Genomic DNA, 72089 nt, shown 5'->3' with positions numbered 1-72089 from the left:
TTCATCATTTGGAAAACAAAAGTGTTCTGGACCAATGAAAAGTGTTATTTTCAAGTCACATGATCCAAGCTTTCATCATTTGGAAACCAAAACTGATCTGCACCAATGAAAAGTGTTATTTTCAGATCACATGACCCGATACGCTTACGCTACATGGCCCGGGGCGCGCCCCGGGGCACGTCGCGTAAGCGCGTCATGACGTTTTCGCGATCGGATGCGATCGCGTGATTCCGGGTGCGCTTACGCAGTGCGTCATATGACGCATCACACGACTACACGAAACGTCATGATGTTGTTTTCGTTCGTGGGAATAGCGCTCTCGGGACGCTCCCCGGTACGCGCCCCGGGGCGCGCCGTAACATTGCGCTTACCCGTGCGTTCACCGGTACGTGCCCCGGGAGTGCTCCGGGGCGCGTACCAGGACAAACAATAAAAAATATATATATATATTTACACTATTTAAAATTTGTTATAGAAATTATTACTTTCTTACCTATAGATATTTGCTATTAAAAAACCTATGAAATTCACTGAAAAAACCATAGGTTTTACACCAGTTATAGTTAGCTGGAAATTTTACTCGCATAAAACCATTGAAATTCCCACGTTATAGTTAGTTGGACTCACTATAACTTGCGCGTGCAATGCACTGCTGATGACGTCACATATTACATCACTCATGACATGGTCAGTGACATCACTCATGACATCACTCATGACACCATCCTTGTGACAGAGTGACAGACCTCCTTTCACTGTAATGTAACCCTTGAAACACATATTCAAAAATAGAAACTACAATTTAAAAAAAAATGGAGATACCCATACCAGTTACAACAACCAATTCAATAATTCCACCATCTATATATACATCCACTCATTCACCAACAGTTCTATATAGTCACTCCTACATATACTCACTAATCATATGTAGTGATACACCTATACATCCTGTTACACACTGACAGGCATCCAAAAGTTACTCACACACATACTCACACATGCAAATAAACTATTGAACATCCATTCATTTGCATATACAGCTATACACACACTACCACTTTACTTCTAAGGAACCTTACACATACTTACTCTCTTAAACAATCACTTATAGAAACACATACTAATTTAAACAGGAACTCTTAGAATCCCTCACTCTCACATATACTCACTTATATACATCAATATTCACATATACTAGATTAAAACATATGTAGTTACTGATAAAGACACTAGTGAGACAGTCATTCACTCACTAACACACACATATACACACTCATCCACCCATACAGTCCTGCACATATGCTGTCTTCAAAACACATACAAAGAGAGAGTCAGTCATTCATGCATCTATGTGCTAAGTAATACCCCCACCAAACCATACAAACACTCATACTAATACTAAGAAAAACATCTAATAACCCATATACATACACATGTAGCTACTCACCAACCCATGCAACCACTTATACACAAAGTGAAACAATAATACATATATTTAAAAATGTAAACATTACTCACTAATATTTATTTTTCAGAAAGACACACATTCACTGGATGGTGTCATGAGTGATGTCATGAGTGATGTCACTGACCATGTCATGAGTGATGTAATATGTGACGTCATCAGCAGTGCATTGCACGCGCAAGTTATAGTGAGTCCAACTAACTATAACGTGGGAATTTCAATGGTTTTATGCGAGTACAATTTCCAGCTAACTGTAACTGGTGTAAAACCTATGGTTTTTTCAGTGAATTTAATAGGTTTTTTAAATGCTAATTCCTAACTATACCTGGGGTGAAACCTATGGTTTTTTCAGTGAATATATAGATATATATATATATATATTCACTGAAAAAACCATAGGTTTCAGGGACGTTAAGGTTTGAAATTAGCATTTAAAAAAACCTTTGAAATTCACTGAAAAAAACATAGGTTTCAGGGACGTTCTAGTTAGAAATTAGCATTTAAAGAACCTTAGAAAATCACTGAAAAAACAACAGGTTTCAGGGATATTATAGTTACTTGGACATTTCACTCGTACAAAAACAGAGAAATTCGGGCGTTATAGTTAGTTGAGCAAACTATAACTCATGCCCCCGCAATGCACTGCTGATTACATCATATATGACATCATTTATGACGTGGTCAGTGACATCACTGAGGACATCTCAAATGACATCACTGATGACATCGTCCAGTGACTATTTGTTTCTGTAAAGTTTAAATAACTTTTTATATATATATAATTTTTTTTTTAAACAATGGAATATTCGATTCAAAAGGCACTCCAAATCAGGACTTTGTAAGGGCTTGACAGCTTCCCTTCACCTCAGATAAAGTTAGATTAAACCTTACGCGTTTTGGAGCATTCAATGGAAAATCTTAAAGAAATAAAAAGAGCACGTCAGCACGTGATTTTTTACGCCCTTCAAAAGGCATCAGGTGAATTCCATAAGGGCGGCATGCTGGGGTTTGTAGTTTACGATTGTTGCCTTAGTAGGCTTTGCTGTGCCCTTTTAACATTTTTATCAAAAGTTGATCCTACGCTTTCCATATATTCAATTTCTTGTTTATTTAGCCCTCCAGTGGGCCTCCAAGATGTGGATTCTTCTGCAAATATGCCGTCTTGATTTCCCACTGGGAGATTTTGCACAGTCCCATGTCTCCGTGGCTCCTCATACTTCAGTGGATGGTGCACTTTTCCGGCTTGGCCTGCCGTGATTCATTTTGAAAACAATGAACCTTGATTCAAAAGGCACTCCAAATCTGGACTTCGTAAAGTCTTGGCAGCTTCCCTTCACCTCGGATAAAATCAGATAAAACCTTACGCGTTTCAGAGCAATGTGCTCCTTGTTCACAGGCATTCAATGGAAAATCGCAAAGAAATAAAAAGAGCACATCAGCCAGAGCCAGCATGTGATTTATTATGCCCTTCAATAGGCATCAGGTGAATTCCACAAGTACGGCATGCTGGGGTTTGTAGTTTGCGATTGTTGCCTTAGTAGGCTTTGCTGTGCCCTTTTAACATTTTTATCAAAAGTTGATCTTGCGCTTTCCATGTATTTAATTTCTTTGTTTATTTAGCCCGCCAGTGGGCCTCCAAGCTGTGAGTTCTTCTGCAATTATGCTGTCTTGATAAATAAACAAAGAAGTGAGATAGTTGGATCCCAGGGACCCTCAGGATTCAAGGGGACGTTATCCCCCAACTAAAAACGCGCCACGGGGTGCGTTTGCACAGTGGTGAAGTGAGGGGGCTGGGACTGAGGTGACATGTGTGCAAACACACCGAGTGGTGCATTTTAAGTTGGGCAATTACTTCCTCTTCAATCCTGAGGGTCATTGGGGGCCGACTAGCCCTCCACTTACCTCCAGTAAGCGCCACTGAACTGCGTTGCAGAAAGGTGGCCCAGGTCAAGCCTCTATTAACACCACTCTGCAACGCAGCTCTGTGACGCTTACTGGAGGTACGTGGTGGGCTAATTGGCCCCAGTGACCATCAGGACTCAAGGGGTTTAATCCCCCAATTTACAACTTACCAGGGGGTGCGTTTGCGCAGTGGTGCAGGGAGGGGGTGTGCCCTGATGTTACAAGTGTGGAAGCGCACCCTGTGGCGTGTTTTAAGTTGGCGAATTAAGTCCCCTTGAATCCTAAGGGTCCCTGGGGGCCAACTAACCGACCAGGTATGCCCAGTAAGTGCCACAGAGTTGCATTGCAGAGAGATGTAAAATGGACATCCTCTCTGCAACGCAGCTCTGTGGTGCTTACTGGAGGCACATGGTGGGCTAGTTGGACCCAGGGACTCTCAGGATTCAAGGAGACTTAATCCCCCAACCTAAAACGTGACACAGGGCGTGTTTGCACACATGTCACCTCAGCCCCCCCTCCCTTCACCAGTGTGCAAACACGCCTGTGGCACATTTTAAGAGGTAGTTTTAATCCCCTGCCCTATTATGTACTAGGGGCTTACAGAGGAGGTCATGCTAATCACAGGGGTTACCCAATGCATAGTGTTCCCTAGTGTATGTAGGTGTTTTCAATGTTATTCTAAGTGTCTTTTAGCATACCACTGACTCTAGGTCATTTGAGATGTCATCAGGGATGTCATGAGTAATGTCACAGACCATGTCATGAGTGATGTAATATGTGACATCATCAGCAGTGCATTGTGGGCGCGCGAGTTATAGTTAGCTGAACTAACTATAACGGGGACATTTCTATGGTTTTGTATGAGTAAAATATCCAACTAACTATAACGCCCCTGAAACCTATGTTTTTTTCAGTGAATTTCGAAGGTTTTTTAAATGCTAATTTCTACCTATAATGTGCCTGAAACCTATGGTTTTTTCAGAGAATATAAATATATTCACACATATCAAAAATCCCAGAACATTTTAATATAATAAGTTAGATATTTCACAACCATTTTGCAGGACCATTTTCACCTTGAAACATATGTAAAAGTACTCCAAGAAAAAGCTGCAGTAAAGGGCTTTCCATCCAAGGAATTGAGGGCACCGTCCCAATATTTCATGGAAGTGTAGTGGAGCAATATCACCATAGTAAAAATATTATGTTTTTTGAATAAAATGTATTTATTTTTAATTGCTCGAAGGTGGCACCCTGGCGTTTTCAGATTATTTTCACGGAAAATAACAGAAGAGGATGAGTACTCTCAAAAATATGCAACTCTACACTAGGAACCATCCGTTGACAGTTAGTAAAATTACTAGTTCGGCATTTGACTTTCAAGACACAATTTAGAATTTCTTGTCAATCTGATCGAAGCCGCTAATGGCTGTACATGGCCAAACTGGGAATCACTGAGTGAAAAGCATGTAGATATATTTCTGAAAACATTCTGGGAATTATATAAAAACATTTCCGAATTCAGTGAGCAAACACAGATTTCTTGGGTCATCCCCCAATCCAAGGGCGAGGATTTATAATGGTGTGTAATATCACAATGCCTACTGACCATGCCTCGCAGTAAATCAGTTTTCATGTCATAGTCACAATGAGTCCCTAAATGTTTTTGTATGTGAGTTTGTTTACATAGTGCATGCTTACCAGTAAATTGACTTCAAGGCATGATCTAAATCGTGCTCTTAGATGATCCACAGCACAGATCTTTGACTTGCTCTACAATTTTCTTTTGATTTATTTATAGGATTTATATACCACTCGCTAGACCAGACGAGATCAGACCACTTGGCATATAATGCGAGAGCATTTGAATGAAAGACAATATGCTGACATAAGAATAGGGTGAGTTAATGGAGTACGTTTCATAGTAGACAGCTGAAACAATAAATCGATAATCAAGTCAAATTTGTTGTGAGCATTGACAACATAGCTCAATCTGAGTGTGTGCTAAAGTATATGTTGAGCAGTAGGTGTTTAAGGTGCTGTTTGAAGCAGTAGAATGAGGGGGTGCAGCTGAGTTCTCTAGGCAGAGTGTACCAGATCCTGGGTGCATTTCCAGAAAATGAGCGTGTCTGATTTAGACTTTTACTGTGTGAAGATAATTTGAATTACCAATCTACTGCATGAGTGAAGTATTTTTTTATGGGTCCATACAGGAATAGACAAGTTGTTTTGTGCATGTACATCATGCATATGTGCTGGCCTGAAGATGTGAATGCAGGTGTGTTTGTGTATGTGCATGCTATCTTTCCCAGCCCGCTCTATGTGCATTTTTAAACCTGGGTATAGAAAATTTTGGTTGACTGCCAGAGGTCACATCATGAGGACACAATACAACAAGCAAGGTTACTCTCTTGAGCCTCGGTTTTGTGTGGGTCACACCCTTCAGATATTGCTTGTTAATTGTGTCATCTTGGATAAGCTCAGATGAGTATTTCTTTCGCTTTGCCATGCTATTCGTTATTAGGTGCATCCAGCTGCCTAAGTGGCAAAGTATTTATGTATTGCAATGTAGGTATGCTGCTTTCAGGAACAGCATCAGCTAACAATCCAAAGAAATGGCCAACTATTGCCTTATCCAGTGCTTGAGGGTGGCAGCTGTAAGTCTCCACCCCGCACCGCGTTCTCTGGCTGCTGATAGGACAAGTGGTTCAAAGATTTAAGCGTTTTGCCTTATTGTTAAGAGGAGTAAAGAAGGCAGGATCCATTATCTATAACACAACCCTGCTTAAAAAAGTGGCTGCCTCATCTATCCACAGTGCCTGCTAGTAGAAAGGCATTGCGACAAATAATGTGATGAAAGGAATGCTTGAAACAAACTAAGCCACTGGTGATTGTTTTTCCAATAAGAATGGTTCAGTCAGTCCTACCAGTCCAGATCCCCACCAGACAGGAGCGCAAGCAACCTCATACCGGTTGTAACCTACCCAGGTCAGTGAAGTATAGCTCCTTAAGTCCTTTGGCACAATGAACACGGGACTTATGTCTGTGTGCCCTTCACACTTATGGCCTCAACTGCAATAAACAAAGTGATGGAAAGAAATGTTGAATTATTCTGAGCCAGTAGAGAAAACTTAGGGCCGCATTCCAGTCCATTGTTCTTCTCCAATGCACTTGAGACACAGACATGTTATAGGCAACCCTACCTTGGTCCTGCTAAAACAGGAACAGTTCAGCCCATGTGAAAATTGGGCCAGTTAAAGCACTTCTTCAATAGACCGCACACATATTTGACACAACAATAGCATTTCTTAGCAAGCCAGCTGAACTTTGTAGAAAGTATGGTTATACATACGAGCCTATGTTCCTTCCAATCAAACAGATAGTTTGATAAACAAGGATAAATCCTTATTGAGACATAATACAATAATCCAAATATGTTAGTGTCAAAAGAATGGTTGTTGTGTTCATTCACCGCTTAATTAATCCATTTCACTCTTGGTTTGGTTATGAATATTTATTAGAAAGAGGAGGGACAGCCGACACGTGTTTCGCTCTATATGGCAGATAGAGCCAGGGCTTTCTCAAGGCTAAGCAGGTTTGATAGTCTTGCGTTCAAATGACAGTGATATGTATTTCAATACATTGTAATACAAACATCCAGGGGCAGATTTATGTTAACTGGCGCATCCCCAGGGATGCGCCAGTTAACATGCGCCACAGTGCGCCACTGCTCCGCCACCCATGGTGCGCTGCATTTATGATGCGGCGCACCATGGTGCAAGGCAGTGAGGATGCGTGACGCATCTCTCGGCGTACGGGCGGCGCATTGCAGGAGTCATGTCGCAAGTGCGACATGACTCCTGCAATGCACAGGAGCCACCTATTCAATGCATTGTGCGTCACCCTTAAGCCTGCTTCAAGCAGGCGTAAGGAATTGACGTAGAAAGTGGCTGAGTGAAATCTCATAGATTTCACTCAGCCACTTTTAGGAGGCGTTCCTGCGCAGGAACGCCCCCCCCTGCGCAGGAACGCCTCCTTATGGCGCAGGGGTTTCCAACGTGACGCATCTCCTAGATGCATCACGTTGTAAATAGGGCGCATTGTTTGCGCCGCCGTTACGTCACATTACGTGACGCAATTGCGGCGCAAGGAGGCGCGAGGGCATCATAAATCTGCCCCCCAATTTTTTCGACAGAATCGCAAGTAGTCCACCTGGAAAGGGGTCCCGCGGTATCGGGACTTATGTCTGTGTGCCCTTCACACTTAGGGCCTCAAATGCAATAAACAAAGTGATGGAAGGAGATTTTTAATAATTCTGAGCCAGTAGAGATTACTTAGGGCCGCATTCCAGTCCATTGTTGTTCTACGATGCACTTGAGACACAGAAAAATCAAAGGCAAACCGGTCTTGGTCCTGCTAACACAGGAACAGTTCAGCCCAAGTGAAAATTGGGCCAGTTCAAGCACTTCTTCAATGGACCGCACTACATATTTGACACAACAATAGCATTTCTTAGCAGGCCTGCTGTACTTTGTAGAAAGTACTGCAGACATAATTTGTGCATGAGTGAGTGGGTTAATGCAGGAGTCAGTTAAAGGATGAATCAGTGAGTACGCAGCAGCAGTGGGAGGGTGAAGCAGCCTGCTGCCCCAGTGGGATCGTGCCCACCCCTGCATTCACTCATCATCTTATCCATTAATCTATCCATGAGCTCTCATTCATTACTCATTCATCCACCCATGCACACACTTGACCATTCAGCCTTGATTGCTCGCCCATTCAAAAACCCATCCTTGCATTCATTCGCCCAGTCACTCTCCCTTTCATTCATCCATGTACTTATTTATTGATGCATTTTCGAATTTTCCCACACACCAATACAAACAACCTTACATGAAAAATTGCCTTGCAGCTGATAAACGCTTTTGTTCGAATAGCTAGACCTACTGAGTTTGCCAATGCCTTCTTTTATAATACCCAGTGGCATCTGCTACCCTTCCCATTGTTATATATATTTCTAAACTAATAATTTAATTGCTGTACATTGAACTACTGCAGCACACTGGTGATTCTAGATTGCTTTAGATTCCTTATTCGGAGCTTAGCTTTGATCTACAATGTGTAAATCCATTTTGATGAACGCGTATAGACGTTTAATTACATGTCAGATAGATAAAATGAAAAGTTAATTTCTAAATATAAAACTCGTTTGCAACATTGATCCGTGCTGTGTGTAAAGTCTACGGGCTGCAGAGAGACGATGCTTTGTTAAAAATCCTATGTCCTAATCAATGGTCGTTTTTGGCATTAAATCCTATGCGAGCTGTGGGCAGCTGGAGCTATGTGAGAATCTTCTTTTGTCAGAGATGAATCAATCATCTCGAAGGATGTCAGCATCTGCCCAAACCATTCTATATTAGAATAAATGGCAGATGGTACTGTTATTATATTTAATCAGTTCCACCAAATGCAGTTTCATCTCTTTTAAAACTCAACCATCTGCAGTGTGTAGGTGGAGCGATCTAGCAAAATGCCCACTATATAACTAACCTTTGCTTCCTATATTAAAGGTGTCACATTTTTCATTATTTCTTTCGCTGAAAAAAAAATGATGTATTTACAACTGGAACAGAGGGTCCTTTGTAGGTAAGGCACGGATCAGGTGCGCTGATGTTTCAGCCATATCAATGGAGTAGAGAATACAGTGCCCATTGCAGAATTGCAGAAGGCAAGATATTAGACTAGATTCTAAACATTCTGAAAAGTAAACGTATAATATGTCAGGAGTGTGCCCGGTTGTCTTTTGATTGAGTGGGCAATTCAGTGAGTTGGAGAGCCTGAGGCTGATTTTCTGTAGAAAAAAGGAAACAGTCAAAAAAATTCTTGACCCAAAAAAACACGCGCCTAAACAGGAACAGGGGAGCTATATAAGTTCACAAGAGGAAACCGGACCCTGTGCAAGGTGCAGGGCCGGCTTTGTGCATAATGCAGCACACATGGAAAAAGGGAAGTGACAAGGAAAAATAACAATATTTCTCCTTGTTACGCTTCTGTCAGTAGTAGCACCATTTAGGCACGAACCATGTTTACAAGACTTTGTAAATCTGGTTTTGCATTAAAGTACATGGGTGGGTGCTCCACCGATGTAACGCCTACCTGACGCAGAGTAGCCCAAGGCAGTGCTATACACTGTGGGGCATATTATCAAGGAACGGCATTAAAATTATTGCCGCTTAAGCAGCAGGAAACTGCCGCTAAAGCGGCGATAATGGGCTTGATAATATGCCCTTGAGAATTCCAATGGAAGCCCATGTTCTGGTGTTAACATGGGGTTCTATTGGAATTCTCTACGGCATATTATCAAGCCCATTATCACTGTTTATGCGGCAGTTTCCTGCCGCTAAAGCGGCAATCATTTTAACGCCGTTCCATGATAATATGCCCCTGTGTTCTGTTAATTTGCATTTACTAAAGTACGCAAAGGCATGCAAAAGGGAGTTGTGTTGCTTTGTAAATGCCAAAAATTATTTTCCATCTCGGCTGTACCACAAAAGAGACACAAAATGATAGTAAATCTGGGCCTGGATGTGTGTTATTTAGCTCATTTGATAAATACCACACCCGTTAAATAGTACATGCAGAAAATATCAGAGAAGTGCTTATTTTTAGACATTGCAAGTTCCTAGAGTGATGAAATTATTCCCCGGAGAGCAGAAGCAACCAGAGCAACACACAAAATGATTTTAGAACACCCAATGTACTTCTCCCTGTGTGGGAGTGTGCAGCATTTATTTTTGTATGGACAAAGCACATTGAAACAAGACAAACAGAATCCTCTGCTGGCCATGTGTGGAAGAACGCCGTTAACATCTAATGTGCCATCCCATGCTGAGGATGCCCCCAAAAGCAAACAGAATCATGCCTTTTGAAGGAGAAAAAGGGCAAAATCAAGACTGAATCAACATCAACATTAAAGACAGGTTCCAGACCCATAAGTTCTAGGTTGTTATAGAGTCAGATTCTGATGATTCTTTTATGCAGCATGAAAGTGTAAAGGGGAGAAAAGTCATTAGGAAAACATTCAATTAGCCAATAATTCCTTCAGATACATAATAACCCACAGACAACTACTTAAGCTTAGTTAATTTATTACAAAGCCAAAAATAACTGAACATTGAGACACCGCAACACAAGTGAATAAAAATACAGAGGGATCAACATAAAGCCAAATCTGTACATCCAGTTAGGATGGTGCAGCATAAGAAGCACGATTAATTAAAAAAGCAGAATACAGAAAACCAGGAAGCATCAGTCCAAATGATTGTTTTTCTGCTAGTTATATTCATTTTCTCAATCGATTCTCCAAGCTACTTGTCAAAGACCTCATACACACCACGTATTCATGTTAATGCATATAAAAATGCCAACACTTCACATTAATACAAGTGATTACATGCACCACAAAATGTTCCAAAATCCCTGCAGAGTAGACCAATCTAAACATATGTTTTAGCTAGTCTTCTCTGTCTGAATTCCTCCAGTCGCTTCAAATTCTCACAATGAATGTCCAACAGTCTTTCCACCCTTCTCTCTTGTTACCTGAAGGAGTTCTCCACTTGCCTCGCCTTTTGCAATTTGCATGCCCTTATCACCCCTAACAAAATGGTAACACAGACCACAACAATTATAATCGGCTTAAGATATATCCAAAGATTCCACTTCTTAGGTTTGCTAACCATTTCCTTTTCCAACCTTATCCCAAACTCCTTCAGCTGCCAAATCCTGTGTCTCATAATGTGCCTCAGTGATGTTATTAACATATCCCTTCAGATCTTTACTTCTATCAGGGATATAAGTACAGCACTGTTAGACCTTTATCATTTGACAGACTCCGCCTTCCTTTGCCAGAAACACATCTAAAGCAAGCTGGTTCTGCATCATCATTGCTCTTATCGAAACTATTTCCCCATCAATGAGTAGCAAAGACTGAGCTGTATTGACAGAAAACATCCACAATGGTAGACAGCTTTCTAATCTTGATGTCATTCAATACCACTCTTAGGCTAGGTATCCGAGGTCCAAATATATCTCCACAATTACTCCAGCACTTAGTCCATGTTTCTCCCTGCTGTGCGACTTTTCTTCCAAATCATCCAGATCCTCCATGTGATATATCCTTGGAAACATAACTGCCACATAACAAGTGACATACAATTTGCTCAGTAACAGAACATATGCATTCTTTCTGCACACAAAATACACTCCTGGTGTTATTCAAACTGTCTCTTGCATAAATGTTTTCCATGGACCAGTCACAAGAAAGATATGGTCACACACACTCTACCCCACAAATACAGTATCATAACAGCTCTTGACTTGCCGTATGCAAAGCTGTGCTCATTGTTCCCAATCTAGAACTATGGGACCAGAACTTCCCTTAGCCTTGCGAGCTAACCCCTCCTTAGTTCACTCAGAATTCATATCCTGTTGTCAGACTTAACAGCTAACCTCCTACATCTATCTTCTACATGATCTATATCGTTTAATATGCAAATTGGGTCATGTCTATGTGTGTAGGCAGTGTCTAAGGTTACTGTGGGTGCAAAATAAGTCTCCATTCTCTCTATTTGCGTGTAATAAGCATATTTGGTTGAATATATACCTTTACAATGCATGCCATTACTATTACTATGTGGTCGTAACAACGACCGCATTGTTAGAACGCATACCATTACATTGCAAATCGTTACTACGACTTGCTGTAGGGGGCGTGCAGGTCTTAGGAATAGTATTATTTACTATTCATACTCCAGTTTGTACAACAGCAGGGAAGGTGTTGGATTCTATATCCAACACCAGTGGGCCCCCTACAGCAAGTCGTAGTAATGACCTGCGATGTAATGGTATGTGTAGTAACAACGCAGTCGTTGTAACGACCACATTGTAATGGTACTGTGTTGTGGAGACAGCGTTGTTTCCCATTTATTCATATGTTTGTAGACTGGTATCTCTGAGAGTACTACATCATAATTTAAGAAATATTACTCGTAATAGCCTTTCCCATAAAACATAGTAGGGAGTGAACTACAAGTAATACCATAGGCCAAGGGTAAGTGGTGAGATTGGATTGCCTCTTCAACCAAAGCAGGCAATTGCATGCACACATAACAATCTCTCTCCTCCATAGTATCAACACACTTATACAACAAATTAGCATAAGCATTCAGCTTGTAATCACCATTTGACAAATCAACTTCAATAAAGCAACTAGTTTGTCAAATTAAGCCTTTTTCAGATCCAAATGTACCCTCTTTGGAGGCTGCAGTGGTATATGTGGATGCCCCACGTACCCCCACTCCATTCTCCTCACCCTTGTGTGTGCTTAAGTGGGCTCGATAATGACTACAGATATTGCTATGATTACTCCTACAATGAGTGGACCTAGAATACATTTGTGCCTACAATTCGAATTTCCAGACTCCATTTTCAAAATAGCTCGAATTACAGCTTGTGAGAAGATCACCAGACACGGTCTCTTTTCTTGGCCTCTTATTCATAAGTAAGAAAGTCTCTTGAGCAACCTTCTTTTGAAACCTTGGAAACTATTTTTACAGTCTCTTGTACAATCTTTACACAGCTAGGAAGACATCCCTACCACTCCTTCTTCTTCTAGATGAAAGCCCCTATTTTTATTCTACTTTCACTCGTGCCTAAGGTATCTTCTCTCAAGCAACTTATTTACAGTTCAAAGTTCAATTTACATTCCTTATGCGATCAGAGCCAATCTCCTCAATGATTTGTCGTAATAGTTCAGTTCTAAATGCTGCACTCTCTTGAGGAGACTTTGGTGCTCTGAAGCATGGGAATTCAATGTCTTCCTATATCAGGGTCTGTAAACCACTCAACCTTGGTGGGGAAGGTACAGTCAATGACAGAAGTGCAATAGCTTCGATTCCAGGAACTCTCAGCAAGGTCTCGACAATCAGTATCGAAATCTTGGACCGCTCCCCCCTGCATTTGTAACCAGATAAGTCCACTCATGAGATGAATATCTGCGGCACTACACTCAAGCTCACCTTATGTGTTTTGTTCTGACTCACTCAGATCAGATTCCGAAGATTCCCCTATTGCTGCAAGCTTTCTTTCAGAGGCAAGTCTCAGGTTTCTCCTCCTCTGTCTCACAGACCACGTTTCATTTGCAGCATTCTTCTTCCTCGATTGCACACAACTAACTGTCACACCAGTTTCTTTTGCTGAGTCAGACTCTATACCACTTGCAGGTTTGCCATCTCCCTCAGAGTCTATACCAGGGTCTTGTGTAGCTTGATCCTCCTCAAATCAACCTGGTGTGCTTCCAGCCTCTTCAGGTACCTCTACAGCTTAGCTTGCCCCCTCCGGTGACCCCTCAGTCACAGCTTGAAAGACTTCTGGGAGAGGAGATATTTTGTAAGAGAGACCTGTGACTCATCGGGTATGGGAGTCATGAACCCGGTTTGGTACTCTGCCACACTTCACAGCAGTGTTTGTCGCCAATACCACTTGGTATGGTCCACACCACCAAGAGTCAAGACAGTTTTTCTTCACATGGTTTTTTGTTATGAAAGAGTATGCCTCTATCCGATTCCAATGTACTGGAAATCTAACTCTAGGAATGAGTTCCATGAGCAACAACTTATCTACTGTGAGACTATCACACCTTTGAGTTGGGTATGCTTCCACCCATTGAGAAAAGATGAACACAACAACCAGGATGTGTCTAAATCCATTACAGATAGGCATCTCAATAAAATCTATTTGGATCTGATTAAAGGGACCCCCGATCTGGCAATGTAACTCAAGTCAACAATAGTCTTATTTCCAGCGTTCATAAAACACATGCATGAATAGCACAGAAATGTGCAACTTCATCTGTGCACCTATTCCCCATAGTAACAAAGTCATATTCCCTTCAAAAAGCCTCACACTTAACAACAGCCACCTCTCTTGGCAGTTGCAAAGCTTTCAACAGTTGTCTCACAAATTCCCCATTCTTGATTGGGGATCCTGTTGATGTTAGAAACCCTCTCTGTGACCATGGACCACACCGAAACCGTATTGGCTATCAGTATAGATTGTGATATGGGTATGCTCAGATACAAGACATGCACAGTTCAGGGCAATGATGTTGGCACCTTGTGCAGAGTGTATTCTGTGAGCAAGCATCTTCCACCACTCCCGAAATGGTAAAGACAGCAAACGCAGCTCTCAGATTATCTGGATTGTCTCTTAGGCATGAACCATTAACAAAAAGAACTTTATCGGGATCAAACAATGTCTCATTGACAATGTCAAGTTTTGGTTTAGTGCAAAGGTCAGTGACATCTCAACAGACATGGACTTCACTATCTTCCCTCTTAGTACTTCAAACAGGTAACTTAGAAGCAGGATTTAACACAGAACAATGCTTCAGGGTAACATTCTCATCAGCGAATAACACCTACTCATTTCTTTTCAACCTGTTACTTGTCAAGTGCTGTGTTTTGGTTCTTGCCAGCAGGAGTTCTATTGAATGTGATACATATGCCGTAAGAGGATGGCCCATCAAAATGCTTTCACATCGTTCAATACTGACACCTGTAGCAGCAACGGATTTGAGACATCCGAGCAACGTTGAAGCTACAGGACCTAATGTAGCTGAGAAACAGGCTACTGGCCTATGGGCATCTCCATGTGTCTGGGTTAGTAAAGATATGGCACAAACCTCTCGCTTGTGGCAGAACAATGATAACACTGTGCTGTAATCAGGCATTCCTAACGCTGGAGTGTGACACAGGCACTCTCCCAACTCCAGGAAATCAAGCAAACGGTTGTTATCCTAAGGTACCAGATCACACACATCCTTGTGGGCAGTGGCGGCTCCTCGAGGGATTGCTGTGGGGTGGGGTGGGAGAGGTGTAGGGTGCGGAGTTGAGTAAATTAATAAATCAATCAAACAAATTACATTGCGTGTGCTGCAACGCCAAATCGGCGTTGCAGTGCGCAATGTAATTCATTTTATTTATTTATTTACTTACTCAACTCCGTTCGACTGTATGCTGGAGTTTACTACCCCCACCCTGCCCCTCCCATGCCCCGCTCCACCGCCCCCACCACTCCCTCAAGGAGCTCCCACTGCTTGTGGGGCAGCATCTGCAAAGGCTTCACCATTAAGAAGAAAATAGGAATCTACCGTCAGCAGTAGCCAACTATTCCCAAGAACATTCAGACCTCTTTCTGTGGATTTGGAAGATTCATTTTCTTGATCGCCTCGACTCTCTCTGGTGACACTTTTCTTTTGTCTTTTTCAATTCAATGACCCAATTCTGCAATTTATTCAGACAGTACTGAAGCTTACTTGGAGACATCTTATGTCCATTGTCACCTAGATGATTCAGTAAGGCGATGGCATCCTCCCTGCAAGCCTCCTGCATCTCAGACGCAATGATGAGGTCATTGATGTACTGGACTAGCACTGACTTCCAGGGCAGAATCCAGCTCTCTGGGTTCTTTTTCAAGACCTGATTGAATATGGATGGTCTTTCAGTATACCTTTGAGGTATATGACACCACGTTAAGACATGATACTCTACACGGAATGCAAATAAAAAGTGGGCTTCCTCATGCAATAGGATGGAGAAAAATGCATGAGAGAGGTCAATCACTGTGAAACACTCAGCTTCACAAGGAATCTGAAATAGGATTACATATGGATTCAGTACCACTGGACACTATGGATTAATTATGTTATTGACCTTACTCAGGTCCTGGACAATGCAATATTTCCCACTCAGCTTCTGTAATCCCATGATAGGAGAATAGCTCGGTCAAGACTGATTTGCATATAGCTGTGTCAGAACTGGGGTGGCAAAGTGAGCTATAGAACAATGATGGATTCAACCCAGATCTGTGACGGGGTGAGTGTCTGAAAGGTTTCAGCGCTCCATCCATCATCTCCTTGTGTTTGCTTTGTTTGCCCTAAATTGGCAGGGTATGCCCAGACTTGGGTCCCTTGCTCACTTTGCCACTGGATTCAAGCTAGCCTGGCTGATGAGGGCTGTTAGCCCGAAACCTGTCCAGGATGCTTGTTTCCAGTCCAGGGAAGACATGGCTTGGCAGTTCGGGCTGGACTGTTCGCATGAGGCACAGGGTCAAGACTGATTTTTATATAGCTGTGTCTGAACTGGGGTGGCGAAATGAGCCACATAATGATGATAAATTCAACCCAGATCTGTGACTGGGAGTGAGTGTCTGAAAGGTTTCAGTGCTCCGTCCATCATCTCCTTGTGTTTGATTTGTTCGCCCTAAGTTGGCAGGGTATACTCAGAAGTGGGTCTCTTGCTCACTTTGCCACTGGATTCAAGGTAGCCTGCCTGATGAGGGCTGTTAGCCCGAAACCGGTCCCGGGATGCTTGTTTCCAGTCCAGGGAAGACATGACTTGGCTGTTCGGGCTGAACTGTTCCCATGAGCCATGGGGTCAAGAATGATTTGCATATAGCTGTGTCTGAACTGGGATGGCAAAGTGAGCTAAAGAACGATGATGGATTCAATCCAGATCTGTGACTGGGGGTGAGTGTCTGAAAAGTTTCAGTACTCCATCCATCATCTCCTTGTGTTTGCTTTGTTCACCTTAAGTTGGCAAGGTATGCCCATACATGGGTCCCTTGCTCACTTTGCCACTGGATTCAAGCTAGCCTGGCTGATGAGGGCTGTTAGCCCAAAAGCGGTCTCAGGATGCGTGTTTCCGGTCCAGGGAAGACATGGCTTGGCAGTTTGTGCTGGACTGTTCCCATGAGGCACAGGGTCAAGACTGATTTGCATGTAGCTGTGTCTGAACTGGGGTAGCGAAGTGAGCTAAGGAACGATGATGGATTCAACCCAGATGTGTGACTGGGGGTGAGTGTCTGAAAAGTTTCAGCTCGCTGTCCATCATCTCCTTGTATTTGAATAGCACAAACTCCCCATGATTTCCTTTAGGATGCCCTGAGCAGTCATGGATTCAATTACAGGTGTAATCCCTGCCACTGTCTGGGGTCAGGTTGTACTGAGACATACTTTGGAACTCTGCATTTGGCTTGACCTGTACGCAGACTGGCTTAACTCCTTGAATCAGCCCAATTTCCTCCCCAAAGAAGTCCCATATCACTGGAGAGACAGTGGCTCAAAAATTCAGTAACATGTCTTCCACTGGCAGTACATGGAACAAGGTAACGAAAAAGTTCAGATTTGCTAGTTTACAGGCAACATCCTCATCGTTAGTCTCCAATTCAATTCTCCTTGGTATGCATTAGATGGTACAATTCAATTTGCACAGCAGATCATGCATTAGCAAACAGACTGGACTCGAATCACACACCACAAACTGATGGTGATCATGAAAAGCTCTGATTTTCACTGGCACCTCTTCTGTCAAAGGGTTTCTCATTATTTTGCGTGATACTCCTACAATTTGGACCGACTTTCCTGAGAGGGGCTGGTTTGGGCCTATTGCACAATTCACAGTGGAATGGGTAGCACCAATATTAATCAAGAATGTATTGGGGGACCATCCGCATCGGCTCCTACGTATAGTTCAATTTGGTCTACCTCTAAGACTGCTCCAATAGTAAATTATTCCTCCCCCTGAGGCACCTTCATAAGGACTGTTCCAGATCAAACCCATCCAGCACTTTCATGAAGGGAATCTGGTGATAAGTTTGGTTGCCTGTGAGATACTCAAGGACTGAGGCACTTGCACTAGCTGGCTCTGAGTCCCTCGTACATTCAGTGATCTCAGCCTAGTTACTGTTGGTAACTGTTTTACTCCATCTGCCACCCGCACAAGTTCTCCTTCCTGCACTTGATTTGCCAGATTGAGGTGGCACTCGCAATTCCAGTGCCTAAAATGTTTGACACAAATGACAGGCTGTTTTTTTTCTTCAGGGTTGCAACATCTATTCCTGTCTTAGGATCTATGGGGATACATTTTCCTCTTCCCTGTCCCGTCAACCCTATGACTGATGTTACTTGAACATCTCCTGGTACATTCCCTTAGCTGCAAACTACAGTTCCCATCATTGCCTGCACCTTTTCTCCCTTTTGGGCATTTCCCATTCGGACCAGCATTAGTTTCTCCTTTCTCCTTCTATGCTTAGCTTCCACCTCATCACTGCAGTACCTAGCATAGCATAGATTTCCGTCTGCAGATTTGTTTTGTCAAAAGATTAGATGCTGTTCAATCATGAGGCTGATCTCCAGCCTTAATCTAGTCACAAATTTGGATACAAATTGTCCCTTGTCCTTAGAGTCAATGTGTCTAACCCACTGTACTACTTAAAGGCTTGCAACAGCCTCTCATAGTATGCATGTACTGTCTCTTTAGGTTCCCGGGTTGTTTGATATATTTTGACCCAATCGATGTCCTGTGGGGCTATTTTGGACTGCTACCTTGTGATCACCTGATCATACTTCTTCATGCCGAAAGGTGACAGACCATGAGTCACTGGCTTCCTCTCTGTCTCAGCAGCGGGCCAATTGAATAGCTATCTTACATAGATCACTAGGAACCACAATTTCGAACAAGGTATTCAAGGCAGTACACAACACCTTTGAGATTTTAGCAATGCAATCAACTTGCTTATACCACTCCGCAGGTTTCATCCTCAATCAGGGGAAATCATTTGTGAATGTAGCAAGGTCGCCCCTACTCCAGGAAACATGTGCATACCCTCCGCTATGCACTTCCTGTAGCAGATATGCCTCTACTCCCTGCGTTGCCAGACCTCAAGGTGGTATCTCTCCTGTAGCCTTTCTTACGCTGTTGTTCTTCAACCATCTCTCCTACCACTTATCCAGCATACTCCCAGCCCTTATTCCTATTACCAACTCTCTGATGTGTTTCTTCAACCCAGTCTCTTTTTCTCTAGCTCCTTGTAACTGTAAGTGAGCCTATCATTTCCTTGTACTGTTTTTGTACAAGACAAGTCTACTCCATACCTCAGAGCCAACTCGGACAGCTTCTCAAGTGCCTGTCTTACCTTTGGGTGACATCCATCACCACAAACAACAGGTCATCTGGCCCATAGGTCTCTATTCTCTCTAAAGGTAGATTTCCACTTATAATTTTGTCTACTTCAGCCTTTAAACGCACCACATTCACCAACTTCACCTTCATTGCAGCCTTGATGATACGCTGATGCGACATACTACTCAGTCTGTCCTTACTTTTATTATCATGGTCTTTCAACCGGGACTTCAACTCTGCTGCATCTAGGACATGTTGGTGGTTTTGAGAGGCTCTCTGATTTGTGCTCACTTCTAAAGTCACACCACTTAGTCATCTCACAGGAGTCCCACACATTCGTAGGTCTGAACTATGGCTTACCATAGTTAAAGACTATGTAGTATTGGAGCCAATACATACTCCTAAAAGGTCAACGGTAGCCGATTAAGGAGAACTAGAATCAAAAGGCACTAACAAAGGACAATTCCCATTCGTGCTCCCTGTTCTTCCCAATCTAGTTCCTTCAACGTTTATGAGTTGTCTCTACCTACGGGTTCCCACTAAACTCGGGTTGTCAACAGGAACAACAGGACCAATGGTACCCAGTACAGTAAGAGGTTCTGGCAACCGTGAAGTGGCATTAACTCCATTCTATTCCATACCTCCCATAGCGGACACTCCCGTCCACTCTAATCCAGTTGATATCCTTCTCAAAATTCCTGAATCAGGACCCACCTAAGCTACTACACTCCCCACCTCTCGCCCTTCTACTCCCGATTGTGGATTGTAAGGTGGAGAAAGCTCGGCAAACAACCCACCCACCAAGCTGTCTTCATTGTCACTACTGTTACTTCCATTTGGCCTTTTACTCCTATTTGGTGACTCCCCATCTCCTACCAGTACTGGGTATAACCACTATCCCTCAATGGTATGCACTCTCCATCTCTTAAGTTGTGCATCCCACTGTGCATCCTGTTATCCCCTTAAAGGTTTCCTCATTCTCTCTTGATATTTCTCCCTCTGCTTAGCATGAGCTGCACGCATCCATGCATCTAAGGCTTCACACTGTGTTGGTCTAGGCAAAGGCCACAGCACAAGCATTGCTCCTCTAAGTTGATTCAATACATCCAACTGAAATGAACCAAAGAATAGAATTAACAATTCACCCTCCTTTTCTCAGTGATCTTATGGCAATGTTGGTGCCAAATTATAGTGTAAAGTCCAACGTTTGTTGCCATATTGTGTGCTGGAGTAAACTCGGGTGGTGCCTCTTCGCCCACTCGAGCAACAAGCCCTTCGTCACCTCTGAAAAGGTCCCACAACACCCTAATGCACCAGATGATTCCAAAATTCAAATACTTAATTAAATTGATTACGATGGACAAATCTTCCTCACACAAATCTTCCCAGTGACTACCAACCACTCTCACTCCTCGCAGCAGCTCACCCTGCTTCACAATTTCTCTGTACACATTCACTCACACAGTCATCTTAAATACGTGATTGTCTGCCTTCTGAAAGGATCGATAGAATTCATCCACTCAAGAACATTCGCACACAGTGACCCTCGACCATCTTAGATCACCCAAATCAGTATAGTTAACCCCTGTACACAAGGTCCACTAGACAATTCCTCTAAGTCCCAGTCACACAAAGTTCCCTGTCCTCGGTGGAACTGCTGATGACGTCTCATGACAATACCTCAATTCTCCGGTCAGACAATCACAATCTCAGTGTCTTCTACACCTTTTAATATATCCCCGGAATCTTGGGTCACTTCAGGACCTGCAACTCAAATGTCAATCTTTGGGCCACGTCCTGCCCGAAACCACATTCACTTGACTCTCATTTTCAACTCTGCAAGGCATAACACAATCAAATCATTCCGGCAGTCCGACACACTACATATATCCTATTAACACTCACTCCTCGTTCTGCCACTGATCTTGCCGCACCATCAAACTCTGTTGGTCTTCGCCAGATTCTGTAACCTTTATTCTCGATCACTGTGCTCTAGTTCGGGGTTCTAAGTTACACTTATTCTAGACTACTTTCAGATGCTCCCCTTACTTCATGTGGGAACCATTCTCTGTTACCAACTAAAAGGGCCAGGCCCATACATTTTAGGGTGTACTAGAGTCACACTCTGATGGTTCTTTCTCGCAGCATGAAAGTGTAAAGGGGAGAAAAGTCATTAGAAAAGCAATCAATTAGCCAATAATTTGTTCATATACATAATAACATACAGACAACAACTTAAGATTAGTTAATTTATTACAAAGCCAAAAATAACAGGGCATAAAGGCACCTCAACACAATGTAAAGAAATACAGACGGATGAGCATAAAGCCAAATCTATGCATTAAGTTTAGACAGTGCAGTATAATCAACACAATTAACAGTGGTATTACCTTTGACACTCAATCGAAAGCTGTAGCAGGGATCTGTTTCGGGCTCAGCTAGGTTTAAAACCTCTCCAGGGTTATTTCCCTCCTAAAGTGCGTCAAACCATTGTCCAGGTGACGATTTTATCTAGACTGGACTATGGTAATTCTCTCTATCTTGGTGCTAATGAGTCCAGTATTAGGCGCCTGCAGAGAATTCAGAACGCAACAGCACGCATTCTTGTGGCACTCCCGAAACTCTGCTCTGTATCTCATGTTCTACCTAAATTACATTGGCTGCCAGTCGAAAAAAGAATCCAGTTTAAAACACTCTGTGTGTCTCACAGGATTCTAACTCAACAAGCACCTTTGGGGCTGGCTAATTTGCTAGCTTTCTATGCGCCGGGGCACACTTTAAGGTCTGCCGACCAAGCCCTGGTCTGTATTCATCGAGTCTCAAGAGCTAGAGCCGGAGGTCGCTCTTTTCGTAGTCTTGCGGCAAAACTATGGAATTCGCTCCCAGTCTCTATCAGAGGGATCTAGAATCATTTCGCATTTCGTAAAGCCATAAAGACCTGGCTCTTCCCAGAAAAACTTCTTCCCTCCACGCTGACTCTCAATGTCCTTGGTGGTGCTGGGACGCCCCGTCCCTGGGCAGCCATGCGCATTACAAATCCGACTATAAATAAATACATAAATTCAAGAAGTAGAATACAGAAAATCAGGAAACATGAGTCTAAATTTCCCTACATCGGGGGTTGTTAGGTGAACAGCATTAAATCTATCCCTGATCTAACACTAAGGTGACATCCATAAATAAGCATTTACAGGAGTGTTAGACCTGGCATCATTGGCATGAGTCTCTCCTCCATTTTTTTCTGTTTGCCTCCTCTGTTTACGATGTTTTTGCTGGTAAATGCTTTGGGCACTGTGCCACTGCTGATCAGTGCCACAGTGCAAGTGCTCCCTATGTGAAATTGCTGTATTGATTGAATTCCATGTTTGGCTTATTTGGTTTACTGTCAGTCCCTAGTAGAGTGCACCAGGAGTGCCAGGGCGTGTAAATACAAATGCTGCTAGTGGGCCTGCAGCACGTGTTGTGCCACCCACAAGAGCGGCCTAGTAAAAGTATGTCTGAAGGTCTACCATTGCTAGACCACGTGCAGTCTGGTACTGTCACGCAGACTGCGCAAGTACACCTACTTGCCAGTCCCTAAACCTTCCCTTAACTTCATGTTAGTCACCCCTATGGTAGGCCCACGGGCAGGGTGCATTGTAAGCATAAGGTAGGACAAGCCTGACAAGGTTGGCATGTCCTAATAGTGAATTACAGCCATATTCGTTTTTCACTAGTGTAAGGTAACCTGCTCTCCATCAGTTAGAATGGGCTGCCAGGATTATTAAGGCTATAATCCTAGCGGGCTCGGGGAGCATGGTGCAATGTCGAGTTTGGTATCCCTAAACTCAGGGTTTAATAACGCATCCGTTTGTGTGGATGGTTTTTGGACTCTGTGTTTGAAAATAGCACTTTTAGAAAGTAGCTATTTTCTTGTCTAACTGTCTACCGGTCTCTGCTGGTTCTGGTGTGCGTGTGACAGGAGCTGGGTGGCTCCAGAGGTCTGAATGAGTCAGTGTGGGGTGAGTGGGACATTTGCATTGAGAGTAGGGGAAGAGTAGCTCCTGATAGCCTGCCCTGCCTGATACAATGCTGGCTCCGCCCCCCTGCCGGGCGGCTGATGACTCTATGCCTGCCTGGGACTTTCCTGGCCCACCTCCTGCCGGGCAACTGATGGCCCTGCCCCTGCCAGTGACAATGCTGGCTCCGCTCCTGCTGGGCGGCTGAAGACTCTGCCCTGCACAGTGAATAGGCCAGGTGCTTCGGCCTGGCAACACCCACAACAAACCCAAGATGGGGGGAATTCCCCTGCATGGACAAAGGGATCAAAGCCAAAACGGGGTATAAGAGAAGGACCCCTGAACCAAGAATTTAGATCACTTCTGACAAGGAAACCTGAACCAAGGACAAGAAGCCTGCTGATCTAAGGACTGCCTACCCCTTCTGCCAGAGTGCTGTTTGTTGGGGGAATCCTGCATTGCTTCTTTATTTTTGCCAAGGAACCAGGAGAGAGGAACTGTGTGTGTACTCTCAATCTTTGCTAAGAAAATCTCCAAGGGCTGGAAGAGTGCCAGTCTCCTGTTGAAGTCACAGGGCTAAAGGACTTCATCTGCTTAAAGTGCTGTTTGCTGGAACTTGTGACTCCAGCACCTCTGAAAGAATCCAGCAATCTCGCCGCCGACGGACGCCGTCGAATCCAGCGCGACATCGTGAGTAACGGCTCCAGTGTCCTGCTTCCTCGACGCCGGACGCCGGGCCCGATCGACGCCAGCAACAACGCCAGTGAGTAGTGAGTTCGGCTCCAGCTCCAAGTGACCTCGTGTCGGCACCGCTGCTGATCGCATCGACTTCGAGCCCTCTCGACGCCGTGAGCGCTGCTCACTCTTGCAACATCGACGATGCCGTATCCTGCTTCATCTCGTGAGCGCTGCTCCTGCCTGACTTCGGTTGACGCCACTGCAGATCGCCCCGACTCCGAGGCCCGATCGACGCCGAAGACGCGACGCCGGACATCTCGACACCGCTGATCATCGAGTGCTTCACTTTTCCAAGGTACTGTGTTGTTGGGGTCTGTGCGACTCCGGGCTCGACGTAGCGCTCCTCGCGGTCGACGCCGAACCTTTGGATTAACTTTGCCTCGACGTCGTGTGACTCCCGTGTGGGTTACATTGTTGCCAAGAACTGTGTCTTAAAGAAGAAGAGTTGCTTTTGATACTAAAGACTTTGTGCTAAGAAGAAACCATACTTGAACTATGATTTTTCCTTCCAAGAGTATTTATTAAGATTGTGGTATATTTTTGTCGTTTGGTCTTGTGCTAAGCCTTATATAAAAATCCTTATTTTTATAATACTACTGTGTCGTGTCCATTTGTAGTGTATTCACTTTATTACTGTATGTGGTCATAAATGCTTAACGCACTGCCTCTGAGATAAGCCTGTCTGCTTTGCCAAGCTACCAAGGGGGTGAGCAGGGGTTATCTAAGTGTGTGATCCCCTTGCCCTGACTAGAAAAGGTGTGTCCCTATTTGTCAGAAGTGTATACCTCTGCCAACTAGAGACAGCCGCTTCTAACATTGGTGGGTCAGCGGTGAGGATTTGAACTTTGCATTTATGACCCATGTGCAGTGATTAGTGTGCGCTACATAGTGAAAGCAGACCATAGCGCAGCCACAATCTGTTTTGGTTGGATATCCTATTTTTGTTCTCCGCTTTCCTGGAGCTTGATTTTTGAAACTGCCAGTTTTGACCATGAGTAATGCTGGAGGCACTACACCTGTTGTTGAGGAGGAATTTGATAGGAGTAAGATGAACGACTATCCGTTAAAGGATCTGAAATCCTTTTGCAAGCAATTTAAAGTTCCTACCACAGGCTGCAAAAACAAACCAGAATTTCTCAAAGCATTGCAGGCCTGGTTAGAGGCCAGAGATTCCTCTGATCCGGTGGTGGTACCGACAGGGGAAGGGGAGGAGGAGGTGCCAGTGAATGGGCCCACATCCCCTCCTGGCAGCAGTGTTTCCTCCAAAGGTCTTTCTCCTGAAGAAAGAGAAGAAAGGGCGAAGGAGCGAGCATACAACATGGAGATGGCAAAACTTAAGATAAATGCGCAGTTGGAAATAGAGAATGCAAGAGGCAGGAGAGAAGCTGATCTGGAGATCAAAAGGTTGGAGTTTGAAAGGGAAAAGTTAGCTTTGGAGCATGATACCAAGTTGAGGGAGTTGGAGCTCAAAGCTAAAGAGTTAGAATTGAATCCCTCTGGTGGCAGCATCCCATCTGTGCCTGCGGAAAGTAGGTTTTATTTTCCTAAAGATGTGATCAAAGATTTTCAGAAGAATGAAGATATTGGTCAATGGTTTAAAGCATATGAGTTAGCATTGTTGGCCCACCGGGTCCCTGAGAAGGATTGGGGAGCGGGGTTATGGGGTCGCTTTGTGAATGAGGGAAGAGATACCCTGTTAGACATGCCTGTTGAGGATAGGATGTCTTATGCTCATATGAAAGATGCTTTAATGTTAAGGTATGGCCTAACCCCAGAAAAGTACAGACAGGCCTTTAGAGAATGTAAGAAGTTGCCTGGTACTACGTGGGTGTAATATGTATCATATTTTTGCAGAGCCATGGATGGTTGGGTAAAGGGCAGCAAAGTGGAAAGTTATGATGCTCTTTATGATTTGTTTGCTTGGGAGCACTTGTCTAATAACTGTTTTCCAGAGCTGCGCCAGCACCTTATTGATAGCAAGATATCTAACCCTAGAAAACTTGCTGAGGAGGCGGATCGCTGGGTCAGTACCAGGGTCCACAAGGGTCCAGTGGGAGACTCAGCCAAAGGTGGGCAGGGTCCCAAGCAGAAGAGTGGGGGGGACAAGGGTAAACAGAAGGAGTTCCAGAAAGGGCCCCAAAGTAATCCCCAAGGGAACCAAGGGAAGGGTTCCCAGCCTCCCCCAGATAAGAAATCAGAGGCCCCGACAGGTAAACCTGTTCGTAGGGGCCCAATGACCTGCTTCGCTTGTAAGCAGGTGGGACACCGGTTTTATGATCCCCAGTGTCCCTTAAAGAACTCTAGTGCACCACCACGTGCCGCCCCCCATCAGTTGGCGAGTGTAGCCCTGGGAGGGGAGGAGATGGTTGCCCATGGTGGGGAGGGTCCCGCAGAGATGTCCCTGGTCTCTCTAGGAGTCATGGAATTGGTCCCTCCACCCCCGCTGCCTAGTAACACTAAGAAATATAGGCAGTGGGTGACCATTAATGGCCATAGAGTGGAAGCTCTCAGAGACACCGGAGCGAGTGTGACAGCTGTCAAGTGTCACTTGGTGTCCAGAGAGCAGGTTGTTCCCCACGCATTCTACCCTGTGATAGCTGCTGACAACTCCCAGAGAGAGTGTGAGGTAGCTCAAGTTTCCTTTGAATGGGGGGGAGTTTCAGGTACTCTTCAAGTTGCTGTAAGGCCCGCCATGCCTGTTGATTGTCTCCTGGGCAATGATTTGGAAGACTCCCCTTGGGCTAAGGTGGAGAGGGAGACACATTTGAAAATGTTGGGTGTGCCAGAGTGGGTGTGTGCAACCACTCGATCCATGACAGCAAGTAAGGGTGTTGATGGGGTTCTGGAGCCTGAAAGTATGGCCCAGGACCCAGCTGTGAAAAGAAGAGGCAGGGGGCGCGGGAAACCGTCCCCCGTAGTTCCCGTGGTCCAGGAGGAGGCAGGCCTTGAGGGGCATGCCCTGGAACCCACAGGTGAACAAGTTGCTGAACTGGGAGACCTGCCCGAGCTGACCCATTGGCAGCAGGATGGTGGTCCCTCCAGGGAGGAATTCTGTGCAGAACAGAAAGTGTGCCCTTCTCTTGTGGGTATGAGGCAGCAGGCCTCAGCCCAAACCTCAGGTGATCAGTCAGGGTCACATTTTGTTTACTGGGAGAACGACCTCCTGTATAGCAAGCCTAAGGCTGCTGAGCCTGGGTCAGCCCGTGTGCTGGTGGTACCCCAGCGCTTCAGAGCCTTCCTACTGGGTTTGGCTCATGACGTTCCTTTAGCTGGACATCTGGGGCAGGACAAGACCTATGACAGGCTTGTCACCCATTTTTATTGGCCTCACATGAGAAGGGATACAGATATCCATTGCAAGACCTGTCAAACTTGCCAGGCAAGTGGGAAAAGCGGGCGGAAGCAGAAGGCTCCCCTCCAACCTTTTCCCGTGGTCAGTACCCCCTTTGACCGGGTGGGGATTGACATTGTTGGGCCCCTGGACCCCAAGACAGCCCTGGGCAACAGGTTCATCCTGGTCTTGGTGGACCATGCCACATGGTACCCGGAAGCCATCCCTCTCAGAACAGTGACGGCCCCCGTGGTGGGACGGGCACTGATGGGTGTTTTTTCCCGAATGGGGTTCCCCAGAGAGGTGGTGTCAGACCGGGGCACCAACTTCATTTCCAACTATATGAAGTCTTTGTGGAAGGAGTGTGGGGTAACTTACAAGTTCACCACTCCTTACCACCCTCAAGGTAATGGGTTGGTTGAAAGATTCAACCGTACCCTTAAAGGCATGATTATGGGTCTTGAAGAACCAATGAGGCGTAAATGGGACGTCCTCTTGCCATGCCTGTTGTTTGCTTACCGTGAGGTGCCACAAAAGTCTCTAGGGTTCAGCCCCTTTGAGCTCTTGTATGGTCACCCGGTAAGAGGACCTTTGAGTCTGGTCAAAGAAGGCTGGGAGCAATCTCCCAGGAAACCTGCCCAGGATGTATACAGTTACATGCTGGCCTTTAGGAACCAGACTAGGCGCTTCAGAGATCTTGCTCAGGCAAATCTGGAGGCCAGCCAGGAAGAGATAAAGCGGTGGTACGACCAGAAGGCCAATCTGGTAGAGCTTCAGCCTGGACAGAAAGTTTGGGTTATGTCCCCTGTGGAACCTTGTGCGCTCAAGGACAGGTGGACTGGACCATTTAAGGTTGTGGAGAAAAAGAGTGATGTCACCTACATGGTGGACTTGGAGTCTCCCAGGAACCCCTTGCGGGTCCTGCATGTCAACCGTTTAAAGCCCCACTTAGAAAGGTCCGAAGTGGGCATGCTCCTAGCTACAGATGCTGGAATGGAGGAGGAGAGTGAGCCTCTTCCTGACCTCCTGTCTGCAAAAGAGCAAGATGGGTCAGTGGATGGTGTTGTCCTCTCTGACACACTGACCCCTGAGCAGCAGCAGGATTGTCGCCAACTGTTGGGACAATTCCCTGATCTGTTCTCCTTGATTCCTGGTGTCACTCAGTGGTGTGTCCATGATGTGGACACCGGGGACAGCACTCCTGTGAAGCACAAGGCTTACGGAGTGACTGACAAGGTCAGGGCATACATCAAGGAGGAGGTCTCCAAAATGTTTGCCTTAGGGGTGGTTGAGTCCTCTAGCAGTCCTTGGGCCAGCCCAGTGGTCTTGGTCCCAAAGGCTGCAGCACCTGGTGCTTCACCGGAACTTCGGTTCTGTGTGGATTACCGAGGACTCAATTCAGTCACCAAGACTGACGCGCACCCCATCCCCAGAACTGATGAGCTCATAGATCGGTTAGGGGCTGCCCGGTACCTTAGTACGTTTGATCTAACGTCTGGGTACTGGCAGATCGCCTTGACTGATGGGGCAAAAGAGAGGTCAGCATTCTCCACACCAGATGGGCACTACCAATTCCGGGTTATGCCCTTTGGGATGAAGAATGCCCCTGCCACCTTCCAGAGGTTGGTCAACCAGGTCTTGGCTGGACTGGAGGATTTCAGTGCCGCCTACCTGGACGACATCGCAGTGTTCAGCGCCAGCTGGGAGGAACACTTGCACCACCTCCAGGAAGTGTTGTTGGCCCTGCGCAGAGCAGGCCTCACAATCAAAGCCAGTAAGTGCCAGATTGGGCAGGGTTCAGTGGTGTACTTGGGGCACCAAGTAGGGAGCGGCAAGGTGGCCCCCCTGCAACCCAAGATTGATACCATCCTGGCATGGGCACCGCCCAAAACCCAGACTCAGGTGAGAGCCTTCTTGGGTCTCACGGGTTATTACAGGAGGTTCGTCAAGGATTATGGTAACATTGTGCACCCCTTGACTTCGCTGACTTCCAGGAAGCAGCCACGACTTGTGATCTGGACTGACGCCTGTCAGGCGGCCTTTGACACCCTGAAAACTGCAATGTGCACAGCACCCATACTCCAGGCCCCCGACTTTTCTAAAGAATTTGTTGTCCAGACGGACGCTTCAGAGCATGGCGTGGGGGCTGTTCTAGCTCAGGTGAATGAAGAGGGCCGAGACTTACCTGTAGCCTTCATAAGTAGGAGGTTACTTCCCAGGGAACAGAGGTGGAGTGCGATAGAGAGAGAAGCATTTGCTGTGGTCTGGGCGCTGAAGAAGCTAAGACCCTACCTGTTTGGGACTCACTTCCGGGTTCAGACAGACCACAGGCCCCTCAGATGGTTGATGCAGATGAGGGGTGAGAATCCAAAGCTGTTGAGGTGGTCCATTTCCCTACAGGGGATGGACTTCACGGTGGAACACCGCCCTGACACAGATCACGCCAATGCTGATGGTCTGTCCAGATTTTTCCGCCTTAGTGATGAGGACTCCCTAGGGTAAGGGTAGTTCTCCCCACATTTCAGCTGGAGGGGTAACGTGTTAGACCTGGCATCATTGGCATGAGTCTCTCCTCCATTTTTTTCTGTTTGCCTCCTCTGTTTACGATGTTTTTGCTGGTAAATGCTTTGGGCACTGTGCCACTGCTGATCAGTGCCACAGTGCAAGTGCTCCCTATGTGAAATTGCTGTATTGATTGAATTCCATGTTTGGCTTATTTGGTTTACTGTCAGTCCCTAGTAGAGTGCACCAGGAGTGCCAGGGCGTGTAAATACAAATGCTGCTAGTGGGCCTGCAGCACGTGTTGTGCCACCCACAAGAGCGGCCTAGTAAAAGTATGTCTGAAGGTCTACCATTGCTAGACCACGTGCAGTCTGGTACTGTCACGCAGACTGCGCAAGTACACCTACTTGCCAGTCCCTAAACCTTCCCTTAACTTCATGTTAGTCACCCCTATGGTAGGCCCACGGGCAGGGTGCATTGTAAGCATAAGGTAGGACAAGCCTGACAAGGTTGGCATGTCCTAATAGTGAATTACAGCCATATTCGTTTTTCACTAGTGTAAGGTAACCTGCTCTCCATCAGTTAGAATGGGCTGCCAGGATTATTAAGGCTATAATCCTAGCGGGCTCGGGGAGCATGGTGCAATGTCGAGTTTGGTATCCCTGAACTCAGGGTTTAATAACGCATCCGTTTGTGTGGATGGTTTTTGGACTCTGTGTTTGAAAATAGCACTTTTAGAAAGTAGCTATTTTCTTGTCTAACTGTCTACCGGTCTCTGCTGGTTCTGGTGTGCGTGTGACAGGAGCTGGGTGGCTCCAGAGGTCTGAATGAGTCAGTGTGGGGTGAGTGGGACATTTGCATTGAGAGTAGGGGAAGAGTAGCTCCTGATAGCCTGCCCTGCCTGATACAATGCTGGCTCCTCCCCCCTGCCGGGCGGCTGATGACTCTGTGCCTGCCTGGGACTTTCCTGGCCCACCTCCTGCCGGGCAACTGATGGCCCTGCCCCTGCCAGTGACAATGCTGGCTCCGCTCCTGCTGGGCGGCTGAAGACTCTGCCCTGCACAGTGAATAGGCCAGGTGCTTCGGCCTGGCAACACCCACAACAAACCCAAGATGGGGGGAATTCCCCTGCATGGACAAAGGGATCAAAGCCAAAACGGGGTATAAGAGAAGGACCCCTGAACCAAGAATTTAGATCACTTCTGACAAGGAAACCTGAACCAAGGACAAGAAGCCTGCTGATCTAAGGACTGCCTACCCCTTCTGCCAGAGTGCTGTTTGTTGGGGGAATCCTGCATTGCTTCTTTATTTTTGCCAAGGAACCAGGAGAGAGGAACTGTGTGTGTACTCTCAATCTTTGCTAAGAAAATCTCCAAGGGCTGGAAGAGTGCCAGTCTCCTGTTGAAGTCACAGGGCTAAAGGACTTCATCTGCTTAAAGTGCTGTTTGCTGGAACTTGTGACTCCAGCACCTCTGAAAGAATCCAGCAATCTCGCCGCCGACGGACGCCGTCGAATCCAGCGCGACATCGTGAGTAACGGCTCCAGTGTCCTGCTTCCTCGACGCCGGACGCCGGGCCCGATCGACGCCAGCAACAACGCCAGTGAGTAATGAGTTCGGCTCCAGCTCCAAGTGACCTCGTGTCGGCACCGCTGCTGATCGCATCGACTTCGAGCCCTCTCGACGCCGTGAGCGCTGCTCACTCTTGCAACATCGACATCGACGATGCCGTATCCTGCTTCATCTCGTGAGCGCTGCTCCTGCCTGACTTCGGTTGACGCCACTGCAGATCGCCCCGACTCCGAGGCCCGATCGACGCCGAAGACGCGACGCCGGACATCTCGACACCGCTGATCATCGAGTGCTTCACTTTTCCAAGGTACTGTGTTGTTGGGGTCTGTGCGACTCCGGGCTCGACGTAGCGCTCCTCGCGGTCGACGCCGAACCTTTGGATTAACTTTGCCTCGACGTCGTGTGACTCCCGTGTGGGTTACATTGTTGCCAAGAACTGTGTCTTAAAGAAGAAGAGTTGCTTTTGATACTAAAGACTTTGTGCTAAGAAGAAACCATACTTGAACTATGATTTTTCCTTCCAAGAGTATTTATTAAGATTGTGGTATATTTTTGTCGTTTGGTCTTGTGCTAAGCCTTATATAAAAATCCTTATTTTTATAATACTACTGTGTCGTGTCCATTTGTAGTGTATTCACTTTATTACTGTATGTGGTCATAAATGCTTAACGCACTGCCTCTGAGATAAGCCTGTCTGCTTTGCCAAGCTACCAAGGGGGTGAGCAGGGGTTATCTAAGTGTGTGATCCCCTTGCCCTGACTAGAAAAGGTGTGTCCCTATTTGTCAGAAGTGTATACCTCTGCCAACTAGAGACAGCCGCTTCTAACAAGGAGGAAGGAAGAAAGGTGTCAGCACGTGGAGACTTCCTAAGAAGTTTCACCTCGATCAATAGATCAAGTAGCTTAAAGCTACGAAAGACAGAGCTTGTTCTAAGATGCTTTCTCTGTGGAGGCAAGAAAGAAGTTGCGTACTAACTCTACTTCCAACTTCCTATGGTGCACCTCGGATCACGCCATCCACCCTGGGTACAGTCCTGAAGGATATTTGCCAAGAGGTCGGCGGTGTACCTTCCTCGATACAGTTTGTCCTTGGTTGCCAGGCCTTTTCCTGTGAATGGCACAATGACCTTCCTTTATCGACTAAAGCCACACAATTGTAACTTCTTCTCTGCTTGCTTGACTGGTAAAACAAAGACATTATTCTACCTAAGTGAGTGATTCTTCACCTGCAACACAAAATTTGAGAAAGAACAAATTCCAAGCACACATGAAGTTCAAACTGTTAACTCTAAAGTCAGAGTTTTCAGGGACTTGCATTTCAGTCCAACAATTGTCAACGAACATAAGAGAAATAACATATAAGCTTTATGAATTCACATAGCACTAATGCAATTTCAACTAATGCATTTAGCTATGTGTGGAATAAGGTAATTAGTGAACACATCTAAAACGTGAATAAGTGTCAGTTGTACAACACAAGTTCTTCATGTTAATGTTTTCATGCTAGTTACATTCATTTTCTACATCGATTCTCCATGCTACTTGTCAATGTCCTAATATACACCACATATTCATACTGATGCATTTCAAAATGTGAATACTTCACATTAATACAAGTGATTATATACAGGTGCGCTCTAGATGTGATTATGATGCACTCCTACAATTGAAATAGAATTTCTGCTTCATCAAGAATAATTTGGGAGAAAAAATCCTACCTCATGAGCACATTTAGTGAGTGCAAGTTGTCGGCCACGCTGCTCTTTATCTGCTGTTGCATCTAGTACTCTTTTCTTAGCACAAAAATGCATCCTTACGCCTATTTTAGATGCATGAGTGCATATGCGCTGTAAAACTAGCGCTAAATGCTGAGAGTAAGTTGAGGGATATCCCACCCAAAGTGCACATTTTGTGAGTGCACATGGCTGCTCTCTGTTCATGTTCTCTTGCATTTAGAAGTTTTTCTTAGAGCAAGGGCATCGTAGTGTCCATTTTGGACACAAGGGGACATTTTTACACTAAGAAAACAGTGCTAAATACAGAATTATTTTTCTTACGTAATTATACGTAATATCTCTCAGAATTTTTAGATAATTCTGGAAGACATTAAACAAGTTACTCCAACTAAGTAGCGGCCCATGGAGTGAGTGCCATGGGGCGGTGGAGCAGGGCGGAGGCAGGCCAGAGTGTTGGGTAGTAAACTTTGGCTCACGGCCGACCAGAGTAATGTTAATAAATAAATAAATAAAATAAATTTAATTGCACGTGCTGAAACGCCGAATACGTGATCCGGAGTTTACTATCCCCACCCTGCCGCTCCCCCGCCCCGCCACCCGCAGCATTCCCTCCACGGGCCGCTACTGCTCCCACTCCTAGTAGTTTGTTACACATATTCACATTGATCGGCATATGTGAAGTCATAGGGGCTAATAACTCTTTAATGTACTGCTGACATGTATTAAGATTGTACTACAAACCAATTATAATACATTCTACTCGTGATGATGAAGGATAGGTTTGTCTTCCCGGTCCCTGATGTGTTTCTACAGTATGGGCAATGTTACTCCTCTTCAGGGTCATGGCATTGTTTTGTTCTGAGAATATGACACTGCAGTTCAGCATACACAAATCCACATCTCACGGAATTTGGACATACATAGTGTGCAGCTTCTTGCCTACATGAGACCACCAGGTTTATGTGAGTGCAGTCAATTAGCCCTAGAATGTCAGGAAATCCTGTCGTACCACTGATGTTCGATTTATTGGCATTAGCTAAGTGGGTGTCCCAGGGTCAACTATTTATGCTGCTTACACATTCTCTGCAAAGCATCCATCACTTACTAGAGTATTTTTTCTAATAGTTGAATGAGAAAGGCCAAGCACCAATCCTACTGTCTGCTGTACGTTACCTGTTGCAAAGAATTCTAGTGCTGCTAGAATGCATTTCCTGGAAAGGGAGATGGTGGTGGATCCCTATGTTGAGCATCAGGGTATCCGTAATGATGACATTTTGCTTTGTATGGTGCCCATATCGAGGCTCCATTTCATTTGGATCTCTAATAGACTCATGTTTATGGGTTCCTGTCGTACTTTATCAATCCTGGCTATGATCCTGTATTGCTACTCCCTTTCAAGTCATTGTTTCTATGCTTACACTGCATACTTTGCTGAAGCAGAACGTCGATTTGGCATAGCATGATATAGGGGCCTGGCAGTTCTGCATCCATGGTGGTGAACTGCAGAATGGAAGAGTGAGCTGCTGCAATCACCCTGTGAGGGCTTCACCTGTCATGACTGTTTACATAAGTCTTGCCCTTTATGCAGGCATGTGTGAGATTGTTTTCAGCTCAAACAGTGCATGTACCTTGTTCTTTTGCATTATTGTGTTGGTCTTGGCTTTTTTCTCTTTTGCAGCTTTTCTATCATTCTTTACACTTTCAGGAATTTTAAAGCATGCTTTTGAGTGGCCCTTTTTTAAGTTGGTATTTCCCACTGTTTTTTAATAACCCCTCATACTTGTGATTGAGTGATCTTTACAACATGTGTTATTTTTAGTATGTGCTAAATATCACATGGAGTAAAAGTACATGCATTAAATAGCGCATGTGGACCACAGATATGAGGTATTTAGCACATGTGCTAAATATCACGTGTTTTTGACTCATGATCAGATGATTCATTAAAGTTATGAGCTATTTACCCTGGCCTGCGGTAAATACCACTATGCCTTACTCACAATCGGGGCCCCACTGTCTGGGGGGAGGAAGGAATGCCTCTTCATCCCTCTAGATTAGACTGTGAGAAGTGGGGCACCATAGGGAAAATAGAGGTTGAGGGTCATTGGAGACTGGACAATGGTGCCTTCTAGGATAGCATCTCTGCAGTTATTTTAACTCCTGGTATGTATGGTCATTCTTTGGTGACTTAGTGATAATTTTGTCCAGCTGTCATAGGTCATGGTTAACTCATTCCCAAGAAGTGATCTTGTTGTAGAACTTCAAGGACCCAGGTCTTCTGCAGACATTTCTTCCAGTTAGGTGCCTTCTCCTGCCATTACTGGACAGCTTACCTTCTATCCTTGTCACATCACAAGAAAATAGATTTATCAAGAGTGCAGGGCATGCACCCTGCCTTTAAAGAGGACTGACACCCACAAAAGTCTATCCTAGCAAATACTTTGCAGACGCTTTTAAAAGTGCAGGTAAAGTATAAAATAGTTCAACAAAGAAGGTACAAAGTTAAACATCTTTAAGAGAATGGTAGGAAGCCAAAGGCAAATAAAATTGTCATTCAGATTTGGAACCAGTCAAGGTGACACACAACTTAATTCTGCTCCTTTCCAGACTTTATGAGGCAAGCAGATGTATGTCTTGCCGGTCGGAAGTGACCATGGTCGTTTTTAGAGACATGCCAAACTGTGGGATTCATTGTAATAGCCTGCACAACACAGGGTAGGGGTACGATGAGCTTCAGTGGAGCAAAGGGACTCGTGTTGTACAGGAAGGCCCTGTGATTGTTAGGAAAACTTTACAGAAATGTTCATTTTAAGGGAGGAGGGCCTAAGAAAAACGAAGGGCTGAATGCCACATCTGCCATTGGCAATTCGAAACTGATCACAAACACGTGAAGCACACACCTGCACACACTACATACCAAAGGATAGGCAAGAGCCACAGCAATGGAAGACTAAATAGATCTTACAGAGAAAAGATCACTAGGCGGCGTTCCCACTAGGGGTGCAAGCAAAAAGGCATGTCCCTTTGTGAACTATAATCTGTTGCCAATCCTCACATTCACTTCATAGACTAGAATATTGGCACATTAGCCTTTCTCAACCACTGTAAGAGATACCTTTAGGTTCTCCTTCTTTCTTTATAGCTGTACTTTACTGTCAAATCTTTTTTATTAAAGAATTCCAAATGCTCTCGTAAATTGTCAGTTCCAATTAAATCAGTCCACAACATGCACGTGATATGTGTCACAACACAACGCCCAATATATCATTTTAACTAAAACATATCTAAGCTAATTGCTCCGTGGTCCATCACAGTGTAGCACAGACTCAGTGCTCCATTGAATTACAACCGGCAAAGCAAAAGTACATGTGGACCACAGCACCTGCGCAGCATAACCACGAGCACCACCACCAAACTACAACGCACTAAACTAAGATGGAAAGGGGAATTTTAGAGAGAGCTACAATTGCATCAATTATCTCGGAAAATGAATTGATATAACTCACATTTCACGAATTGGTTTCTGGTGTTCCAGATTATTTTTCTGATGTTTTTATACAAATTTTGATTGAATGCATACAACTACAAAGAGAAACCAAAGGAGATGATGGACGGAGCGTTGACAATACAAACACTCACCCCCAGTCAACTGATCTGGGTTTAATCCATCACCGTTCTTTAGCTCACTCCGCCACCCCAGTTCAGACATGGCCATATGCAAATCAGTCTGACCCTGTGCCTCATGGAAACAGTCCAGCCCGAACTGCCAAGCCATGTCTTCCCTGGACCGGAATCAAGCTTCCCAGGACCGGTTTCTGGCATTACAGCCGTCTTCAGCCGGGCTTGCTTGAATCCAGTGGCAAAGTGAGCAAGGGACTCACGTCTGAGCATACCCTGCCAACTTAGGGCAAACAAAGAAAAACCAAAGGGGATGATGGACGGAGCGTTGACAATACAAACACTCACCCCCAGTCAACTGATCTGGGTTTAATCCATCACAGTTCTTTAGCTCACTCCGCCACCCCAGTTCAGACATGGCCATATGCAAATCAGTCTGACCCTGTGCCTCATGGAAACAGTCCAGCCCGAACTGCCAAGCCACGTCTTCCCTGGAAAAATGTTAATACACAAAGTAAGTTGCACATTTTCGTTCCATGTCCAGTCGCACACCAATATTCATGAATATTCAATCGTGTTTGATAATCCATTTTAATCACTTTTGATCATCCATATTAATCACTCTTAATCCTTTGGTTGTCAAAATATTATTTTCTTTATTTTCCAAATCGAAGCATTATGTATTTCCAATGCTTAAACAATGCTATAGATATGCCTATCCAGGCCTTATTCTATAGCCCGCAGAAATGCATCATTTCTCCTTGGTAGCGAGATCCACATAACCCAAGGCATTTCGGACTTGTCTGTCCTTCATCAAAAAACACGCCATTTGTTGTTTGCTTTAGTTGTCCATGTCAAACATATTATACTTCTCACATTTTTATATTACAAAAGTTCAGCTCCATGCATTTTAAGAAATAACCCATCCTTTACCAGCGCTTATCACCCTTGCCCCGATACCAATTAATGTCACCCTCTGTTTGTAACAAATGTGTCCACCTCGTGGGCCCTCAAATCTAAATTTATCAGAAGGAACATCTGCTTCATCCAAGTCCAAACCCTGAATGGTGGCAGTGACATGTTTGCAATAACCTATGCACCTCTGTGAAATTCATACCAATGAACAGCGATAGCTCTGCTAAAATAAATAATAGTCAAATTTAGAATCTTGAGAGTTCATGGAAAAGGGCAAAATGAAGCATAAATTAAACCAAAACCTTTGATAATAGGCAAACATCCACATTGAAGAAAGTTGTACAGACCTGGCACCCAACTACCAATTCATTCGGTATTCTCGCAACAAAGCAGGAAGATAGGAAAACTTACTTTGGATGGCATAAGTGAACTAATAACAGCTCAAAATGAGCTGTGGTAAGAACCTTACACCTATGCATCCACTGCTCTGCTATGATCCTGATACAAGCTGTCCTATAGAATTATAATACACAAACCTCCCGCAAGAAGTACCTTTTGATTATTAGAAAACATAAAAATGACTAACTAGGGATAATTTAACTCAAATTGTTCTTAGATTATTTATGTGAGGTACTAGTGAAACACAGAATTACTGTATGGCACTGCACAAACACAAGTCCAATACTCACCACTCAGCACCAGTGTAAGAAATTGAGTTACTGGTTGAGGGGGGTGAAACCCTTTTCAAGCAGCAACCACAATTCTTCTCAAGGTAAAGTCACAAGCAAACCCCAATCAACCTGTGTACAACCATTAGGTTGCTTAGCTAAGAGCAGTCAGGCTAAACTCTGAGGCAATATGAATTTGTAAAGTATTTGGACAACATTTCAAACAGTAACACAGTGAACACACCACAAAGAGATTCTGTTCTCCAAATGTTTGCCTTCCTCCTCCTCTCCTCTGACCTTGTTTTTGTTGGCTTTAGGACTCTTAGCACTTTATCAATTCCAACCAGTGCTAAAGTGCATGTGCACTCTCCTTTAAACATGTTGCACATGCCAACATTGGTGTATATACAATAGGCATATTCAATTTCCTTGTAAGTCCTTGTAAAGTGGTATACCCCATATCCAGAGCCTCTAAATTAAATGTTACTATTGGGTCTGTAGCACTGATTTTGCCAACCGGTCAAGTAGCCCTTTAAACATGTCTCAAGCCTTCCACTGCAGAGCATGTGTGTGAAGTTTCACTGGCACTTCAACTTGGCATTTAAAACCCTTTGACAAGCCTTAAACTCCCCTTTTATCACACATAAGTAACTCCTAAGGCAGGCCCTAGGTAGCCCATATGGAAGGGTGCTGTACAGGTAAAATGTAGGGCATGTACTTTTAGGTTTTGCATGTCCTGGTAGTGAAAAACACCCACATTTATGTTTTACTAGTGTGAGGCATACTCCTCTTGTAGGTTAAGATTGGGAATTATTTCATACACCTTTCAGCAGTAATTCCCGATTAGAAAGGAGTAACTGTATCACATTTTATATCTTTGGAATGGTAATAATAAATCCTCTTTATTGGTAAAGTTGGATATACCATTACTATTTAGAAATGCCACTTTTAGAAAGAGATAAAAGGAATTTGCTCCCACTGCTATCAATCTTTGTTCTTTGAACTTACCCAAAACAGCACATTAATCCTCTGTGCAAATCTGAATTAATAGATACTTTATACCTTTCAATATAAAAATTAATATTACAGAAAATATCTCATGGTACATACATTGTTTCCAAATGAAGAGTAAGCAAAAAAAATGTATGAATTACTTTGACAGACATCCACCCAGAATCACAAAATCACATTAAGACAGAAATTACGGGAAAACAGAGATGATCAACTTTCATCCAGAGCCAACAGATAGGGAATTTCTCCGAAGCGTGATATAGGGGTCAGCTTCTGTAATAGTTCATGAATATCTGCAATGAGAAGTCGAGGTTATTAATTAAGATCTAACTTCCCTTATTCCGATGTCCAGTGCTTTCCAAAACGCTTTTGTTGAGTGTCTAATTGTTCAAATGAGAAAAAGGCCTTGACAACTTTCTTACGTCCACAATCACCAAAGGGTATCAACATCAACATGCAGGATGAAATTTAAAGGAGGTCATCATCAGGGCAATATTTATTGTTATCATCTGACATTCTAGGGGAAATATGTAGTGAAACTACATATGTATATAGACAACAATGTATTGCTTTAGTAAACAAAATGAAAGCATACTTATGAACACAGCATTCTACTTAAAATCTTAAACTGAACTCATTACAATGCAATTAGAACCTGCACCATTAGTAAAATGGAGGGCATGAAAAACGTTAACAACATCTGCTAATGAAACGATAGACTAGGGCAGATCTACATTGTTGTAATCCTCCTTGCCAAAAGGTGTGAGGCCACATGTGTCATGCAAGGTATTGCATCAGTTGCAATGGTGCAGAGAACTTGTGACTCTGACATGAATCTTAAAAGGGGTGTGTCCTATTAACTTGTTAATGCATAATGTTTTGTTCTACTACTCTGGTAACCGGACCTTAGCAACTGCTAGCTCTGTCACTAGATTCTGGATTGGGGAATCTCGAGGTGAGTGGCTTTGCTGGCGGAGGAACGGCTGCTGGGGGTTACTGCTCTGATACTAATAAAGCCCTTTCCTTCATGAAGATAACCGCGTTCGCCTCTTCTTAAAAGGGTGTGTACTTGTTCCTGGTATTGTGCAGTGCTGTTCCCAGTGGCCACCTTAATCGTGTTACTAAAGATGGCAGTAACAAAGGGCTTAATGAGGAGGCTCGATATTGATTGGAAGAATGGTGTGCCTTAAAGGAAAAAGAAACCACATTACTAACTAAGCTGACCAACTGTGGTCGAACAAACTTGGGGAGGTTGGCCTACAGTGCAAAGAGATTTCCCAGTACCTGTACACAGCATTAGTCGTAATCCATATCAGGTTTGCCTGGCTCTTCCATCAATGTGGTATTGACTAGGGTATACACCCGTTACAACGGATCTTTTACTCCGCACTACCATTACAACGCGACTTTTACTCCGCATACCATTACAACGCATTGCGCTGGGGGGCGCTCTAGGATAGGGAATAAGTATAATTTACTATCCAACACCTTCCCTAGGGTCCACGGGGACTGGAGTTAGAATAGTAAATTATACTTACCACTATCCAGCGCCCCAAGGCGCTATGCGTTGTAACGGTATGCGGAGTAAAAGTCGCGTTGTAATGGTCTGCGGAGTAATAGTATGCGTTATAACGTCATACATCCATTGACTAGATCACAGGGGATGCAATGTGCTGCTCTTGTGTCTGGATCAGCACTGTGTGTGAGCTGCCATTCATTGTTAAGTAGAGGCACTGTGGTTGACATATAGTGGATTACGTAAAGTGATGTAAAAATGGCATGATGGGGAATGTAGTCAACTTTTTATATCAGGGTCCCAGTTCTCTATAGCTAGGTTCAAGAGATCTTTGGCTGAGGCAAGACCAGTTGACCACGGGTTACCCGGATTTAGAAATATTTTTTCTTTATAACAAACTTCATTGACTTCACTGGGGCCACAGTGGTTAAATAAAAGTATTTTGCCAGACCAGACTTGCCCGTTCTTCCAAAGATTGGCTATTAAGGTTAAATTCAAGGCGAATTAGAGTGTTCCTTGTGCATGATGGAAGACAAAATATCTTTTAGTAGGATGCACAGCGGATCTTTTCAAGGTCTTGCACACATTTGCCTGGGAATGCCTGTATCGCATAGTTGAGGGAAGGTAGTAATTTTGCCCTCCGAACTCGTTGGATGGCCGTAGTTGTTGGACTTTCCAAAGTGGCATTAAGTTTACAGATGGCGTAGGTAACCATTTTGCCTTTCTGCTGGAGCTTGTGGCGATGGGCCAGTGGACAGCAAGTTTCACTGAACCAGACTCCGAGGTAGTTGTACGATTGTGTACTGGTCAATGTTAATGGTCCCAAACTCCATTTCATAAGCTTCTTTTTCTAATGCTGCCAAAGATCACTATCTTAGATTTCGTTGGGTTTGCAACCAGCATATTTTTAACATTATACTCTGAGAGTGCTGTTAGGGCTTTTTGAAGGCCGACTTTGGTGTGATCCAAAAGGACCAGGTCGTCTGCATATTGTATCAGCTGGATCCTGTTTCTCCCAATCCTAGGAGTCGCCAGAGTTGCTCCGTGCAGTGCGCTACCCAGATCTGCTGTGTATAGGTTAAAGAGCAGCGGGGCAAGGACAAAGTCCTGCTTTAACCCGTGATCTGAGATAATTTTTCCTGTAGCTGATTCGCAAGAGAGTTTAACTCTTACCCAAGTTTGCGTATGCAACAATGTAATGGCTTGTAGCATTTTCGGGCAGATGTTCCAGCCGGTCAATTTCTTCCATAGGATGTTACGGTCTACCCCGTCAAATGATGCTGTGTAATCGATAAAACAAGCAAAAAGCGGCTGATTGCCACAAGCCATTGTTTGGTGTACTAAGTATGACAGGGCAATGATATTATCTAAGGTGGAGTCTCCTGGGCGGAACCCGGTCTGATAGAAAGGGAGCCGATGCTCCTTGCTGACCCATTCTGCTAGTTCCGTCAAGCGAGTGCTTGCATAAGCCTTGCCCTCAATGTCCAATAGGGCAATCATGCGGAAGTTCCTAGGGTCGTGCTTGGCCGTTTTTTGTAGATTGGATGTAGTAATGATCCCCTCCAGGAATCTGGGACATCCTCCAAAAGCCTGATCTCCGCATACAGCTGTCCCAAACTCTCAGCCCAAAAGTTGATGTCCTCTCTGAAGAGGGAGTCAGGCAGGCCATTTGGTCCACGGGCTCCGTTGTGGCCTATTTTTTTCAGAATAGATCGCAGTGCAGGTGTTTCAGAGAAGGTGGCATCGGCCGGGGGATCCATGGATTCCATTGTTGTTTTACCTAGATGTTCCGCGAACGTTGTTATTTCAATTGGGTTTATCTTCGGATCATCAGTATGGAGAGTTTTTACATGGGCTGACCAAGTGCTTGCATCAAGTGAGTTCTCTCTGTTAGAGGTCCTATGGATTACCTTATTTATATATTGCCAACATTCTTGGGATTTACTGGGAGCAACCAGCTCAAAAATCTTCAGCTATTTTTCCTCTGTAAGTTTGTGTTTTACTTACCAGACCACTGTTGCGTGACTCTTGGCCGCTAGTTATAGTTATTTTTTTCCAGACTCGGATCTAGTTGCTCGATAGGCTCTACGTTTAGAGTTCAGTTGTCTGGAGCATTTCTTAATTGCTGGTTGGTGTCCCAATTTGTAAGCAGAGTTAATATGGATTCTTTGATTGTCGCTCCCTCAAAGCTGGTGGGCTAAATCATATGTGAGTGAGCCCCATTCCCCTATTCGGCCTTTGTCATTAGGGCCAGTCTGCCAGCCTTTCCATGTTGATTTCCATGAGGCAAACTTATGGCTTGGAAGTGGCCCCCATTTAATTCTTCTAAGGAGTCTATATAACTCTTCCACCTTTGTGGCTCCAAAACAGTGAAGAGTGTGACGTGTTTTCGCAGTAATGGGCAACTCTGAGGTAAGAGCGGCATGGTCAATTTCAATCCGAGGGTGAACTGTGTAATTTGACATCTGTTTTTGTAGACTCTCACTTAGTAGAATATAATCTATTGTTGTCTGATTATTGTAAGTAGGTGCTTTCAATGCTGTTGGGTTGACTTTTGTAGTTAAACAGTGTGTCGTTGCCAGATTATATGTTCGCATTAGGGCATTAAATCTTCCTGTACTTCCTTTACGGTGATTTTCAGGAGTCTTTTGCCCTATTTCATGCAAGTTAAAATCGCCAAGAGTAATGGAATCCATGCCTGCATACCGTAACAAAAGAATTTCAATCTCGATTAATAGCTGGTTAAGTATGTCGTTTGAAACCGGCCCGTGGCAGTTGAAATAGACATTGATTAGGAGTATTGATGTCAGGCCGTCTGTCTTGATCACGCCTTTCAAAATGCCAGCCAAAAACATGTCTTATGTATTCTGTATTACTGAAAAATTTACTTTCGGTGCGTGCTTGACGTAAATTGAGATGCCCCCAGATGGTCTCCCGAAAATGTTGGCTTTTATTGCGGGTTTGACATATTCAGCATAGTCCCCTATAGGTGTTGGAGAAGTTGCCCATGTTTCCTGGGCACAGATTATGTCTGCTCCTGCTAGAAATGTAATTGCCCCTGGGCTTTACAAAACTTTATGTATCCCTGCAACGTTCCAGAACATTATATTGGTTGTTCAATTACTCACAGTAGAGCTATTGTGCTGGGCGTGGCCGGAGGTGATCTTTGGTGGTACTGGATGATTACCAAACAAATAGCTGATATTAGGAGCTAGAATTTAAGGCCAGTGGGAGCCAGGTCCAATCTTTGGTGCTGTTTCCTCCATGGTTAAGCAGGAGCAATTGCCTCCGTATATGTGTTTGATGATTTGGATTGAATTGTTGCTCCGCTGTATTGCTTGTGTGCCACCTATAGAGCTGTGTAAGATCGATCCAGTGGCTGGTGAAATTAGGTGTTTGCTGTTCGTCCTTTTTTGTCCGTTCAGGTCTTGTTCTCCCTGTTGGGTAGTCGGCCCTTTATTTTACAAAATCTCTGGGTATTTAGTAACATGCGGAGGCTTAACTTTTATGCCCCAGTTGTCCAGTTGTGTTTTGTATCCTTTCAGAACATTCGCCATGATCTGGTTAGAGAAGGTTATCTCAGTTGTTTCATTTAATTAGTTCGGCCCTGGGGCCGAAAAAGCCATCCTCTCAATATCCGTTGTTTTGATGTTCTCCAGACCCGGGATGTTTTCGCAGAACTTCAGGAGATTCCCTCTGTTGAGAATGTGCCAGCTCCCCTGCGAAGTGTATTCGGGATATAACAAGACTTTTGGGTTTTCAAAGTCTGTGCCAGGGGTCTGGTGGGGGTTAAGCAAGTTGGAAAGTGCCTTGGTAGTTGACAAAAGCGCACTTAAATTCCGAGTTGAATTTTCGCAAAGAGCAGATCCCCTCCCCCGGTCTAATTTATATTCGAGATGCGGATTTGCGAGTCGGTACTAAAGGTGACAGTGCGGTCCGGGCGGATTGACAGTCTTTAAGGCTTACTTGGACGATGTTCCTCTCCCGTTGGACGTTAAGTGTATTTTCAAATTGAGGCTCATTATAGACAGTTGTCTGTGCGGCGTCAAGTTTATTTATGATGTCTTGGCGTGTCTTGTTAATGAGTAGGCCCTGTATGTTGCTCAAATGCTCGCTGGGCACAGGGGTCTTTCGGTTGAGATTTTGAACGCATTCCCACTTGAGGTACATGAGAGGCTCTGAGGAGGTATTTCGGTAGTGGTTGTACCACGTGTCTGTGTGTCTCTATTTTGATCTGCAGTGGTTGGTTTTTGTATGCGGTCACAACCGTTCTGATTCTCCTTACTATCTATGTTGCCCTGGTTTACTGCCACAAACAAATGCTTAATAGTCCCTTTTGAGTGTCTTTACACATTTTTTGATTTTATTTAACTTTTTCAGTTTTTTCTTGTTTTTCCTTGATAAAGGTTGGAATTCTAAGGAAGATCGTTGGATGGCCGTAGTTGTTGGACTTTCCAAAGTGGCATTAAGTTTACAGATGGCGTAGGTAACCATTTTGCCTTTCTGCTGGAGCTTGTGGCGATGGGCCAGTGGACAGCAAGTTTCACTGAACCAGACTCCGAGGTAGTTGTACGATTGTGTACTGGTCAATGTTAATGGTCCCAAACTCCATTTCATAAGCTTCTTTTTCTAATGCTGCCAAAGATCACTATCTTAGATTTCGTTGGGTTTGCAACCAGCATATTTTTAACATTATACTCTGAGAGTGCTGTTAGGGCTTTTTGAAGGCCGACTTTGGTGTGATCCAAAAGGACCAGGTCGTCTGCATATTGTATCAGCTGGATCCTGTTTCTCCCAATCCTAGGAGTCGCCAGAGTTGCTCCGTGCAGTGCGCTACCCAGATCTGCTGTGTATAGGTTAAAGAGCAGCGGGGCAAGGACAAAGTCCTGCTTTAACCCGTGATCTGAGATAATTTTTCCTGTAGCTGATTCGCAAGAGAGTTTAACTCTTACCCAAGTTTGCGTATGCAACAATGTAATGGCTTGTAGCATTTTCGGGCAGATGTTCCAGCCGGTCAATTTCTTCCATAGGATGTTACGGTCTACCCCGTCAAATGATGCTGTGTAATCGATAAAACAAGCAAAAAGCGGCTGATTGCCACAAGCCATTGTTTGGTGTACTAAGTATGACAGGGCAATGATATTATCTAAGGTGGAGTCTCCTGGGCGGAACCCGGTCTGATAGAAAGGGAGCCGATGCTCCTTGCTGACCCATTCTGCTAGTTCCGTCAAGCGAGTGCTTGCATAAGCCTTGCCCTCAATGTCCAATAGGGCAATCATGCGGAAGTTCCTAGGGTCGTGCTTGGCCGTTTTTTGTAGATTGGATGTAGTAATGATCCCCTCCAGGAATCTGGGACATCCTCCAAAAGCCTGATCTCCGCATACAGCTGTCCCAAACTCTCAGCCCAAAAGTTGATGTCCTCTCTGAAGAGGGAGTCAGGCAGGCCATTTGGTCCACGGGCTCCGTTGTGGCCTATTTTTTTCAGAATAGATCGCAGTGCAGGTGTTTCAGAGAAGGTGGCATCGGCCGGGGGATCCATGGATTCCATTGTGGTTTTACCTAGATGTTCCGCGAACGTTGTTATTTCAATTGGGTTTATCTTCGGATCATCAGTATGGAGAGTTTTTACATGGGCTGACCAAGTGCTTGCATCAAGTGAGTTCTCTCTGTTAGAGGTCCTATGGATTACCTTATTTATATATTGCCAACATTCTTGGGATTTACTGGGAGCAACCAGCTCAAAAATCTTCAGCTATTTTTCCTCTGTAAGTTTGTGTTTTACTTACCAGACCACTGTTGCGTGACTCTTGGCCGCTAGTTATAGTTATTTTTTTCCAGACTCGGATCTAGTTGCTCGATAGGCTCTACGTTTAGAGTTCAGTTGTCTGGAGCATTTCTTAATTGCTGGTTGGTGTCCCAATTTGTAAGCAGAGTTAATATGGATTCTTTGATTGTCGCTCCCTCAAAGCTGGTGGGCTAAATCATATGTGAGTGAGCCCCATTCCCCTATTCGGCCTTTGTCATTAGGGCCAGTCTGCCAGCCTTTCCATGTTGATTTCCATGAGGCAAACTTATGGCTTGGAAGTGGCCCCCATTTAATTCTTCTAAGGAGTCTATATAACTCTTCCACCTTTGTGGCTCCAAAACAGTGAAGAGTGTGACGTGTTTTCGCAGTAATGGGCAACTCTGAGGTAAGAGCGGCATGGTCAATTTCAATCCGAGGGTGAACTGTGTAATTTGACATCTGTTTTTGTAGACTCTCACTTAGTAGAATATAATCTATTGTTGTCTGATTATTGTAAGTAGGTGCTTTCAATGCTGTTGGGTTGACTTTTGTAGTTAAACAGTGTGTCGTTGCCAGATTATATGTTCGCATTAGGGCATTAAATCTTCCTGTACTTCCTTTACGGTGATTTTCAGGAGTCTTTTGCCCTATTTCATGCAAGTTAAAATCGCCAAGAGTAATGGAATCCATGCCTGCATACCGTAACAAAAGAATTTCAATCTCGATTAATAGCTGGTTAAGTATGTCGTTTGAAACCGGCCCGTGGCAGTTGAAATAGACATTGATTAGGAGTATTGATGTCAGGCCGTCTGTCTTGATCACGCCTTTCAAAATGCCAGCCAAAAACATGTCTTATGTATTCTGTATTACTGAAAAATTTACTTTCGGTGCGTGCTTGACGTAAATTGAGATGCCCCCAGATGGTCTCCCGAAAATGTTGGCTTTTATTGCGGGTTTGACATATTCAGCATAGTCCCCTATAGGTGTTGGAGAAGTTGCCCATGTTTCCTGGGCACAGATTATGTCTGCTCCTGCTAGAAATGTAATTGCCCCTGGGCTTTACAAAACTTTATGTATCCCTGCAACGTTCCAGAACATTATATTGGTTGTTCAATTACTCACAGTAGAGCTATTGTGCTGGGCGTGGCCGGAGGTGATCTTTGGTGGTACTGGATGATTACCAAACAAATAGCTGATATTAGGAGCTAGAATTTAAGGCCAGTGGGAGCCAGGTCCAATCTTTGGTGCTGTTTCCTCCATGGTTAAGCAGGAGCAATTGCCTCCGTATATGTGTTTGATGATTTGGATTGAATTGTTGCTCCGCTGTATTGCTTGTGTGCCACCTATAGAGCTGTGTAAGATCGATCCAGTGGCTGGTGAAATTAGGTGTTTGCTGTTCGTCCTTTTTTGTCCGTTCAGGTCTTGTTCTCCCTGTTGGGTAGTCGGCCCTTTATTTTACAAAATCTCTGGGTATTTAGTAACATGCGGAGGCTTAACTTTTATGCCCCAGTTGTCCAGTTGTGTTTTGTATCCTTTCAGAACATTCGCCATGATCTGGTTAGAGAAGGTTATCTCAGTTGTTTCATTTAATTAGTTCGGCCCTGGGGCCGAAAAAGCCATCCTCTCAATATCCGTTGTTTTGATGTTCTCCAGACCCGGGATGTTTTCGCAGAACTTCAGGAGATTCCCTCTGTTGAGAATGTGCCAGCTCCCCTGCGAAGTGTATTCGGGATATAACAAGACTTTTGGGTTTTCAAAGTCTGTGCCAGGGGTCTGGTGGGGGTTAAGCAAGTTGGAAAGTGCCTTGGTAGTTGACAAAAGCGCACTTAAATTCCGAGTTGAATTTTCGCAAAGAGCAGATCCCCTCCCCCGGTCTAATTTATATTCGAGATGCGGATTTGCGAGTCGGTACTAAAGGTGACAGTGCGGTCCGGGCGGATTGACAGTCTTTAAGGCTTACTTGGACGATGTTCCTCTCCCGTTGGACGTTAAGTGTATTTTCAAATTGAGGCTCATTATAGACAGTTGTCTGTGCGGCGTCAAGTTTATTTATGATGTCTTGGCGTGTCTTGTTAATGAGTAGGCCCTGTATGTTGCTCAAATGCTCGCTGGGCACAGGGGTCTTTCGGTTGAGATTTTGAACGCATTCCCACTTGAGGTACATGAGAGGCTCTGAGGAGGTATTTCGGTAGTGGTTGTACCACGTGTCTGTGTGTCTCTATTTTGATCTGCAGTGGTTGGTTTTTGTATGCGGTCACAACCGTTCTGATTCTCCTTACTATCTATGTTGCCCTGGTTTACTGCCACAAACAAATGCTTAATAGTCCCTTTTGAGTGTCTTTACACATTTTTTGATTTTATTTAACTTTTTCAGTTTTTTCTTGTTTTTCCTTGATAAAGGTTGGAATTCTAAGGAAGATCGTTGGATGGCCGTAGTTGTTGGACTTTCCAAAGTGGCATTAAGTTTACAGATGGCGTAGGTAACCATTTTGCCTTTCTGCTGGAGCTTGTGGCGATGGGCCAGTGGACAGCAAGTTTCACTGAACCAGACTCCGAGGTAGTTGTACGATTGTGTACTGGTCAATGTTAATGGTCCCAAACTCCATTTCATAAGCTTCTTTTTCTAATGCTGCCAAAGATCACTATCTTAGATTTCGTTGGGTTTGCAACCAGCATATTTTTAACATTATACTCTGAGAGTGCTGTTAGGGCTTTTTGAAGGCCGACTTTGGTGTGATCCAAAAGGACCAGGTCGTCTGCATATTGTATCAGCTGGATCCTGTTTCTCCCAATCCTAGGAGTCGCCAGAGTTGCTCCGTGCAGTGCGCTACCCAGATCTGCTGTGTATAGGTTAAAGAGCAGCGGGGCAAGGACAAAGTCCTGCTTTAACCCGTGATCTGAGATAATTTTTCCTGTAGCTGATTCGCAAGAGAGTTTAACTCTTACCCAAGTTTGCGTATGCAACAATGTAATGGCTTGTAGCATTTTCGGGCAGATGTTCCAGCCGGTCAATTTCTTCCATAGGATGTTACGGTCTACCCCGTCAAATGATGCTGTGTAATCGATAAAACAAGCAAAAAGCGGCTGATTGCCACAAGCCATTGTTTGGTGTACTAAGTATGACAGGGCAATGATATTATCTAAGGTGGAGTCTCCTGGGCGGAACCCGGTCTGATAGAAAGGGAGCCGATGCTCCTTGCTGACCCATTCTGCTAGTTCCGTCAAGCGAGTGCTTGCATAAGCCTTGCCCTCAATGTCCAATAGGGCAATCATGCGGAAGTTCCTAGGGTCGTGCTTGGCCGTTTTTTGTAGATTGGATGTAGTAATGATCCCCTCCAGGAATCTGGGACATCCTCCAAAAGCCTGATCTCCGCATACAGCTGTCCCAAACTCTCAGCCCAAAAGTTGATGTCCTCTCTGAAGAGGGAGTCAGGCAGGCCATTTGGTCCACGGGCTCCGTTGTGGCCTATTTTTTTCAGAATAGATCGCAGTGCAGGTGTTTCAGAGAAGGTGGCATCGGCCGGGGGATCCATGGATTCCATTGTTGTTTTACCTAGATGTTCCGCGAACGTTGTTATTTCAATTGGGTTTATCTTCGGATCATCAGTATGGAGAGTTTTTACATGGGCTGACCAAGTGCTTGCATCAAGTGAGTTCTCTCTGTTAGAGGTCCTATGGATTACCTTATTTATATATTGCCAACATTCTTGGGATTTACTGGGTGCAACCAGCTCAAAAATCTTCAGCTATTTTTCCTCTGTAAGTTTGTGTTTTACTTACCAGACCACTGTTGCGTGACTCTTGGCCGCTAGTTATAGTTATTTTTTTCCAGACTCGGATCTAGTTGCTCGATAGGCTCTACGTTTAGAGTTCAGTTGTCTGGAGCATTTCTTAATTGCTGGTTGGTGTCCCAATTTGTAAGCAGAGTTAATATGGATTCTTTGATTGTCGCTCCCTCAAAGCTGGTGGGCTAAATCATATGTGAGTGAGCCCCATTCCCCTATTCGGCCTTTGTCATTAGGGCCAGTCTGCCAGCCTTTCCATGTTGATTTCCATGAGGCAAACTTATGACTTGGAAGTGGCCCCCATTTAATTCTTCTAAGGAGTCTATATAACTCTTCCACCTTTGTGGCTCCAAAACAGTGAAGAGTGTGACGTGTTTTCGCAGTAATGGGCAACTCTAAGGTAAGAGCGGCATGGTCAATTTCAATCCGAGGGTGAACTGTGTAATTTGACATCTGTTTTTGTAGACTCTCACTTAGTAGAATATAATCTATTGTTGTCTGATTATTGTAAGTAGGTGCTTTCAATGCTGTTGGGTTGACTTTTGTAGTTAAACAGTGTGTCGTTGCCAGATTATATGTTCGCATTAGGGCATTAAATCTTCCTGTACTTCCTTTACGGTGATTTTCAGGAGTCTTTTGCCCTATTTCATGCAAGTTAAAATCGCCAAGAGTAATGGAATCCATGCCTGCATACCGTAACAAAAGAATTTCAATCTCGATTAATAGCTGGTTAAGTATGTCGTTTGAAACCGGCCCGTGGCAGTTGAAATAGACATTGATTAGGAGTATTGATGTCAGGCCGTCTGTCTTGATCACGCCTTTCAAAATGCCAGCCAAAAACATGTCTTATGTATTCTGTATTACTGAAAAATTTACTTTCGGTGCGTGCTTGACGTAAATTGAGATGCCCCCAGATGGTCTCCCGAAAATGTTGGCTTTTATTGCGGGTTTGACATATTCAGCATAGTCCCCTATAGGTGTTGGAGAAGTTGCCCATGTTTCCTGGGCACAGATTATGTCTGCTCCTGCTAGAAATGTAATTGCCCCTGGGCTTTACAAAACTTTATGTATCCCTGCAACGTTCCAGAACATTATATTGGTTGTTCAATTACTCACAGTAGAGCTATTGTGCTGGGCGTGGCCGGAGGTGATCTTTGGTGGTACTGGATGATTACCAAACAAATAGCTGATATTAGGAGCTAGAATTTAAGGCCAGTGGGAGCCAGGTCCAATCTTTGGTGCTGTTTCCTCCATGGTTAAGCAGGAGCAATTGCCTCCGTATATGTGTTTGATGATTTGGATTGAATTGTTGCTCCGCTGTATTGCTTGTGTGCCACCTATAGAGCTGTGTAAGATCGATCCAGTGGCTGGTGAAATTAGGTGTTTGCTGTTCGTCCTTTTTTGTCCGTTCAGGTCTTGTTCTCCCTGTTGGGTAGTCGGCCCTTTATTTTACAAAATCTCTGGGTATTTAGTAACATGCGGAGGCTTAACTTTTATGCCCCAGTTGTCCAGTTGTGTTTTGTATCCTTTCAGAACATTCGCCATGATCTGGTTAGAGAAGGTTATCTCAGTTGTTTCATTTAATTAGTTCGGCCCTGGGGCCGAAAAAGCCACCCTCTCAATATCCGTTGTTTTGATGTTCTCCAGACCCGGGATGTTTTCGCAGAACTTCAGGAGATTCCCTCTGTTGAGAATGTGCCAGCTCCCCTGCGAAGTGTATTCGGGATATAACAAGACTTTTGGGTTTTCAAAGTCTGTGCCAGGGGTCTGGTGGGGGTTAAGCAAGTTGGAAAGTGCCTTGGTAGTTGACAAAAGCGCACTTAAATTCCGAGTTGAATTTTCGCAAAGAGCAGATCCCCTCCCCCGGTCTAATTTATATTCGAGATGCGGATTTGCGAGTCGGTACTAAAGGTGACAGTGCGGTCCGGGCGGATTGACAGTCTTTAAGGCTTACTTGGACGATGTTCCTCTCCCGTTGAACGTTAAGTGTATTTTCAAATTGAGGCTCATTATAGACAGTTGTCTGTGCGGCGTCAAGTTTATTTATGATGTCTTGGCGTGTCTTGTTAATGAGTAGGCCCTGTATGTTGCTCAAATGCTCGCTGGGCACAGGGGTCTTTCGGTTGAGATTTTGAACGCATTCCCACTTGAGGTACATGAGAGGCTCTGAGGAGGTATTTCGGTAGTGGTTGTACCACGTGTCTGTGTGTCTCTATTTTGATCTGCAGTGGTTGGTTTTTGTATGCGGTCACAACCGTTCTGATTCTCCTTACTATCTATGTTGCCCTGGTTTACTGCCACAAACAAATGCTTAATAGTCCCTTTTGAGTGTCTTTACACATTTTTTGATTTTATTTAACTTTTTCAGTTTTTTCTTGTTTTTCCTTGATAAAGGTTGGAATTCTAAGGAAGATCGTTGGATGGCCGTAGTTGTTGGACTTTCCAAAGTGGCATTAAGTTTACAGATGGCGTAGGTAACCATTTTGCCTTTCTGCTGGAGCTTGTGGCGATGGGCCAGTGGACAGCAAGTTTCACTGAACCAGACTCCGAGGTAGTTGTACGATTGTGTACTGGTCAATGTTAATGGTCCCAAACTCCATTTCATAAGCTTCTTTTTCTAATGCTGCCAAAGATCACTATCTTAGATTTCGTTGGGTTTGCAACCAGCATATTTTTAACATTATACTCTGAGAGTGCTGTTAGGGCTTTTTGAAGGCCGACTTTGGTGTGATCCAAAAGGACCAGGTCGTCTGCATATTGTATCAGCTGGATCCTGTTTCTCCCAATCCTAGGAGTCGCCAGAGTTGCTCCGTGCAGTGCGCTACCCAGATCTGCTGTGTATAGGTTAAAGAGCAGCGGGGCAAGGACAAAGTCCTGCTTTAACCCGTGATCTGAGATAATTTTTCCTGTAGCTGATTCGCAAGAGAGTTTAACTCTTACCCAAGTTTGCGTATGCAACAATGTAATGGCTTGTAGCATTTTCGGGCAGATGTTCCAGCCGGTCAATTTCTTCCATAGGATGTTACGGTCTACCCCGTCAAATGATGCTGTGTAATCGATAAAACAAGCAAAAAGCGGCTGATTGCCACAAGCCATTGTTTGGTGTACTAAGTATGACAGGGCAATGATATTATCTAAGGTGGAGTCTCCTGGGCGGAACCCGGTCTGATAGAAAGGGAGCCGATGCTCCTTGCTGACCCATTCTGCTAGTTCCGTCAAGCGAGTGCTTGCATAAGCCTTGCCCTCAATGTCCAATAGGGCAATCATGCGGAAGTTCCTAGGGTCGTGCTTGGCCGTTTTTTGTAGATTGGATGTAGTAATGATCCCCTCCAGGAATCTGGGACATCCTCCAAAAGCCTGATCTCCGCATACAGCTGTCCCAAACTCTCAGCCCAAAAGTTGATGTCCTCTCTGAAGAGGGAGTCAGGCAGGCCATTTGGTCCACGGGCTCCGTTGTGGCCTATTTTTTTCAGAATAGATCGCAGTGCAGGTGTTTCAGAGAAGGTGGCATCGGCCGGGGGATCCATGGATTCCATTGTTGTTTTACCTAGATGTTCCGCGAACGTTGTTATTTCAATTGGGTTTATCTTCGGATCATCAGTATGGAGAGTTTTTACATGGGCTGACCAAGTGCTTGCATCAAGTGAGTTCTCTCTGTTAGAGGTCCTATGGATTACCTTATTTATATATTGCCAACATTCTTGGGATTTACTGGGAGCAACCAGCTCAAAAATCTTCAGCTATTTTTCCTCTGTAAGTTTGTGTTTTACTTACCAGACCACTGTTGCGTGACTCTTGGCCGCTAGTTATAGTTATTTTTTTCCAGACTCGGATCTAGTTGCTCGATAGGCTCTACGTTTAGAGTTCAGTTGTCTGGAGCATTTCTTAATTGCTGGTTGGTGTCCCAATTTGTAAGCAGAGTTAATATGGATTCTTTGATTGTCGCTCCCTCAAAGCTGGTGGGCTAAATCATATGTGAGTGAGCCCCATTCCCCTATTCGGCCTTTGTCATTAGGGCCAGTCTGCCAGCCTTTCCATGTTGATTTCCATGAGGCAAACTTATGGCTTGGAAGTGGCCCCCATTTAATTCTTCTAAGGAGTCTATATAACTCTTCCACCTTTGTGGCTCCAAAACAGTGAAGAGTGTGACGTGTTTTCGCAGTAATGGGCAACTCTAAGGTAAGAGCGGCATGGTCAATTTCAATCCGAGGGTGAACTGTGTAATTTGACATCTGTTTTTGTAGACTCTCACTTAGTAGAATATAATCTATTGTTGTCTGATTATTGTAAGTAGGTGCTTTCAATGCTGTTGGGTTGACTTTTGTAGTTAAACAGTGTGTCGTTGCCAGATTATATGTTCGCATTAGGGCATTAAATCTTCCTGTACTTCCTTTACGGTGATTTTCAGGAGTCTTTTGCCCTATTTCATGCAAGTTAAAATCGCCAAGAGTAATGGAATCCATGCCTGCATACCGTAACAAAAGAATTTCAATCTCGATTAATAGCTGGTTAAGTATGTCGTTTGAAACCGGCCCGTGGCAGTTGAAATAGACATTGATTAGGAGTATTGATGTCAGGCCGTCTGTCTTGATCACGCCTTTCAAAATGCCAGCCAAAAACATGTCTTATGTATTCTGTATTACTGAAAAATTTACTTTCGGTGCGTGCTTGACGTAAATTGAGATGCCCCCAGATGGTCTCCCGAAAATGTTGGCTTTTATTGCGGGTTTGACATATTCAGCATAGTCCCCTATAGGTGTTGGAGAAGTTGCCCATGTTTCCTGGGCACAGATTATGTCTGCTCCTGCTAGAAATGTAATTGCCCCTGGGCTTTACAAAACTTTATGTATCCCTGCAACGTTCCAGAACATTATATTGGTTGTTCAATTACTCACAGTAGAGCTATTGTGCTGGGCGTGGCCGGAGGTGATCTTTGGTGGTACTGGATGATTACCAAACAAATAGCTGATATTAGGAGCTAGAATTTAAGGCCAGTGGGAGCCAGGTCCAATCTTTGGTGCTGTTTCCTCCATGGTTAAGCAGGAGCAATTGCCTCCGTATATGTGTTTGATGATTTGGATTGAATTGTTGCTCCGCTGTATTGCTTGTGTGCCACCTATAGAGCTGTGTAAGATCGATCCAGTGGCTGGTGAAATTAGGTGTTTGCTGTTCGTCCTTTTTTGTCCGTTCAGGTCTTGTTCTCCCTGTTGGGTAGTCGGCCCTTTATTTTACAAAATCTCTGGGTATTTAGTAACATGCGGAGGCTTAACTTTTATGCCCCAGTTGTCCAGTTGTGTTTTGTATCCTTTCAGAACATTCGCCATGATCTGGTTAGAGAAGGTTATCTCAGTTGTTTCATTTAATTAGTTCGGCCCTGGGGCCGAAAAAGCCACCCTCTCAATATCCGTTGTTTTGATGTTCTCCAGACCCGGGATGTTTTCGCAGAACTTCAGGAGATTCCCTCTGTTGAGAATGTGCCAGCTCCCCTGCGAAGTGTATTCGGGATATAACAAGACTTTTGGGTTTTCAAAGTCTGTGCCAGGGGTCTGGTGGGGGTTAAGCAAGTTGGAAAGTGCCTTGGTAGTTGACAAAAGCGCACTTAAATTCCGAGTTGAATTTTCGCAAAGAGCAGATCCCCTCCCCCGGTCTAATTTATATTCGAGATGCGGATTTGCGAGTCGGTACTAAAGGTGACAGTGCGGTCCGGGCGGATTGACAGTCTTTAAGGCTTACTTGGACGATGTTCCTCTCCCGTTGGACGTTAAGTGTATTTTCAAATTGAGGCTCATTATAGACAGTTGTCTGTGCGGCGTCAAGTTTATTTATGATGTCTTGGCGTGTCTTGTTAATGAGTAGGCCCTGTATGTTGCTCAAATGCTCGCTGGGCACAGGGGTCTTTCGGTTGAGATTTTGAACGCATTCCCACTTGAGGTACATGAGAGGCTCTGAGGAGGTATTTCGGTAGTGGTTGTACCACGTGTCTGTGTGTCTCTATTTTGATCTGCAGTGGTTGGTTTTTGTATGCGGTCACAACCGTTCTGATTCTCCTTACTATCTATGTTGCCCTGGTTTACTGCCACAAACAAATGCTTAATAGTCCCTTTTGAGTGTCTTTACACATTTTTTGATTTTATTTAACTTTTTCAGTTTTTTCTTGTTTTTCCTTGATAAAGGTTGGAATTCTAAGGAAGATCGTTGGATGGCCGTAGTTGTTGGACTTTCCAAAGTGGCATTAAGTTTACAGATGGCGTAGGTAACCATTTTGCCTTTCTGCTGGAGCTTGTGGCGATGGGCCAGTGGACAGCAAGTTTCACTGAACCAGACTCCGAGGTAGTTGTACGATTGTGTACTGGTCAATGTTAATGGTCCCAAACTCCATTTCATAAGCTTCTTTTTCTAATGCTGCCAAAGATCACTATCTTAGATTTCGTTGGGTTTGCAACCAGCATATTTTTAACATTATACTCTGAGAGTGCTGTTAGGGCTTTTTGAAGGCCGACTTTGGTGTGATCCAAAAGGACCAGGTCGTCTGCATATTGTATCAGCTGGATCCTGTTTCTCCCAATCCTAGGAGTCGCCAGAGTTGCTCCGTGCAGTGCGCTACCCAGATCTGCTGTGTATAGGTTAAAGAGCAGCGGGGCAAGGACAAAGTCCTGCTTTAACCCGTGATCTGAGATAATTTTTCCTGTAGCTGATTCGCAAGAGAGTTTAACTCTTACCCAAGTTTGCGTATGCAACAATGTAATGGCTTGTAGCATTTTCGGGCAGATGTTCCAGCCGGTCAATTTCTTCCATAGGATGTTACGGTCTACCCCGTCAAATGATGCTGTGTAATCGATAAAACAAGCAAAAAGCGGCTGATTGCCACAAGCCATTGTTTGGTGTACTAAGTATGACAGGGCAATGATATTATCTAAGGTGGAGTCTCCTGGGCGGAACCCGGTCTGATAGAAAGGGAGCCGATGCTCCTTGCTGACCCATTCTGCTAGTTCCGTCAAGCGAGTGCTTGCATAAGCCTTGCCCTCAATGTCCAATAGGGCAATCATGCGGAAGTTCCTAGGGTCGTGCTTGGCCGTTTTTTGTAGATTGGATGTAGTAATGATCCCCTCCAGGAATCTGGGACATCCTCCAAAAGCCTGATCTCCGCATACAGCTGTCCCAAACTCTCAGCCCAAAAGTTGATGTCCTCTCTGAAGAGGGAGTCAGGCAGGCCATTTGGTCCACGGGCTCCGTTGTGGCCTATTTTTTTCAGAATAGATCGCAGTGCAGGTGTTTCAGAGAAGGTGGCATCGGCCGGGGGATCCATGGATTCCATTGTTGTTTTACCTAGATGTTCCGCGAACGTTGTTATTTCAATTGGGTTTATCTTCGGATCATCAGTATGGAGAGTTTTTACATGGGCTGACCAAGTGCTTGCATCAAGTGAGTTCTCTCTGTTAGAGGTCCTATGGATTACCTTATTTATATATTGCCAACATTCTTGGGATTTACTGGGAGCAACCAGCTCAAAAATCTTCAGCTATTTTTCCTCTGTAAGTTTGTGTTTTACTTACCAGACCACTGTTGCGTGACTCTTGGCCGCTAGTTATAGTTATTTTTTTCCAGACTCGGATCTAGTTGCTCGATAGGCTCTACGTTTAGAGTTCAGTTGTCTGGAGCATTTCTTAATTGCTGGTTGGTGTCCCAATTTGTAAGCAGAGTTAATATGGATTCTTTGATTGTCGCTCCCTCAAAGCTGGTGGGCTAAATCATATGTGAGTGAGCCCCATTCCCCTATTCGGCCTTTGTCATTAGGGCCAGTCTGCCAGCCTTTCCATGTTGATTTCCATGAGGCAAACTTATGGCTTGGAAGTGGCCCCCATTTAATTCTTCTAAGGAGTCTATATAACTCTTCCACCTTTGTGGCTCCAAAACAGTGAAGAGTGTGACGTGTTTTCGCAGTAATGGGCAACTCTAAGGTAAGAGCGGCATGGTCAATTTCAATCCGAGGGTGAACTGTGTAATTTGACATCTGTTTTTGTAGACTCTCACTTAGTAGAATATAATCTATTGTTGTCTGATTATTGTAAGTAGGTGCTTTCAATGCTGTTGGGTTGACTTTTGTAGTTAAACAGTGTGTCGTTGCCAGATTATATGTTCGCATTAGGGCATTAAATCTTCCTGTACTTCCTTTACGGTGATTTTCAGGAGTCTTTTGCCCTATTTCATGCAAGTTAAAATCGCCAAGAGTAATGGAATCCATGCCTGCATACCGTAACAAAAGAATTTCAATCTCGATTAATAGCTGGTTAAGTATGTCGTTTGAAACCGGCCCGTGGCAGTTGAAATAGACATTGATTAGGAGTATTGATGTCAGGCCGTCTGTCTTGATCACGCCTTTCAAAATGCCAGCCAAAAACATGTCTTATGTATTCTGTATTACTGAAAAATTTACTTTCGGTGCGTGCTTGACGTAAATTGAGATGCCCCCAGATGGTCTCCCGAAAATGTTGGCTTTTATTGCGGGTTTGACATATTCAGCATAGTCCCCTATAGGTGTTGGAGAAGTTGCCCATGTTTCCTGGGCACAGATTATGTCTGCTCCTGCTTGAAATGTAATTGCCCCTGGGCTTTACAAAACTTTATGTATCCCTGCAACGTTCCAGAACATTATATTGGTTGTTCAATTACTCACAGTAGAGCTATTGTGCTGGGCGTGGCCGGAGGTGATCTTTGGTGGTACTGGATGATTACCAAACAAATAGCTGATATTAGGAGCTAGAATTTAAGGCCAGTGGGAGCCAGGTCCAATCTTTGGTGCTGTTTCCTCCATGGTTAAGCAGGAGCAATTGCCTCCGTATATGTGTTTGATGATTTGGATTGAATTGTTGCTCCGCTGTATTGCTTGTGTGCCACCTATAGAGCTGTGTAAGATCGATCCAGTGGCTGGTGAAATTAGGTGTTTGCTGTTCGTCCTTTTTTGTCCGTTCAGGTCTTGTTCTCCCTGTTGGGTAGTCGGCCCTTTATTTTACAAAATCTCTGGGTATTTAGTAACATGCGGAGGCTTAACTTTTATGCCCCAGTTGTCCAGTTGTGTTTTGTATCCTTTCAGAACATTCGCCATGATCTGGTTAGAGAAGGTTATCTCAGTTGTTTCATTTAATTAGTTCGGCCCTGGGGCCGAAAAAGCCACCCTCTCAATATCCGTTGTTTTGATGTTCTCCAGACCCGGGATGTTTTCGCAGAACTTCAGGAGATTCCCTCTGTTGAGAATGTGCCAGCTCCCCTGCGAAGTGTATTCGGGATATAACAAGACTTTTGGGTTTTCAAAGTCTGTGCCAGGGGTCTGGTGGGGGTTAAGCAAGTTGGAAAGTGCCTTGGTAGTTGACAAAAGCGCACTTAAATTCCGAGTTGAATTTTCGCAAAGAGCAGATCCCCTCCCCCGGTCTAATTTATATTCGAGATGCGGATTTGCGAGTCGGTACTAAAGGTGACAGTGCGGTCCGGGCGGATTGACAGTCTTTAAGGCTTACTTGGACGATGTTCCTCTCCCGTTGGACGTTAAGTGTATTTTCAAATTGAGGCTCATTATAGACAGTTGTCTGTGCGGCGTCAAGTTTATTTATGATGTCTTGGCGTGTCTTGTTAATGAGTAGGCCCTGTATGTTGCTCAAATGCTCGCTGGGCACAGGGGTCTTTCGGTTGAGATTTTGAACGCATTCCCACTTGAGGTACATGAGAGGCTCTGAGGAGGTATTTCGGTAGTGGTTGTACCACGTGTCTGTGTGTCTCTATTTTGATCTGCAGTGGTTGGTTTTTGTATGCGGTCACAACCGTTCTGATTCTCCTTACTATCTATGTTGCCCTGGTTTACTGCCACAAACAAATGCTTAATAGTCCCTTTTGAGTGTCTTTACACATTTTTTGATTTTATTTAACTTTTTCAGTTTTTTCTTGTTTTTCCTTGATAAAGGTTGGAATTCTAAGGAAGATGGTTTTGGATCATCAGATTTTCCAGGACTGTTATCGGTAATATAGCAAGGCAGTAGTTTGGACTGTAAATTTAAATTTGGAGCCAAGGTATTAATGCTCGATGGGCATTTGGGGTCGTTATTATCATTCCTGAGGGTTTCCTGCATTTTCTCTGAGCTATCCTGATTGTCCTTTGCACTTGGACTCTGAATTGAGTTATGGAAAAAAGGGCGTGGTGTTTTACTCTTCCATCTATTCGCTCGCACTTACGATCTGTTACTAGTGTGCTCATTATTTCTGGAAGTTTTCCCAAGGTCTGCAGTATTGGGGAGCACCCACAATCGTTTGGTTTTACCTTTACATCAGTGTTCGCATGTGCTCTACGTATCAGTGAGTTTAAATGTTCCAATTTTAAGTCCACTCCAGAGATCAGGCATCAGGCAGGCTACTGATTGCAGTATATTTATTTGAGTGTCTAATTCGTCCACTTGCATTATGGCTGCATTTGCCATTGAAATCAAAACTTCGTTGATCAATGCAAGATGATTTTCTATTTTTTGTGGCACCAAACTAGGTTCCATTTCGGTTTTATGCAAGTCGGACAGCCGTGGTTCTTTTGCGCTTATTGGACTTTTCTCTTAGTCTAGGACAGGATTCTCTTTTGGTAATAGATCCTCATCATTGTCACCAGATTTGGTGGGCATAAACGGAAAGGTCAGGGTGCCCAACTGAGGTTTCGAAAGTATACAATTATCCATGATGTCCATGGTATGTCGTATTAAAGAAGGTAGGGGCATATTACCAACAACGAGCGATAATTATCGCTATGTTGGCTTAGCGGCTATAATTTTATCGCTGTGTAGCGACGATTTTTATCGCTAAGGAGCATTGATATTATCAAGGTTTATCTCCTAAGTGATACAAATCGTCCGAATTGCATGAATATCGCTGAAAAGTCAGCGATATTCATGCATTACCGAGCAAATGCTCTTAGCCATGTTATCCACCTCCCATTGGATAACATGGCTAACAGCTGCTCAGAACACAGTTGATGGACAGAATGTAGAACAATGTCATACATTCACCCCAGTACAAGGATCTGGGCCTAAATCCATCGTTTTTTTGCACTCCACACCACCCTGGGTTAGACACTGGCTATATGCAAATCAGCTCTGACCCTGTGCCTCATGGGAACAGTCCAGTCCGAACTACCAAGCCATGTCTTTCCCAGACCGGAATCAAGCATCCAAGGACCGGTTTCTGGCTATCAGCCTTCATCAGCCTGGATAGCTTGACTCCAGTGGTGTGGAGAGCCTGGGACTCACGTCTGAGCATACACAGCCCACTCGGGGTGAAAATTGCAAAAAACACAGTTGATGGACAGAATGTAGAACAATGTCATACATTCACCCCAGTACAAGGATCTGGGCCTAAATCCATCGTTTTTTTGCACTCCACACCACCCTGGGTTAGACACTGGCTATATGCAAATCAGCTCTGACCCTGTGCCTCATGGGAACAGTCCAGTCCGAACTACCAAGCCATGTCTTTCCCAGACCGGAATCAAGCATCCAAGGACCGGTTTCTGGCTATCAGCCTTCATCAGCCTGGATAGCTTGACTCCAGTGGTGTGGAGAGCCTGGGACTCACGTCTGAGCATACCCAGCCCACTCGGGGTGAAAATTGCAAAAAACACAGTTGATGGACAGAATGTAGAACAATGTGGATTTAGGCCCAGATCCCTGTACTGGGGTGAATGTATGACATTGTTCTACATTCTGTCCATCAACTGTGTTTTTTGCAATTTTAATCCCGAGTGGGCTGGGTATGCTCAGACGTGAGTCCCAGGCTCTCCACACCACTGGAGTCAAGCTATCCAGGCTGATGAAGGCTGATAGCCGGAAACCGGTCCTTGGATGCTTGATTCCGGTCTGGGAAAGACATGGCTTGGTAGTTCGGACTGGACTGTTCCCATGAGGCACAGGGTCAGAGCTGATTTGCATATAGCCAGTGTCTAACCCAGGGTGGTGTGGAGTGCAAAAAAACGATGGATTTAGGCCCAGATCCCTGTACTGGGGTGAATGTATGACATTGTTCTACATTCTGTCCATCAACTGTGTTTTTTGCAATTTTAACCCCGAGTGGGCTGGGTATGGCCAGACGTGAGTCCCAGGCTCTCCACACCACTGGAGTCAAGCTATCCAGGCTGATGAAGGCTGATAGCCAGAAACCGGTCCTTGGATGCTTGATTCCGGTCTGGGAAAGACATGGCTTGGTAGTTCGGACTGGACTGTTCCCATGAGGCACAGGGTCAGAGCTGATTTGCATATAGCCAGTGTCTAACCCAGGGTGGTGTGGAGTGCAAAAAAACGATGGATTTAGGCCCAGATCCCTGTACTGGGGTGAATGTATGACATTGTTCTACATTCTGTCCATCAACTGTGTTTTTTGCAATTTTAACCCCGAGTGGGCTGGGTATGCTCAGACGTGAGTCCCAGGCTCTCCACACCACTGGAGTCAAGCTATCCAGGCTGATGAAGGCTGATAGCCAGAAACCGGTCCTTGGATGCTTGATTCCGGTCTGGGAAAGACATGGCTTGGTAGTTCGGACTGGACTGTTCCCATGAGGCACAGGGTCAGAGCTGATTTGATTATAGCCAGTGTCTAACCCAGGGTGGTGTGGAGTGCAAAAAAACGATGGATTTAGGCCCAGATCCCTGTACTGGGGTGAATGTATGACATTGTTCTACATTCTGTCCATCAACTGTGTTTTTTGCAATTTTAACCCCGAGTGGGCTGGGTATGCTCAGACGTGAGTCCCAGGCTCTCCACACCACTGGAGTCAAGCTATCCAGGCTGATGAAGGCTGATAGCCAGAAACCGGTCCTTGGATGCTTGATTCCGGTCTGGGAAAGACATGGCTTGGTAGTTCGGACTGGACTGTTCCCATGAGGCACAGGGTCAGAGCTGATTTGCATATAGCCAGTGTCTAACCCAGGGTGGTGTGGAGTGCAAAAAAACGATGGATTTAGGCCCAGATCCCTGTACTGGGGTGAATGTATGACATTGTTCTACATTCTGTCCATCAACTGTGTTTTTTGCAATTTTAACCCCGAGTGGGCTGGGTATGCTCAGACGTGAGTCCCAGGCTCTCCACACCACTGGAGTCAAGCTATCCAGGCTGATGAAGGCTGATAGCCAGAAACCGGTCCTTGGATGCTTGATTCCGGTCTGGGAAAGACATGGCTTGGTAATTCGGACTGGACTGTTCCCATGAGGCACAGGGTCAGAGCTGATTTGCATATAGCCAGTGTCTAACCCAGGGTGGTGTGGAGTGCAAAAAAACGATGGATTTAGGCCCAGATCCCTGTACTGGGGTGAATGTATGACATTGTTCTACATTCTGTCCATCAACTGTGTTTTTTGCAATTTTAACCCCGAGTGGGCTGGGTATGCTCAGACGTGAGTCCCAGGCTCTCCACACCACTGGAGTCAAGCTATCCAGGCTGATGAAGGCTGATAGCCAGAAACCGGTCCTTGGATGCTTGATTCCGGTCTGGGAAAGACATGGCTTGGTAGTTCGGACTGGACTGTTCCCATGAGGCACAGGGTCAGAGCTGATTTGCATATAGCCAGTGTCTAACCCAGGGTGGTGTGGAGTGCAAAAAAACGATGGATTTAGGCCCAGATCCCTGTACTGGGGTGAATGTATGACATTGTTCTACATTCTGTTCATCAACTGTGTTTTTTGCAATTTTAACCCCGAGTGGGCTGGGTATGCTCAGACGTGAGTCCCAGGCTCTCCACACCACTGGAGTCAAGCTATCCAGGCTGATGAAGGCTGATAGCCAGAAACCGGTCCTTGGATGCTTGATTCCGGTCTGGGAAAGACATGGCTTGGTAGTTCGGACTGGACTGTTCCCATGAGGCACAGGGTCAGAGCTGATTTGCATATAGCCAGTGTCTAACCCAGGGTGGTGTGGAGTGCAAAAAAACGATGGATTTAGGCCCAGATCCCTGTACTGGAGTGAATGTATGACATTGTTCTACATACTGTCCATCAACTGTGTTTTTTTTCAATTTTAACCCCGAGTGGGCTGGGTATGCTCAGACGTGATTCCCAGGCTCTCCACACCACTGGAGTCAAGCTATCCAGGCTGATGAAGGCTGATAGCCAGAAACCGGTCCTTGGATGCTTGATTCCGGTCTGGGAAAGACATGGCTTGGTAGTTCGGACTGGACTGTTCCCATGAGGCACAGGGTCAGAGCTGATTTGCATATAGCCAGTGTCTAACCCAGGGTGGTGTGGAGTGCAAATAAACGATGGATTTAGGCCCAGATCCCTGTACTGGGGTGAATGTATGACATTGTTCTACATTCTGTCCATCAACTGTGTTTTTTGCAATTTTAACCCCGAGTGGGCTGGGTATGCTCAGACGTGAGTCCCAGGCTCTCCACACCACTGGAGTCAAGCTATCCAGGCTGATGAAGGCTGATAGCCAGAAACCGGTCCTTGGATGCTTGATTCCGGTCTGGGAAAGACATGGCTTGGTAGTTCGGACTGGACTGTTCCCATGAGGCACAGGGTCAGAGCTGATTTGCATATAGCCAGTGTCTAACCCAGGGTGGTGTGGAGTGCAAAAAAACGATGGATGTAGGCCCAGATCCCTGTACTGGGGTGAATGTATGACATTGTTCTACATTCTGTCCATCAACTGTGTTTTTTGCAATTTTAACCCCGAGTGGGTTGGGTATGCTCAGACGTGAGTCCCAGGCTCTCCACACCACTGGAGTCAAGCTATCCAGGCTGATGAAGGCTGATAGCCAGAAACCGGTCCTTGGATGCTTGATTCCGGTCTGGGAAAGACATGGCTTGGTAGTTCGGACTGGACTGTTCCCATGAGGCACAGGGTCAGAGCTGATTTGCATATAGCCAGTGTCTAACCCAGGGTGGTGTGGAGTGCAAAAAAACGATGGATTTAGGCCCAGATCCCTGTACTGGGGTGAATGTATGACATTGTTCTACATTCTGTCCATCAACTGTGTTTTTTGCAATTTTAACCCCGAGTGGGCTGGGTATGCTCAGACGTGAGTCCCAGGCTCTCCACACCACTGGAGTCAAGCTATCCAGGCTGATGAAGGCTGATAGCCAGAAACCGGTCCTTGGATGCTTGATTCCGGTCTGGGAAAGACATGGCTTGGTAGTTCGGACTGGACTGTTCCCATGAGGCACAGGGTCAGAGCTGATTTGATTATAGCCAGTGTCTAACCCAGGGTGGTGTGGAGTGCAAAAAAACGATGGATTTAGGCCCAGATCCCTGTACTGGGGTGAATGTATGACATTGTTCTACATTCTGTCCATCAACTGTGTTTTTTGCAATTTTAACCCCGAGTGGGCTGGGTATGCTCAGACGTGAGTCCCAGGCTCTCCACACCACTGGAGTCAAGCTATCCAGGCTGATGAAGGCTGATAGCCAGAAACCGGTCCTTGGATGCTTGATTCCGGTCTGGGAAAGACATGGCTTGGTAGTTCGGACTGGACTGTTCCCATGAGGCACAGGGTCAGAGCTGATTTGCATATAGCCAGTGTCTAACCCAGGGTGGTGTGGAGTGCAAAAAAACGATGGATTTAGGCCCAGATCCCTGTACTGGGGTGAATGTATGACATTGTTCTACATTCTGTCCATCAACTGTGTTTTTTGCAATTTTAACCCCGAGTGGGCTGGGTATGCTCAGACGTGAGTCCCAGGCTCTCCACACCACTGGAGTCAAGCTATCCAGGCTGATGAAGGCTGATAGCCAGAAACCGGTCCTTGGATGCTTGATTCCGGTCTGGGAAAGACATGGCTTGGTAGTTCGGACTGGACTGTTCCCATGAGGCACAGGGTCAGAGCTGATTTGCATATAGCCAGTGTCTAACCCAGGGTGGTGTGGAGTGCAAAAAAACGATGGATTTAGGCCCAGATCCCTGTACTGGGGTGAATGTATGACATTGTTCTACATTCTGTCCATCAACTGTGTTTTTTGCAATTTTAACCCCGAGTGGGCTGGGTATGCTCAGACGTGAGTCCCAGGCTCTCCACACCACTGGAGTCAAGCTATCCAGGCTGATGAAGGCTGATAGCCAGAAACCGGTCCTTGGATGCTTGATTCCGGTCTGGGAAAGACATGGCTTGGTAGTTCGGACTGGACTGTTCCCATGAGGCACAGGGTCAGAGCTGATTTGCATATAGCCAGTGTCTAACCCAGGGTGGTGTGGAGTGCAAAAAAACGATGGATTTAGGCCCAGATCCCTGTACTGGGGTGAATGTATGACATTGTTCTACATTCTGTCCATCAACTGTGTTTTTTGCAATTTTAACCCCGAGTGGGCTGGGTATGCTCAGACGTGAGTCCCAGGCTCTCCACACCACTGGAGTCAAGCTATCCAGGCTGATGAAGGCTGATAGCCAGAAACCGGTCCTTGGATGCTTGATTCCGGTCTGGGAAAGACATGGCTTGGTAGTTCGGACTGGACTGTTCCCATGAGGCACAGGGTCAGAGCTGATTTGCATATAGCCAGTGTCTAACCCAGGGTGGTGTGGAGTGCAAAAAAACGATGGATTTAGGCCCAGATCCCTGTACTGGAGTGAATGTATGACATTGTTCTACATACTGTCCATCAACTGTGTTTTTTTTCAATTTTAACCCCGAGTGGGCTGGGTATGCTCAGACGTGAGTCCCAGGCTCTCCACACCACTGGAGTCAAGCTATCCAGGCTGATGAAGGCTGATAGCCAGAAACCGGTCCTTGGATGCTTGATTCCGGTCTGGGAAAGACATGGCTTGGTAGTTCGGACTGGACTGTTCCCATGAGGCACAGGGTCAGAGCTGATTTGCATATAGCCAGTGTCTAACCCAGGGTGGAGTGGAGTGCAAAAAAACGATGGATTTAGGCCCAGATCCCTGTACTGGAGTGAATGTATGACATTGTTCTACATACTGTCCATCAACTGTGTTTTTTTTTAATTTTAACCCCGAGTGGGCTGGGTATGCTCAGACGTGAGTCCCAGGCTCTCCACACCACTGGAGTCAAGCTATCCAGGCTGATGAAGGCTGATAGCCAGAAACCGGTCCTTGGATGCTTGATTCCGGTCTGGGAAAGACATGGCTTGGTAGTTCGGACTGGACTGTTCCCATGAGGCACAGGGTCAGAGCTGATTTGCATATAGCCAGTGTCTAACCCAGGGTGGTGTGGAGTGCAAATAAACGATGGATTTAGGCCCAGATCCCTGTACTGGGGTGAATGTATGACATTGTTCTACATTCTGTCCATCAACTGTGTTTTTTGCAATTTTAACCCCGAGTGGGCTGGGTATGCTCAGACGTGAGTCCCAGGCTCTCCACACCACTGGAGTCAAGCTATCCAGGCTGATGAAGGCTGATAGCCAGAAACCGGTCCTTGGATGCTTGATTCCGGTCTGGGAAAGACATGGCTTGGTAGTTCGGACTGGACTGTTCCCATGAGGCACAGGGTCAGAGCTGATTTGCATATAGCCAGTGTCTAACCCAGGGTGGTGTGGAGTGCAAAAAAACGATGGATTTAGGCCCATATCCCTGTACTGGGGTGAATGTATGACATTGTTCTACATTCTGTCCATCAACTGTGTTTTTTGCAATTTTAACCCCGAGTGGGCTGGGTATGCTCAGACGTGAGTCCCAGGCTCTCCACACCACTGGAGTCAAGCTATCCAGGCTGATGAAGGCTGGTAGCCAGAAACCGGTCCTTGGATGCTTGATTCCGGTCTGGGAAAGACATGGCTTGGTAGTTCGGACTGGACTGTTCCCATGAGGCACAGGGTCAGAGCTGATTTGCATATAGCAAGTGTCTAACCCAGAGTGGTGTGGAGTGCAAAAAAACGATGGATTTAGGCCCAGATCCCTGTACTGGGGTGAATGTATGACATTGTTCTACATTCTGTCCATCAACTGTGTTTTTTGCAATTTTAACCCCGAGTGGGCTGGGTATGCTCAGACGTGAGTCCCAGGCTCTCCACACCACTGGAGTCAAGCTATCCAGGCTGATGAAGGCTGATAGCCAGAAACCGGTCCTTGGATGCTTGATTCCGGTCTGGGAAAGACATGGCTTGGTAGTTCGGACTGGACTGTTCCCATGAGGCACAGGGTCAGAGCTGATTTGCATATAGCCAGTGTCTAACCCAGGGTGGTGTGGAGTGCAAAAAAACGATGGATGTAGGCCCAGATCCCTGTACTGGGGTGAATGTATGACATTGTTCTACATTCTGTCCATCAACTGTGTTTTTGGCAATTTTAACCCCGAGTGGGCTGGGTATGCTCAGACGTGAGTCCCAGGCTCTCCACACCACTGGAGTCAAGCTATCCAGGCTGATGAAGGCTGATAGCCAGAAACCGATCCTTGGATGCTTGATTCCGGTCTGGGAAAGACATGGCTTGGTAGTTCGGACTGGACTGTTTCCATGAGGCACAGGGTCAGAGCTGATTTGCATATAGCCAGTGTCTAACCCAGGGTGGTGTGGAGTGCAAAAAAACGATGGATTTAGGCCCAGATCCCTGTACTGGGGTGAATGTATGACATTGTTCTACATTCTGTCCATCAACTGTGTTTTTTGCAATTTTAACCCCGAGTGGGCTGGGTATGCTCAGACGTGAGTCCCAGGCTCTCCACACCACTGGAGTCAAGCTATCCAGGCTGATGAAGGCTGATAGCCAGAAACCGGTCCTTGGATGCTTGATTCCGGTCTGGGAAAGACATGGCTTGGTAGTTCGGACTGGACTGTTCCCATGAGGCACAGGGTCAGAGCTGATTTGCATATAGCCAGTGTCTAACCCAGGGTGGTGTGGAGTGCAAAAAAACAATGGATTTAGGCCCAGATCCCTGTACTGGGGTGAATGTATGACATTGTTCTACATTATGTCCATCAACTGTGTGTTTTGCAATTTTAACCCCGAGTGTGCTGGGTATGCTCAGACGTGAGTCCCAGGCTCTCCACACCACTGGAGTCAAGCTATCCAGGCTGATGAAGGCTGATAGCCAGAAACCGGTCCTTGGATGCTTGATTCCGGTCTGGGAAAGACATGGCTTGGTAGTTCGGACTGGACTGTTCCCATGAGGCACAGGGTCAGAGCTGATTTGCATATAGCCAGTGTCTAACCCAGGGTGGTGTGGAGTGCAAAAAAACGATGGATTTAGGCCCAGATCCCTGTACTGGGGTGAATGTATGACATTGTTCTACATTCTGTCCATCAACTGTGTTTTTTGCAATTTTAACCCCGAGTGGGCTGGGTATGCTCAGACGTGAGTCCCAGGCTCTCCACACCACTGGAGTCAAGCTATCCAGGCTGATGAAGGCTGATAGCCAGAAATCGGTCCTTGGATGCTAGATTCCGGTCTGGGAAAGACATGGCTTGGTAGTTCGGACTGGACTGTTCCCATGAGGCACAGGGTCAGAGCTGATTTGCATATAGCCAGTGTCTAACCCAGGGTGGTGTGGAGTGCAAAAAAACGATGGATTTAGGCCCAGATCCCTGTACTGGGGTGAATGTATGACATTGTTCTACATTCTGTCCATCAACTGTGTGTTTTGCAATTTTAACCCCGAGTGGGCTGGGTATGCTCAGACGTGAGTCCCAGGCTCTCCACACCACTGGAGTCAAGCTATCCAGGCTGATGAAGGCTGATAGCCAGAAACCGGTCCTTGGATGCTTGATTCCGGTCTGGGAAAGACATGGCTTGGTAGTTCGGACTGGACTGTTCCCATGAGGCACAGGGTCAGAGCTGATTTGCATATAGCCAGTGTCTAACCCAGGGTGGTGTGGAGTGCAAAAAAACGATGGATTTAGGCCCAGATCCCTGTACTGGGGTGAATGTATGACATTGTTCTACATTCTGTCCATCAACTGTGTTTTTTGCAATTTTAACCCCGAGTGGGCTGGGTATGCTCAGACGTGAGTCCCAGGCTCTCCACACCACTGGAGTCAAGCTATCCAGGCTGATGAAGGCTGATAGCCAGAAACCGGTCCTTGGATGCTTGATTCCGGTCTGGGAAAGACATGGCTTGGTAGTTCGGACTGGACTGTTCCCATGAGGCACAGGGTCAGAGCTGATTTGCATATAGCCAGTGTCTAACCCAGGGTGGTGTGGAGTGCAAAAAAACGATGGATTTAGGCCCAGATCCCTGTACTGGGGTGAATGTATGACATTGTTCTACATTCTGTCCATCAACTGTGTGTTTTGCAATTTTAACCCCGAGTGGGCTGGGTATGCTCAGACGTGAGTCCCAGGCTCTCCACACCACTGGAGTCAAGCTATCCAGGCTGATGAAGGCTGATAGCCAGAAACCGGTCCTTGGATGCTTGATTCCGGTCTGGGAAAGACATGGCTTGGTAGTTCGGACTGGACTGTTCCCATGAGGCACAGGGTCAGAGCTGATTTGCATATAGCCAGTGTCTAACCCAGGGTGGTGTGGAGTGCAAAAAAACGATGGATTTAGGCCCAGATCCCTGTACTGGGGTGAATGTATGACATTGTTCTACATTCTGTCCATCAACTGTGTTTTTTGCAATTTTAACCCCGAGTGGGCTGGGTATGCTCAGACGTGAGTCCCAGGCTCTCCACACCACTGGAGTCAAGCTATCCAGGCTGATGAAGGCTGATAGCCAGAAACCGGTCCTTGGATGCTTGATTCCGGTCTGGGAAAGACATGGCTTGGTAGTTCGGACTGGACTGTTCCCATGAGGCACAGGGTCAGAGCTGATTTGCATATAGCCAGTGTCTAACCCAGGGTGGTGTGGAGTGCAAAAAAACAATGGATTTAGGCCCAGATCCCTGTACTGGGGTGAATGTATGACATTGTTCTACATTCTGTCCATCAACTGTGTGTTTTGCAATTTTAACCCCGAGTGGGCTGGGTATGCTCAGACGTGAGTCCCAGGCTCTCCACACCACTGGAGTCAAGCTATCCAGGCTGATGAAGGCTGATAGCCAGAAACCGGTCCTTGGATGCTTGATTCCGGTCTGGGAAAGACATGGCTTGGTAGTTCGGGTTGGACTGTTCCCATGAGGCACAGGGTCAGAGCTGATTTGCATATAGCCAGTGTCTAACCCAGGGTGGTGTGGAGTGCAAAAAAACGATGGATTTAGGCCCAGATCCCTGTACTGGGGTGAATGTATGACATTGTTCTACATTCTGTCCATCAACTGTGTTTTTTGCAATTTTAACCCCGAGTGGGCTGGGTATGCTCAGAAGTGAGTCCCAGGCTCTCCACACCACTGGAGTCAAGCTATCCAGGCTGATGAAGGCTGATAGCCAGAAACCGGTCCTTGGATGCTTGATTCCGGTCTGGGAAAGACATGGCTTGGTAGTTCGGACTGGACTGTTCCCATGAGGCACAGGGTCAGAGCTGATTTGCATATAGCCAGTGTCTAACCCAGGGTGGTGTGGAGTGCAAAAAAACGATGGATTTAGGCCCAGATCCCTGTACTGGGGTGAATGTATGACATTGTTCTACATTCTGTCCATCAACTGTGTTTTTTGCAATTTTAACCCCGAGTGGGCT

Source organism: Lissotriton helveticus, chromosome 6 (genome assembly GCF_964261635.1).
Source record: "Lissotriton helveticus chromosome 6, aLisHel1.1, whole genome shotgun sequence".
Lineage (NCBI taxonomy): Eukaryota > Metazoa > Chordata > Amphibia > Caudata > Salamandridae > Lissotriton > Lissotriton helveticus.
Note: the sequence above shows the minus strand (reverse complement) of the source record.